This window comes from Hemibagrus wyckioides, linkage group LG15, assembly GCF_019097595.1.
Source record: "Hemibagrus wyckioides isolate EC202008001 linkage group LG15, SWU_Hwy_1.0, whole genome shotgun sequence".
Taxonomy (NCBI): domain Eukaryota; kingdom Metazoa; phylum Chordata; class Actinopteri; order Siluriformes; family Bagridae; genus Hemibagrus; species Hemibagrus wyckioides.
In genome coordinates, this window is record NC_080724.1 from 19,285,575 (window position 1) to 19,357,663 (window position 72,089).

General features: G+C 41.3%; 3 protein-coding genes across 5 annotated transcripts in view; all 3 read right to left on the reverse strand.

Moving 5' to 3' along the window:
* Positions 1–304: 304 nt before the first annotated feature.
* On the reverse strand, positions 305–7,348 carry nr4a1 (nuclear receptor subfamily 4, group A, member 1). 3 transcript variants are annotated; one of them, XM_058410385.1, is made up of 7 exons: positions 7,199–7,348; positions 4,745–5,535; positions 4,316–4,445; positions 3,932–4,095; positions 3,163–3,365; positions 2,552–2,730; positions 305–1,802 (listed from the first exon to the last, which is right to left on the reverse strand). In XM_058410385.1, the coding sequence occupies exons 2-7, from the start codon at positions 5,531–5,533 to the stop codon at positions 1,543–1,545; spliced, it is 1,725 nt and encodes a 574-aa protein (XP_058266368.1). In that variant the 5' UTR covers positions 5,534–5,535; positions 7,199–7,348; the 3' UTR covers positions 305–1,542. The 3 variants fall into 3 exon arrangements, with proteins under 3 accessions (XP_058266368.1, XP_058266371.1, XP_058266370.1); XM_058410388.1 differs by having other exon boundaries at positions 4,745–5,444; positions 7,199–7,316; XM_058410387.1 differs by having other exon boundaries at positions 4,745–5,657; positions 7,199–7,316.
* A 37,040-nt stretch (positions 7,349–44,388) lies between these two features.
* On the reverse strand, positions 44,389–62,497 carry tamalin (trafficking regulator and scaffold protein tamalin). Its single transcript, XM_058410281.1, has 8 exons — positions 62,216–62,497; positions 58,499–58,551; positions 57,050–57,104; positions 52,393–52,495; positions 49,583–49,676; positions 49,102–49,168; positions 47,275–47,341; positions 44,389–45,070 (listed from the first exon to the last, which is right to left on the reverse strand). The coding sequence occupies exons 1-8, from the start codon at positions 62,387–62,389 to the stop codon at positions 44,556–44,558; spliced, it is 1,128 nt and encodes a 375-aa protein (XP_058266264.1). The 5' UTR covers positions 62,390–62,497; the 3' UTR covers positions 44,389–44,555.
* A 1,014-nt stretch (positions 62,498–63,511) lies between these two features.
* The window catches only part of dgkaa (diacylglycerol kinase, alpha a), a 57,672-nt gene continuing 49,094 nt past the window's right edge, over positions 63,512–72,089 (reverse strand). The window contains exons 17-24 of the mRNA XM_058409521.1: positions 71,957–72,046; positions 71,582–71,742; positions 70,142–70,206; positions 69,867–69,957; positions 68,590–68,767; positions 67,740–67,857; positions 67,078–67,138; positions 63,512–64,576 (exon numbers count right to left, since the gene is read on the reverse strand). Of these exons, the coding sequence (XP_058265504.1) occupies positions 64,496–64,576; positions 67,078–67,138; positions 67,740–67,857; positions 68,590–68,767; positions 69,867–69,957; positions 70,142–70,206; positions 71,582–71,742; positions 71,957–72,046 (845 nt within the window). The 3' untranslated portion in view covers positions 63,512–64,495. The remainder of the gene's footprint in view (positions 64,577–67,077; positions 67,139–67,739; positions 67,858–68,589; positions 68,768–69,866; positions 69,958–70,141; positions 70,207–71,581; positions 71,743–71,956; positions 72,047–72,089) is intronic.

Genomic DNA, 72,089 nt, shown 5'->3' on the forward strand with positions numbered 1-72,089 from the left:
TTTTTTATATTCAAATGTTAATAATTCCATTAGAATAATAATGTATAATAAAACGTTTTAAAATGTTTTTATGATCTCATAAATAAAGAAATCTATCTATCTATCTATCTATCTATCTATCTATCTATCTATCTATCTATCTATCTATCTATCTATCAAATATATAAAAAATCATTTGTATTATTATACAATATTACTATAATAGAATTATTAACATACAAATATTAAAAAATAAATTGATAAATATTATTGATAAACATTGTCTGTATTTTGTTGGGAAGTAAAAACTAAAATACCTCAAACCGATTGTTCATCATTTTTAATGAATAGCTGTGAACATTAGTCATGAAAAACAGCAAATAGCTAAGGATATCAAAAATATGATATAAAAAAAAACACCATAATGCCCATACATTTTTCACTATGCCAGTATAAAGACAAAAATATATAGCATATCAAGCCATCTCTATACATACAGTACATACAAATATGTATAAGCTATAGCCTGGCTGGCACACTAAACAAATCCTTCAGTCCGTGATAATACTAAGAGTTAAATGGCTTGCAAAAAAATAAAAAAAATAAAACACCAGAAAAATCACTGGACAAATTTAGAAATGTTCAGATGGAAATGTATCGTTGTTATCGTCGTTACAGGCGCGAATCTGTCCGCCAAAAAAAAACCAGGTAAAGAGTAAACTTCAGTTGTACATCGATTAAAGAAATTTCTCGAAGGCGTGTCGTGTGTTTTTCAGAACAGCACGTGGCAGATAAATCCGACTCAGTTAACAGGATTTTCCGATTATATTCACATTCATTCTGCGCTCCTATTAAACTGAACATCTCAGATGTTGAAGGATATCTATAATAAGGATTTATTTAGTCATTTTGTGCAACCACGTAAACAATATTAGATTTGGTCCATGGCCTTTTTCTTTCTTTTTTTCCCCCACAGGTGTGTTATTCGAGCACCATTGAGTTCTCTGGATGTTGTTGACATCAGTATCATCATATCGTGTACGTCCTGAAGTTCTAACACTCTCTAATACTGTTTCAGTGAGAGGTTTTGGGAAAGATTCCTTTCTCACACACACACACACACACACACACACACACACACACACACACACATACACACACACACATACACACCATGTATCATTTATGATATTCAGTTGTCAAGCTGCACAAAATCACTGATTTTTTTTGCTGTTAAAGTTCACAAAAAAAAGCCACAATTCCAAAAGTCTGCTCAAAATAAAGGGTTTAGGAAACATACAAAGACTTGGTGAGGCTTTTTTTAAAAAGATTTTTTTTTTTTTGCTGCAAGATTTTCCAGAATGTTCGCTGAACGTCTCCCGTGGAGAAGATCATAGTCGTACGCCTAAAAGAATACAGAGCTGCCAGGCTTGGACAAGTGCTTCCGAATCTCTCCTCTGCTCTGCTGTGCTTTTGCTCAAGTCTAATCCGAGTCTTTCTTTAAAAATCGTGTCTTTAAATAGCGTCGCCGAGCCGGATTCAGAAAGGAACCCAGGTCCAGATTCAGAAAGGAATCCAGGGATCCAGGAAGATCTTGCTCACGATCTCAGGAGGTTGGACGGGATGTTCTAGTTTAAGGTAGAAGATGCGCTGAAAGCCATGAGTACACAGTGTCCTGAGCTCTGTCAGTTTCCCCAGCAGCCGGGACAGGTAGTTGGGACGTGCCTCTTCGGAGACACTTGTGGCAACGTGTTCTTTGAGGCACGATATCAGCTGGTTCTGGAAATCCTCTACACGTTTGGGCTCCTTCAGGCCATGTCGATCTGTAAGAGAGGAGGGACAGCGTAAGTTCCAGCTGTTCCACGCTGATAAGCAATCGATCTACGCTATATGAGCGACAATATTTATACAAATAGGTGCACAAAAGCAATCATAAGCAGGTGTGTGCACTTAGGTGGTTTGTTCCTCCTCCAAAGAAAACAGATGGTGCAGATACAAGTCTCAAAGCACTTCTAATGAAGGACTTTGGTCAGATCCGCCCTGTTTCTCTGGAAATTTTCTCTTTGGGCTCCATTTGTATCGTACTACCAAAGACATTAAGACTCCAGTGAAACACATGTTTCAGAGCTGATCAGCTGTGCAGGCAAAGTGTATATATTGTACATAGTACACACATCCATCCATTCATTTCATTTGATTTCAGTACCCATTGACTGACTTTATCTGAATTCAATTTAACATGTAATAAATGAAATATAAAACATTATTAATACGACCAGGCCGATTTTTAATACCTGCCATTATTTGTTCCCTAGAGCCATTTGTGTTTGTTAAACTGGATTATCATATTATTAAAGAAATGCCTAGGCTAGTTTAGAAAGTTAAAAAAAGTGTATGCTGGTATTTTGGTGCATGTGTGTATGTGTGTGTGTTCACCATGTTTCAGGGGGTTTCTCTCTGGGTTCTCTGGTTTCCTCTCTGGGTCCATGCTCTATATGCTTGTTGAGTGTGTGAAGTGCCACGAAACAAAAGTGCCATGGTGAAACTGCCATGGTGCCATGGTGAAACTCACCTGTTATAATGGCTAGCGTGGCGAGGCAGCAGAACGACGCCAGGTCCAGGTGCAGACGCTGCAAACTCTGCGAGAACTCCATGATGGAGTCGATCCACTCGCCGAATCCACGCACACACTGCATGCGGTGCAGAACCACACCGTTGCAGAAGATCAGTTTATCCGTGTCTGGTTGTGATCTAAAACGAACAGAGTTTGTTTCAATGAATTAAAAAACAACAATTTGTTCTTATATTGTTTATAGTGACTCTAAAGTCATTCTTGTAATCACATATAGTAGCTGTAAACAGTCATTCTCTCAGCTGTCTCTATTTATTCTCTCTCTTTTAAGAAACTCTTTTAAGAAAGTTAAACACACACACACACACAGCTTGATATCTTGCTAATAAGTCCTTCCTTCTTACACTGGAGACTCCTTCCAATTAAAATAAATTCTTTCATTTTTCACTGTGTTTATTACTAGCCAACGTCTCACAACAAGTAACAATAACGTAACACAAAGAGTGCATCAATGTTAAACTTCACAACATCAACATCAACAATCAACAGCTTCTGACCAATCAGAACCGAGTATTCAACAGCGCTGAATTCTTATCATTGCGGTTATTTACCTGTAAGCCAGTCGTAATATGAAGAGCTCGACAAAAGCTGATTCGAACAGCAAGTCCTGGTCTTCCTTAGAGAAGGTGGTGAATACTGGGATGCTCTCAGCCCACTTCCTGATTACGCTCATAGATCCGGTCAGCAGGTCGTAAAACTGCTGGATGTCACTGGCGTCCTCCTTTTCAGGCACGTTAGTCACTGTCTGCTGATACTGAGCAGAAAACAAAGGGGTTTAATCAGCACCTGGACTTCCTAACAGCATTAATGCACAATCATATGAACGTAAAGATAATAAGAGAACAGTGTAGACGATATCACTAAGGGAAAAGTCCATCCTGAACGACTTAGATCTTGATAAATAACATGATTTTCAATGGTATTGAAATTTCCTGAGCTTTTCGACATCCTGCTAATAGCAGAGCAGAAGGATTTAGCCTTCATGTTTTTATAACACTATCTACCTAAAGACAGAGATGCAGTGGCACTTTGATCCTTTAGTCTGTTCACATTATCTGCACAATCTACCCAAACCAATAAGCTTCAAATTTGTGCTAACACCACACCAAACTGTTAGCATGCTAACTAGTTTCACAGCATTCTGGAACTTTCTGTCCGATCATATCATCATGTCCACAACTTCTACACTGGATTTCTCATTAATGCGACATTAAAGCTTGTTGAAAAACCATTTTTAGCATGCCCATGAGCATTTCTGTTTCAGATATTTAACATTTCTTCTCTATTTCACATATTAGCAGTTCAAAATCCAAGGCTTACCTTTGAGTAGTCCAGTTTGGAGAGGACTGGGTTGGAGTCTATGTGAGCGTTCACGAGAGTTGTGATGATATTCCCGGCAGGCAAAGCGGACGCTGATTCTGTGACCGGTTTTGGTTTCGAAGGCAAACGACCCCTTCTGCCCTTTAGGCTGTCTGTTCTTACAACTGAACAGGAATGAGGATAAAATCATACGTTAATAATGCAATAATACGCGAATGCAAGATTCATACTAGATACAGAGACATGTTAACGGTGTTACTGAAGCTTGATAATTTATTATTTTATAACAAATATAAAAATATATGAGTACGAAAAAACAATAAGATAATTAAATTCATCCATCTGTTGTGTGTAGGAGGTGAAAACTGCTATGGCTTTTCTCACCTTCTTTCACCATTCCGACTGCCAGGCACTTCTGAAAGCGACAGAACTGGCACCTGTTCCGCCGCCGTTTGTCCACTGGACAGTCTTTATTCGCGAGGCATACGTACTTGGCATTTTTCTGCACTGTACGCTAAAAGAAAAACAAACAAAAGCCCTTTCAATTCAACATGGTCAAGAATGCGAAGGAATTAATGATATAAATCCAGTGTTAATGATGAAGACATTCTATAACAGATACAGTAAGCAGTGAGCAGCTTTTTCTAGATGTATAATAATAATAATCATAAATCATAAATAACAATAGTATTTGCCTAATAATATTGCTATGCAAATGATTTGTTTGATTGTTTTAGGGTTTTAAAATTTTCTGGCCCAGAAATTTACTGGCCCATTTGAAATTACAAACTGCTCCTTTAAAACTGAGCTCACCTTGAAGAAGCCCTTGCAGCCCTCACAGGTGCGCACTCCATAGTGCTGGCAGGAGGCGTTGTCCCCACACACTGCACAGCACCCTTCATTTCCTGTTGGACTCTTGATTTTGGGAGACATCTGATTTTCCAGCAGGATCGAACTGTCCCTGCTGCTGTGATCCAGCCTGAGAGGACTGAAGCTGTTCTGATGGCTTCGAGAGAAGGGATCCTGATCAGGAAGCTGATGTTGCTGCAGCTGCCCCAGAGGGGACATGTCCTCTCCTGACAGAGGTCCAAAAGTGAAAAAGGAAGGAGCCTGAGGAAGGGGTGTCTTCTCCGAACCCCAGCAGCCTGCGTCTGGGGAGCAGGACCCATACGCTCCCTCCCAGGAAGGCACTGACTGGAACCCCGGGGTGGAGGGTGAAGGAGCCGAGACGGGGCTGCCAAAACAGTTCGAGCCACCTGATGTAGACAGCGCATCGTCCATGTAGCTCAAGGTGAAGGTGCCGGGGTAGCAGCCGTAAACCGGAAGGTTGTCCAGCTTGAAGGAGTCCTGGTTTGACGTGGCACCGGCACAGGTTGAAGCAGAGGCAGTCGCAGTGGCAAGCTGACAGGAGTAGGCATCAAATTCTCCTCCGTAGCCTCCAACCAGAGAGGTGATACTCGGCAGAGAGGACGTGGAGAGCTGCTCCCGCTGTTCGCTCACGTCCATGGCCAACCTGGAGGTGAAGTCAGGGTTCATAAGCTCTGAGCTGAAGAACATGCTCTCATAAGGCTGGACTCCATGTTGGCTTTGAACACAGGTCATTTCTGTAGAGCAGAACCACAAGAGCTACTTTTCAATATCGCAAAAGGCTTCCTTAGTTTTGCTCCTGCTCCTCTTAAATGTGCCTCGTGACCCCTGGCGTTGAAATAAAAACCCTTTCTAAAGGCTAGACGGGTAAACAGAGAAAGTGCCTAATGAGTAATGTAGTCATCACAACAGGAACTAATTTCGAGTAGACATTTCTGAGAAAGCCTGGAAAGCACTCTTCCAGCGTAAGGGCTATTTATATATCAGCCATACGAGTATATATAACTTTAGATCTGGCGAAACTCTAGAACTGGCTTTCAAACCTACACCAGAGGCTGAAGAGGATATGAATGAGATAACGAGGTAACAATGAAACCTACTGACTGAAGGGCTTCGTCATTCGGCATTGTCCTTTAGGGACTGTTTTAATTCTCGATTCTTAACAGACAGAAAGCGCAGCTCTTTGATTATCAAAACCATAAACACAATACCCTCTGTGAGGTGCAACTGAGAAGTCTGGAGTGCAACGAGAAGCAAAGATCGATGCACAAGCATGCCAGAGAGGACTATTTAAAGCCCAGTACGCAAACCGGTGCTCTGGAAGGCCTTGTCCCTTACAGATTATCGCCTTCGCTCTTGTAACACACTGACCTTAAGTGATCTCTCTGAGCCGAATCAGGCGTGTCCACTAACTCCACAATTTAAAACCTTACACCTTCCCTAAAAAAAAACTACACGCAAAATGTTGTTTTTTTTTTTTATTTTATTAGCTACAATTTTCTCTGGCAAACAAATACGTCTATTTTGTTTTGCAAAGAACACTTATTTTCATTGTTTGCATGTTGTTGAGATTTCAAAGCCAAATATGAGCTTTGCATGCAGGTCTGTCTGGTTAGAGCCTGCAGAGATTTTAGTTGCCATGACACTTCAGCTTGAATTTGCCTGCTTTGTTCTTTGTCCTTTTAAAGGTTACATATATGTTCATTATTTCGGTAAAAAGAAGTGCCAGAGACATTACCAACTCCCATGCAAATAAGACCAAAAGAAGAGTCAAGTTCTGACCAGAAATAGCAGATCATGCCATAATGAACGGTCTTTAAAATGCCATTTCTGGGTGCTAAATACATTTCCCATTGCTGAGCTCTGTAATAGAGCCTCGAGGAACAACTGTTGCACTTACATCACCGTTTCCATTCAATATCCTCAGCTAAAGAGTAATCTAAACATTTACATAAGCAGCAGTGGAGTTGTTATAAGACAGAATGACTTGCAGGTTGGTTCTGGAGAAATATAGTCACACAGTTTGCTTAAGGGGTTTCTCATTAAATTACTAAGACGCATCTCACACACATTTGAAGTAAATTGATAATGAAATAAAATCGAAACAGTTTATAGGCTACACTATAATTAGACAATTAGATATAATTAGTCGTTCACAAAGTTCTGAGCCTGATAATGTCTATAAAAATAACAGACATTAGGTGCATCCAAACCCAGACCGGACCAGTGGTCAGGGCACTATAAGTCCAGCGACTTAATAAACTTTTTTGTTAAAGCTGCGGTTATTTATTCATGTTCTACACATCTTCTTCTAAGTTCCTTTTACAAGTAAGGACTGTTGCATCTTTAAGCGCATAAAAGAAGCGCAAGCACGAGCCGGAAAAAAAAACGATCACTTACCTGCTTGCGGATTATTATTCTGGCTGGACTTATTTGTAATGTCCGTATAGCGAGTGAAGCTCGTGCATCACCACCGCTCGCGCTCTCACCACCCTGACACAGACGCGTTTAGCTTTCAAGTTTCTCGCCTCCAATTTATACGAGCCACTGTTTGTGCCGTGACGTAGCAGGTGCGTCCTGCCCTCACCGTTCCACTCGCCAATACGCGCGCGCAGGGGCGGAGGAGCTCCCCGAAATCTTTCCGGCCGCCGGCCAATCAGCGCGCGGGAGCTCTGGCAGCGTGACGCACGCTCGGGATTCCATTGACGCAAAACGAGCCGGAGCGTCTGCTGTGCTAAATATAGCGGCACACGAAGGCAACGGAGCGCCTAAACTCTCTGAAATCGGTTAAAAATAGTGGCAGGGGAAGACACAAATAACCGAACACACTGAGACAGAGGAGACGGAGCGGCGTAAAATCCCTTTATGTGCCATGTAAAAAAGGTGCTGCTCGAGCTGGCGGATGTTTACAAGCGAATAAAAGACATGTCTGAAGTGTTGAAGGAAGAATCTGATGAGCTTCAGTCTCGAGTTTAACTGCACTTACTGTATATATATATATATATATATATATAATCTTTCTTTCTTTCTTTCGTCTTATTTACCTAAAAAGAAGACACTATGTAATATATGTAAGAAATCTCTCTCTCTCTCTCTCTCTCTCTCTCTCTCTCTCTCTATCTATCTATCTATCTATCTATCCTCTCTACCTTCATTCATTTTTCTTTCTTTCTTTCTTTCTTTCTTTCTTTCTTTCTTTCTTTCTTTCTTTCTTTCTTTCTTTCTAGGAAGGATCTGTTTGATTTTTTTTTATGTTGATTATACCTACACTAGTGTGTGTGTGTGTGTGTGTGTGTCTGTGTGTGTCTGTGTGTGTGTGTGTGTTTCATTCCATATAGTCTGTGACAGATCAGATCATTTCTAACTGATCTACTTTAAAAAGGTCAGATATTTTCAGATATCTAAGCCATAATTTTTCCGTCCTTTACCTGCAGAAGGGAAATGCAGCTCCAGACTTAACAAAAGCAAAAATAAAACTTAATCATTACTGTTTATTTTATGATGGATTCGTCTGTTTGCTGGTTACAGGCTCCCAGAAAAAAAAGTGTAACCTTATATTGTGTATACATCATGCCTTTAAAAGGGTTTTAAAGTAAATCATCGGACAATAATAAGCTTTAAAGGAAAAATATGCACTTTTCTCGGAAAAGCTACATACCGAAGGTATGGAATGCGTACGACTGAAAGCAAGGACAAAGCATAATACAGTTTGGAGAGCATTTGATGTATATTTCATTTCAACACACTGAAACACTTGAAGCAACCTTATGAAAAGAAATAAAAATCATGGCATTCAGACTCAAGGCTAATTGTACTGCACAATTACACCGAGTAGTAATGTTAAAGTTTATTAGCACTTTCGAGCATTGCAACCAGAAGCACACAGGAGTTCTTGCCACTCTCAGAAGTGTGTTTCCTCCTCAGTGATATGCCAAGTGAATGAGACAGCCTGTTAGATGTTGAAAGCACTGGATATTAACAGAGACACAGACGAATCCTACAGCTTTTAATAGTCTCCTATCACCTCCTTTGGATTTCACTTTCCACACACACACACACACACACACAAACACACACAAACACACACACATATTCCCATGACTCTCTCTTTCTCTGCCACATGATCCAGGGTCTCACTATATCCACAGCAAGGGCCTTCAAAAGGCTGCATGTAATGTCACTTAGTGCTATGTAGGAGAAAATATGTTTGTGTAAGAAGCCAGTTAATGAAGTGTTGAAGGAGGATTCGATTAAGGGTATGAAGAAAAAAAAAATCAAGTGTATCTTATGTGTGTCTCTTACTCCAGACCCTGATGAAGATAAGATTTAAGATAACTCATGCGGATTGATTTACATGGATTTATTTTCAGCCTTTCGGAACGGATTTTTTATTTTTATTTTTTTAAGTCTTATTACTTGCTAAAAGAAATATTTAAAAAAGATCTTCATGGGCCTTGCATTTATTTTTTTATTTTTTTATTTTTTTATTTTTTTTATTCTCCCTATCTGTGTCTCTCTCTATCCATGGCCTCCCTTCTGGCATCAGACATGGCACAGGTAGAGGAGCTGCTGTTAACGGTAGGCGATCAGCTCTAAAAATGAACAATGCAATCAGAGTGTTCCTGACACAGCAAAACCTTCTAAATTACTGATCCGAACCAGAATATGAGTGAAAGGACCCCTGGTACAAGTTTTCTTCCCTCTGCAACACAAGTTGTAATTTCTCTTGTCATATCGAGACTGATTCCTGGCAGCTCTGCCTCTGAGCACCATTCAAGCTCTGCAAATGATCCAGCATGCAGCTGCACGACTTTCCAACGTTCTCCCACACCACCCTGTTGCTACGCTCCCTCCACTGGCCTCATCTAGCTGCCCACATTAGATTTAAAATACTGAAGCTTGCTTACAAAGCCAAAAAAAATGACCAGCGCCCACTTAAAGCACTTTTTACACCCCACGATGCACCACGCTCCCTTCCATCCTCCAGCACTGCTCGACTGATCCCACCATCTCTAAGGGTATAAGGAAGACGTGCATGAAGACTCTTATATGTTCTGGCAGCTGGGCGGTGGTATGAACTTTCCCAAGATGTCTGAACGGCTGAGTCACTCTCTGTTTTCAAACAAAGTGCATCCTGAAGTACTTTAAACTAACACTTAAAAACTTTTTTAAAAAACCTCCCAACAGAGCTAATAAGACTGACTGCATTTTAATCCGTGACCGTGTGAACCATCCATCCATTTTGCTATACCCGCTGGGTCAGGGGATCTGCTGGAGCCTATCCCAGCACACGTCGGGCGAAAGGCAGACCTGGACAGGTCACCAGTCCATCGCAGGGCCAAACATATAGACAGAAAACCACACACACGGGCAATTTAGAATCACCAATCAACCTAATGTACATGTTTTTGGACTGTGGGAGGAAACCAGAGTACCCGGAGTAAACCCACGCAGGCACGTGGAGAACATGCAAGCGCCCCAGCCTGTTCGAACCCAGGACCTTCTTGTTGTGAGGCAACAGTGCTAAGCACTAAGCCACCGTCCTGCCCCTTGTGTTTGCTTACACAGATAATCTGAAAGCTTGAATCTGAATGAGTGTGGGAAAAAGTTTGCGAGCATAAGGTTCAGAGGCAGAGCCAGAGACAGAAAAAGGTCACTGATGAACGTGACAGTTTCTCCAACACTGATTCTCCTCAACCGACACAATCAGATGTTACTTCAATCACCATCGCAGACACCGGAGATGGTGTTATGGCGTTAGTAATGACATCGACCTCAGTGACTGCACTGACCCTGTAAAGCAGCAGCAGCAAGGACAATAAAGCAAAGCTGGGAACAGAAGGACAGGGTTTGAGGTAGAATTACAGTACAGTAAAGCAGTGGATGTTATGATGCAGGAGAATGAAGGCCCAGGATGGAGAACAGCTCACACACACACATGGAGGAGGAAGAGATCAGATCAGATCAGCCACAGTACTTATATAAAACAACTGTTTATTTAAACTGACTTTTTTAGAGAACATCTCACTGACAAACTTCTTCACAGACAATGCAATAAATGTAAAATCAGCAGACATTATTATTTATTTATAACTGTTCTCTCTCTCCTCTGTGTGTGTGTTCGTGTGTTCCTATTCTTTCTTTTCTTTTTCTTTACCTGCTCTCTAATCGTAAATCGCCTGGAATCAAGACCCCGCCCACTTCCTCTTGCTGCTGCGTGTTGTTTCTCAGCCCTTCCCGTGAGCGCCCCACCTGCACTTCATACTTCACTTCCGGATAGAACGGAGAAAAGGAAGCCAAGCAGGTCTGATGACGTGTCTAACTGACGTAGGAAGGAATCCTCGAAATGGGGAAGCCCAGTGGAGACACACACACACACATACACACCGGACTGCTGTCCTCCTCACCCACCAGTAAATGACGCGTCAATTTTCCTCCAGCAGAACACGTTACTACAGATGCCACAAACTTCTTCTCATGATCTTCAAGAGTAGTGTAACAGAAGAGCATGGCTGCTTCCTGGGTCATAAAACGTGACTGGTAAAATAGCAGCTCCAATCTTGCCATAACTTTGGGTTCACTGATTAGGAACTTTGTGTTTAAAGTTTCTTTGAAAGTAGTTATCTCTATTATAAATGTCTATACACAGAATAATGGCAGAAGTCTTCCTTTCCACATTTAAAAGAAATATGGCAATCAAATCAATACATATGTTAGAATAAAGTAAATAAATACATTTACATGTTTTTGTAATATAGTTCCTCATCCCAGACATGTCTGAAGTTGCATAAGATCAGAAGTTTAGAAAGCTTATAGCGACCAGTTTAGCATCCTTTAAAGTACAAGTCTAATCATCACACTTGCCACTAAAGACATCATTTGGTTCACTAATACAATCTGCATGTAAAAACAAAGCAAAAAAAAAATCACTACATGATCATCTGAATCATTTCGGATGTACAAATAATGTGATGTACAACACCGAAGTTCCAACCGGGCCTGACTGTCTTACCATACACCATGTGCTGACTGAGGCAGGAAGTATTCTGACTCTAAGATGGCTGCTAAAGTTATGTGTCATCATTTTGTTCATTTTTCTCCCCACAACCGTGTGTCACACAGTGTCAGAAAAAACATACATAGTTTTGAGACACTTTACAACTGTTTTCATTTAGTCATTTACCAACGCTCAGGAGGTAGCGATAAATGTCTCGTACTCTTTAAGCGACATTTAGCTTGCATATCCAGTAAAGAAGCAAAGTGTCTTTGACCACATGCTTTTAACCACATTTGGGGTAAAGGAAAGATCATGTAGATTGCAAACCATCCCTTTAAGGAGGCCTGACGAGAGGAATGAGCCGTGACAAACAGTTCACAGCAAATTTGTGACAACCTTACAGATGTTTATTATGTATATGTGATGATTGAGTGTTAGATTCAATAAAGGAGTGTGAATAACAGTGTTAATAAAGAAGGGTTAACAGATTGGAAGGGTTTAGTGTTAGTATATTATGTGCGACTTTGTAAAAAGCATTCAGTGAACACAGCAGCAGTTATAGATAGAGGAAAAGATTGCAGGGTCATATTACTGCTCTTCTGTGACGGCATGTGCGGGATAGGATGTTCACATTGCACCGTTCACACGAGTCGCACAGCTCACAAACACATTCCCACGTTGTGGTTAAGCAGTCTCAACTAGCTGCCGTTGAAACAGAGAGATTTATCACCTTGTGTGGTCTGCAACCGACGGTGCAACTCTCTTCCTCATCTGTCCAGCTTCATTAGCCTATAGCATGTCTTCAGGAAAACCATAACAACTTTTTGCACCAAACACACACAAAATATAAGAACTGCTGAGACTGTGGTCTATTGTCTAAGGAGAGTTGTGCTGAAATATGGCTCTAATTTAACACGTTGCTAACATCTTAGCGTCACATGATTAATCTTTGATAAAAAGAATTCCTTGCCATTGACAAAAGTATTGTGTTGTATCAGTATTATTTCGTATTTCTATCTAAAAGCTGTGTAATGTTGTGAAATGTTTCATTTAAACTATTGTGTCTAGCAGCCTGGTACATGGCATGCACTAGCTAGCTGCTAACTACAGCACTGGCTCAGCTGTAAGGATGTTTGAGCTAATAATTGAACTGGAAGTAACTTTAAAACCAGTTGACCTGGCTGAAATATTTTTCCTCCCCCTAATATGTCTTATTTCTAATTGGTCTGAGGCAATTTCTGTCTCATTTTGACAGATTAGGAACATTTTTTACCTCAGCACAAGCTACACTTGTGGAACAGTAACCTAGATAATGTTATGCTAGCTTACTGCTTACTCCTAGCTATCATTATACAAATCCAGATTGGAAAATTGATGTTTATTGAGTATTTATTCATGCTAAAAAAAATAAAATAAATAAAAACATGTTTTTAGCTTAAATATCTAAGAAGGAAAGAAAAATCTGAGTGACAGAAATGAAGTGAGATTGCAGCTAGTCTTGGACAGAGCCTCTGAGGTGATTACTTTCAAACAAGGTTCAGCCAAAAAATTGATATTTCGAAGCTATGAGTTTTTTAAATGAATGTTTCTTGGGTATATTTTGTGACTAAGAAATATTTTCCTGTGGTAAGTTATATTTAGAAATGAGTGAGAACCAGAAAATTGTATTAGGTCTCTGTGTGGAGACAGATACAGAAAAATAAACATGGAGGTGTGTGAGAATATTGTGTCAAATTTTCATATTGTGTATTTGCAGGTTTTAATTGTACTTTAGTCATTGTAATAGTAAATATTGACACAATTGGCGGCCATAATTTATTCGTTGTTTCAGAATAGTGATTGGGGCCTAGTTATTTTGTGATCATGCCTTAATAAAAAAAATCCCACCATGTCACCTCAGGATCTCTGTCGTATTGACTGTTGTTGGGTTTGTAAAAGACTGCAGTTTTGCTGTCAATTCAGCCAGGACGCTGAGAAAGAAATTGTTCAATGTTAAAGGACATGAGACAGATAAAGGACATGAGGACATGTCAAATGATAGCTTGTTTTATTTCTTCATAAAATTGTTCTTCAGGCTGGTTGTGCACTATGAAATAAAGAAAACTGTTGTACACACAACTGGAGGTGTAAAAGATGGGTCTCAGATAAGACCTTGATCTTTGACTGTGGTTTTCTTATTGAGTGGAACATGGGTGAAAGCAGCAGCCACTGAACTGCTCAGAGTGATTCATCCTGCTACCAGGCGAGTGATTAAAATGCCATATTAGGGAAGTACCTCTTGAACGAGGTAAAAGATCACATTTACACAAACAGCTAGCGTTATATATCCCTACGTTAATACACTTTTGGGGAACAATCCACTTCACATAATTTCCTGTTGTGTGTAATCGATACTTCAGATGTTTGGTGAAATGGAAATAATAACTTCATGATTCCATCCTGAAATGTAGAAGCAAGTCTGTTTTCACAACCAGTTCAACTTTTCAGAATGTAAACACTTTCTCTCTTTTTTTAATGTCACCTTATCGATTATGACACCCTGGCTGAATGCTGACGCAGAAAGGAGAGAGGGAGAGCACGTCAAATCAAATGTGATTGAAAATTGAGGAAACAAATCTGACTTGATCTGGTTAGCTAGCTGGTAGATATGATAAAGGGCGATGGAATTGCTCAGTTGTTATGGTAAATGTACGCACATTGTATGAGCTGCTGTCTTTTTAATCATCACACCAAGAATCTAGTGAAAAGAATATCGCCTTTAAAAACAACCGATGTCTCATAGAGTTTCATAATCGAGTTTTCCACTGTCTCACAGATGACACTGGTTACATCATCACAGGGGACAGTACTCGTCATATATCAGGTGACTGCAGATAGTAGAAAAGGATTTTTTTTTTTTGCAGTGCATTGTGGGGTTTTTAAGGTGGCAACGTTCCATTTTTATGATCGAGAGAGAGACAGCACTTGAAATGGCTGATCAGCGTTCTAGGCGGCTGAATGATATGCGCCCATTGAAAACATTGTATGGGGTTGTACAATGTAACTAAATAGTTATACATATAGTATAACTATGTTATACATATACACCGTTCATAAAATAGTTATACATATATACCGATCAGGCATAACATTATGACCACCTGCCTAATATTGTGTTGGTCCCCCTTTTGCTGCCAGAACGGCCCTGACCATCGAACCATGGACTCCACTAGATCCCTGAAGGTGTGCTGTGGTATCTGGCACCAAGATGTTAGCAGCAGATCCTTTAAGTCCTGTAATTTGCAATGTGGGGCCTCCATGGATCGGACATGTTTGTTCAGCACATCCCACGGATGCTCGATTGGGTTGAGATCTGGGGAATTTGAAGGCCAAATTAACACCTCAAACCTGAACCATTTTTGCATTGTGGCACGGTGCATTATCCTGCTGAAAGAGTCCACAGTTATCAGGGAATACCGTTTCCATGAAAGGGTGTAAATGGTATGCGACAATGCTTAGGTAGGTGGTACGTGTCAAAGTAATCTACATGGACGGCTGGACCCAAGGTTTCCCAGCAGAAAATTGCCCAAAGCATGACACTGCCTCCCGGCTTGCCTTTTCCCATAGTGCATCCTGGTGCCATGTGATCCCCAAGTAAGTGACACACATGCACCCGGCCATCCACATGATGTAAAAGAAAACGTGATTCATCATATCAGGCCACCTTCTTCCATTGCTTAGTGGTCCAGTTCTGATGCTCATCTGTTCATTGTTGGCTCTTTTGGTGGCACACAGGGGTCAGCATGGGCACCCTGACTGGTCTGCGGCTATGCAGCCCCATACACAACAAACTGCGATGCACTGTGTATTCTGACACCTTTCTATTCAGCCTTGACCGCATATGACCCTGTCGCCGGTTCACCACTGTTACTTTCTTGGACCACTTTTGATAGATACTGACCACTGCAGAACGGTAACACCCCACAAGAGCTGCAGTTTTGGAGATGCTCTGATACAGTTGTCTAGCCATCACAATTTGGCCCTTCGTCAAACTCACTCAAATCCTTACACTTGTCCATTTTTCCTGCTTTGGAAAAACAACTTTGTGGACAAAATGTTCACTTGCTGCCTAATATATCCCACCCACTAACAGGTGCCATGATGAGGAGATCATCAGTCTTATTCACTTCAATTGTCACTGCTCATAATGTTATGCCTGATCAGTCTATGCAATCTACCTTCTGCTTGATATATTTCCCTAATTCTCCAGGGCAACTAAGGATGGGTGAAAGAATGCACAAACCCCAACACGCTCTGGAATAACAGCAGACAGACTGACTCAGAAACAAACCTGCTGGAAACACCTTACCTATAAAATCAGTGCTTGTCAGATAGACCAACATTTCACTGGGTTTTTTCTTTCCATTTTTTTCCAAATTACATCAGATAACCAGGGGCACAACAGTGGAGGTTTCTGTAATTTCCAAAGTAATAGGATCCTTCTGCAGGCCAATAGAAAGACAAATGCAATAACCCGCCTGGCTGTTAGCTGTATGGCATCAGCGCTAATGCCAAAAATAATGACACACACACATGGCTGCAAGTCTATTCCTAAAATCTCATGTAGTGCTCTAAAGAAACTTTGGCATAATCTTGCAGTCTCTTGCATGGTCGCCGGTGTACACTGTGTCATGTTCACGATGAAAAAGCAAAGAGCATGCTTTCTAAAGCTTGTTTAAAAGCTACACGGCTCTGTGGATTAAGAGCCAGTCGAAATGCCACAAGCCAGACAACAGAGCTCAATGGGAGAAAACCGCCGTACCTAAAAACGCAGTAATGTTTATTAGGTGCTTTGACATAGCAGAGTGTTTAGAACAGGATGGTCTGGTGACAATGCAAGAAGGAAAGGACACACAGCTCATTCTGTGGTGGATGAATAAACACAGATGATTACCAAGGAGTCTTTCCAGACCTACACCTTCAGCTGAGTCGTGTGTAGTGTGATGGAGGAAGTGTAAAAGAGGGGGAATTCTTAAGAATTCGGCTCACCTTGTACTTTAAGCTTCACTATCTGGGGTATCTACTATCTTTTAATAACCGAGATATTTGGGCAGCTGAGTAGATGGTGGGTGCGAGGCTTGTATTTTATATATATATTGTTTAGTTAGTTAGTTGCTGTATAACTCCATTAAGTGACTTCAGAAGAATAAACACTTGGTTACAGCAAAATAAAAAAAAGAAGAAAACAATGTGACATAAATTTGTTTTTAATTCTGAAATATTCGAGATGAGAAAATCCATCAGATGGGGTCATCACGGTGACTGAATCTTGGAAAAGATCCAAAAACCTAAAATATATTTTTGTTGGCTTGCAGTGTAGGAGTAAAATGTAGCTTAATCATAAGTCTAATCAGACACTGGCTGTCTGATGCTCGTGCACAACTGTCAAAACAAAATATTTAAATGCATGGGTGGAGTATGTGTGTGTGTGTGTGTGTGTGTTTAAGAGATAGGTGTTTAGATGGTCTTTGACCTCCTCCAGTGTTCCAGCGAAAGTCTCACATGGTTTGTGTCCTTAACATTAAAAGAGTTTCAGAGATCTTGCTATACAGCTCACTGTATCCCATTTCCCTTATGGCTGCAATGGAAAAAAAGCTATCAGCAAATGAATAACATAACATGACATTAAATACAGGTTACACAAATGATATTGGAGTTCAAGGAGCACATAAAGCTCTGTGTCTTTAATCCCTGTGCCAGTCAGGAATGTGTGTGGAGGGCAGGACGGGCATCAATCCGTTCTTCACGTGGGTAGTAAAACTTAAAACTGAAAACATGTCATCATTTGTTTGGACTGCGTCCACGGGTTTTGTGGTGCTGAGCACGGAGGAAAATTAAGCTGTGGGAGGTCAGATCTAAGACGTGCTTCAGATCGCAACATAGAATGGGATGGAATTGCACATTTCCAGACACCATTACAGGCTGATGTCGTTCAAGAGACTTCAGCCCTTGTGTGTTGACCCTCCAGGCTGCTCCGGGTTAGTGAGCCTGTAATGACACTGTAATGAAATCAAGAGTTGTTTTCATACAGACATATTAAATTAAATTCAAAATAAAAACTGAGATGCACCGGGTTTAAAAGGGGGAACCCATCCTCACCTGAGTGACACCGGATACATACATCGTTACTCTTCCACAACAGTAAATCAACAGAAGCGTGTTGAAAGGATGTTCAGTACGAGCAGATTGTGAATAAGAGTACTGGGAAGAGAACAGGACAGTACTTTATAATCACAGCTGCACAATGTATGTCCAGCTCTACAGTATCCAGTTGAGATTAACGAGTGGAGCAAGGAAAAAGTGAAAAGCTGAAATGTATATTTAATGCTGAAGTGCTCACATTTGTTGTCCTGGATACTGAGAACATCTTTTATTCCCCCCCTCTCTTTCTCTCTCTCTCTCACACACACACACAATATTTTCTTTGTCAGGACTTTCTGTTGACCTAACAATCACCTAACACCTAACCCTAAACTCTCTAATGAAGAGAACTGGTATACTGAGAACACCTTGTCTCACCTACACCCCCTTCCCCACACACACACAGATGCAATATTTTCTTCCATTGACCTAACAGTAACCTAACCCTAAACTTACTAATGAAGAGAACTGGTACATTGAGAACACCTTGTCCTCTCTCTCTCTCTCGCTCTCTCTCTCTCTCTCTCTCTCCTACCCACACACCAGAGGACCCCCCTGCATTGACCTTACAATAAAACTTGGTAAAGAAAAGAGATAAAAAATTTTAGATACCAGTTGTTAGTTTCAATTGACACTATTCTATTATTGTAAGGCTTTGTGGTCAGTTTGGCTTTCATAAACGGCTCAGCGCACGCGCACACACACACACACACACACACACACCAAGTATATGACGTATAGTAATACGTCATAAGCACGTGACATTTGTCATAAATTGCCCGACATTTATTAATGTGTATTTCTTCAGTGTCTCCTTTGATCAGTCCCAACCCTGGGAGTATAATCACGCTACAGTTACTCTCTTCTTTCATACAAGTTTTTAACGTGTGCACGTGCGCCCTCTGCTGATGGACTCTGTGTGGGACAGTTGCTAAAACTTTAGCCGTTTAACCGTTCCACCTAGTTCCTTTAGCTATTTATATAATATAAATATATAGGTACTTTTCCTTTATACCTATATTTAATATTTAACACTTTTTGCATAGTCGTATGCTAATTCTGTAGAATGTCACAGTTAACCGGCGGTTTGTAGACATGATGGCGTTTCATCCAATCGGAGCCATTGAATTTGATCACGTGACTCAGAAGCTTAACGGTTCGTCCAATCAAATCGCTTTGCTTATTTAAAATTTAGAACGGTGCAGCAGCTAACAAGCTACATGGCAAAATATCGGTTATAAAATGAAAGCATGCAGTGTCCAAAAGCAAAAACAGATGAATAAACTCATATTTTGTCCTTTTAGTACTTGGTATTCCTTCTCCCGATAAACTTTCTGAAGTAAACACTAACACTTTTAACTGCTGTTGGTTTAATGTTAGATATTATATTAATGACGTGTTTCTGGTATGTTCTTGTTTCTATAGTAACAGCTTATTCACAGTGACTTGTATGGCAAAGCTTAATATAATCTTATAGACTAATTATACACAGATTAAAACGTGCCAAATTATTAATATGGTAAATTTGTGCTCATTCACACGCAATAGCTTTAAATGAGGAAGGCCTGAGTTCAGAGGACATAAGGTTCATCCCAAAGGTGTTCAATGGGCTTGAGGTCAAAGCTCTGTACTGACCAAATACAGATTCTTCCACTCCAACCTTTGCAAACTATGTCTTTATAGACCTTGCGTTATTTTTTTTCCAGTGAAGGGAAATTGTAATGCTACTGCATAGAAAGACATCATAGACCATGATGACCTTTTCTAACCTTTCTAATGAGAGCAGTTTGGGGAAGAACCACATATGGTACCATGATCAGGTCTCTACAAACAAACTGTAGGCCACTGTAGTGTGTATCTTGGTTTGTTTTTGTCTTATTAACGAGAAAAGAAGAGGCTGGTAAATGAAGCGGCAATAATGTAGGCAATAATTAACTTATTAACTTATTAACTTAATGATAATAAAGAAATATATACTTAGCACTGGAAAAATTAAAAAAACTGGGGTCGTGTATGAGCTTCATCCATGTCTTTGATTAAGTTCCCATAACAACACGCCCCCAAGTATTTTATTTCTTAATTACATTTATTTATTTAGTAGATGCTGTTATTTTACAAACGAGGAAATACAAGCATAGGAGAACAATAATAAGTATGTAGAATGTCCAGAAACATTCTGACAAATTATGATGTCTGGGTTGAAGTTGAAAGTTCGTTCCACTAATGAGAGGAAGTTCTGGAAAGGGACAACTTACCTCCTTACTTCTATGTTTAGTGCAGAGGGTAGCTAGATATTGAGGGTAATTGAAAATAGCCAGAGAGAGAGAGAGAGAGACAGGGAGAGAGAGAGAGAGAGAGAGAGAGAGATGATCGTGAGCTATGACCATGGTCGCTTATGTTAAATAGATGTAGACTGTAAACACTATTAAAAAGTTAATAAATAAATAACCACTGTGTCATTTAGCACCTCCTTACACTAGCAAGAACTTCATGCACAAGATGGCGCTCTAGGACTCTCAATCTCCTCAGCCTTCCCATGTCTAAAGGACTCGTTTGGCTCTTTGAGGGTCCATGTTCTAATACTGGCCTCCTGACACTTCTTGTTCCTGTGTTTCTGTATTGTTTATGTCAGTGCTAAAAATCAGAATGTCAAAGTGGGATCCAGAGGAAGCCTAGACAGTCATTATTTAATGTTCGGTACTGAAGGGGATTTGTGAAGTTTATTTTACACAGGGTGGCTACAGAAATGTCTGAGAGCCCCTGAGCTCTCAGGGGCTGTGGTGTAGTTCATATATAAAAACAGCAATCGTTATTTTACAAGTAATTTTGAGGTATCCTGTAGCTTTTCATGATTCCGACAGGGTCTGATGAATAAAAATCGTTTTAATTAAACAAGTCCAATGAGTAGAGTGAACTGTAAACTGATTGTTTCTACAGAGGACTTCCACAGAGACGCTTCACATTGTTGCTTGGGGTTTTTTTGCATAAAGCTTTTCTCAAGCGCCTTCACTCACATTCTCTGGCGTAGTAAACTACCCACTCTCTCTCTCTCTCTTAACATTACACACACACACACACACACACACACACACACAAACAATGTTTCATTCAGTAGTCCGCTTCTGAAGTTTCCCTTTGGCACAGACTTGCTCCAGCATAAAGATTTCCATCACATAAAAGCAAAGAACATGCACTTCATTACGTTAAACCTTATGTAAGCATGTGAGCCTCTTCCAGAACTTTTGCAGGCTTTTTTTTTTATTACAGTTACTTATGAGCTCTCTGTAGCTCAACATATGACTTCATCCCTGAGTTCTCCAAAGGAAATATTATGTCCGAGTCGTCCTCGTGTCATGTGACTGCATGTTTTTCTGGGCGTATTATGAAGTGCAGGATGGAGAGCTGTGCTTATGTACATTCCCCGAACTGTACAGGAAAGGCAGGAAGTTCCAGGCCCACTCAGGAAAAGACAGAGAGGAGCAGGGCTCAGTCCAACAGGCCTCAGATACCGGCCAACGCTGTGTGCGCTGTCTGATGGTTCTCCAAGCCCGGGACCTACGCCATCTTATACTGGTGCATGTTGGCCTGAATGAACCTTTTCCCCTCCTTCAGGCTTGTTCAATGACAGACATAAACATTCTCATAAAGAACACAGAGTTATTGTGTCAAACTTTCCTCGGATTATTTCAGCTAGTTACTGCTGGATGGGTTGACGACGTGAAGTGCTGCCCTGCTGCAAATTTAATTGACAGTCAAAAGAAAGTAAAGCTACACTTTTAGGATTTTACACAAGAGCAGGATACAAACATTAAATTCAGATATGCTTAGAGCTCAGAATGCATACAAAATGATTTTTGGTATTAATACATGGAATTAAATACAGTATATACCAGTTTTGTGTGCTTAATTTGAAGTATTTATAAAATTAAATAAGCAGTTTGCATTTTTTTGAGCCCTCTGCTGTAAACTGTAAAGTGAATTACAGCTCCTATTGTTAATAACTGCTCTGTTGAAACTGCTTGCATATTTTAATAGGAAAGGGACATGGCCTAGCATTATTTCTGCTCCAGCTGGGGGTGGAATTTGTTTCCGGACTAGAAAAATGAAGGCCTGGAATGAAGAAACTATCCAGATTTAGTTTTGTATTTATACTTTTTTTTTTATTTTAAATATTGGATTTTATAAACAGTTAAATAGTACCATCTTCATCATAGATATATATGAATGAAAAACAAATTAGGAGTTTCCCAGAATTTACTGATGTGCCAAACACAATCTATTTCTGAGCACACCTGATATCATCTTGAGGTCACATTACGATCCGGAAACAGTTCTCTAAACACAGCATCGCTGAGATAATGAGATAATAAACTCTTGGGTTTCTGTTACAGACAGCATCTTGTTATTAAAGCAAAAAATTGTGATGGGTTTGTAATTTCTGTCACTTTATGATCATAATCTGATCTCTGCCAGTCTATGCTCACAGAAACTAGCACAGGTGGCATGCTGTTGTAATACTACTACTACTACTACTACTACTACTACTACTAATAATAATAATAATAATTGTGTATCTTTTGTTGTTTGTCTTATATTGAACAAGACAATAAATAAAATAAATGGCTTCCCCAAACCTCCCTGTTTAGTGCCCACTGTTCAAGAACAGAAGGTCGGGGTTCAAGTCACAGCACCACTGTTGGGCAATTGAGCAAGGCCCCTAACCCTCTGTACCCCAGGGGTGCTGTATCATAGCTGCCCCTGTGCTCTGACCCCAACTTCCTCAGCTGGGATATGCGAAGAAAAGTGTTCCACTGTGCTGTAATGTATGTGTGGCAATAAAAGGGATTCTTCTTAAAAAGATGGTTCCATCTCAAACCCTTAATGATTCTTTGTTATATTTTCATAGTACAGTTTTAACTTTTTGTATAGAACCCTCCAGAAGAGTTAAAATCTTTCTTCACAGAGGGTTCCACGTAGCTGAGGATGACCACAAGACATTTATAGTAGTTTCTCTTATGAGACTCAGCTGCCACCTCACAGCTCCCCGGGTCGACCCTCAGACCAAGTTTCTGCCTGTAGAGTTTGACTATGTGTCTGCGTGAGTGTTCTCTGAGTTCTTTGGTGAATCAGATATTCATGATGTTCAGTGATGGACCCTTCCACTTCACACTACTGGGACAGGATTCTCCAGATTCGGTTCTACCATGACCAGCATCAGGAGCTTACTGAAGAATCTTTTAGAAGAAAAAGTGAGGGCACAAAGCCTTTATTATAGCTACACATATAATTCTTTGTACACGTACAAAGAATTCCAGCGGAATTCTTTTCTTCACATATCCCCAGCTGAGGGTCAAAGCACAGGGGCAGCTATGATACAGCACCCCTGGAGCAAAGGGAGCTAAGGTTAAGGGGCTGGTGAGAGCTTGATGGTGTAGGGGAACCCCAATCCTTCAAGCAACAACCCAAAGCCTTAACAACTCGAGCCACCATGATGGGTTTGTTGTCACGGCTCTCTTCATAGACATTTTTACAAAAATAGAAGTGCTAGCACTGACTGGTTAATTATATTAATAGGAATAATAATGCTAGTCTAGAGGGCATGGTGGTTTAGTGGTTAGCATGCTTGCCTCACAGCTCTGGGGTTGGGGTCAATTCCTTTCTAGTCCTTGAGTGTGAGAGATTGCATGTGAGATTGCATGTCCTTCAGGGGTTTCCTCTGGGTTCTCTGTTTTTTTTCCCCCAGTCCTAAGACATGCACTGTAGGCTGATTGGTGGCATTTCTAGTGACTGGCATGTCTGGTGTGTGTATATATGTGTGTATGCCTTGTGCAGGGTTTCCCCCACATACAGAGTATATATATGTGTGTGTAGGGTTTCCCCCACATACAGCGTATACCTGTGAGTGCGTGTGCCCTATCCAGGGTGTCCCCCACCTTGTGCCCCGAGACCTATGGTATAGAATCCAGGCCCACTGTGACCCTGTGTACCAAAAATAGATGAATGAATGGTGGACTACATATGAATTCACTCCCCAGTCTGAACCTGAACAGATTTTCATATAAAACTAATTGCTCCTGGCTGTGTGTTGTAATGCATATGTGGCAGAAATAAAGGCTACTTCTTCTCTTTTTGCATTGCAAGTATCACTGAGATGTTAAAATAGCCACTGAAGTGTAGTGTGTGTGTGTGTGTGTGTGTGTGTGTATGTGTGTGTGTATTTATGTTTCGGTAAAGTCTGATGATATAATCATAGGACTGTGCAGTTAATGGAAAAAAAGCGTGAGAGTATAGCTTGTTAACCACACGACTTCCTCTGTCTTCCAAACAGCATTCAACCCCCCCACCCCACCCCACCCCAACCCCTCCGACGCTCGTCCCGTTGCATCACCTCGCTCTGCTCTCATTCACTTCTCTCATTATCGTCATCAAGATCTCACTTCACATCACATTATTACACTCAGATGAATAACACACACACACACAAATAATACCATTTCTCTAAATAATATATCCATCACATCATCACATGGGCATGTTTCCTTTCACACTGAATTTATTATAGACAGAAAGGCAAGACTGGATATTTTTAGGTACAGATCTCATCTGTGGAATTGTTTTCTTATTCATAATTGTAATCTTTCATAGATGTTCTCGTTTCACTCTTCAAATCGTTTCGGAGTTGTAACAGTACAGTAATGTGAGCGTCAGTTGGAGCCCATGTGGATGACCTAAAGTGACAGGAATTTTTACAGCTGGACTTTTGTGGTATTTCGAAGCACACATGCAGGAAAGACGCTGGAGTTCTGTATACAGTGTTTCAGAGCTCTCTCTCTCTCTCTCTCTATGCTGTGACTCTTTCTTCCTTTGGAGGAGCAGAGAGATAGATCTACTGGAAAACCCTGATGAGTCAACATCCTGACCTCCATCAAGAAAGAAAAAACACCGTGCAGATCGGCGACGTAGAGTCAAAGAGCCAAGATACCAAGACGCACACGCACAGAAACCTGGCATGAGCGTGCTGTTCCACTTTCTCTGATGTTTTGGGAAAACACCGAAAAGCACCAATAATAAATTCTCTCTAAATTCATACAGCCTGAAACTGTACATGAGACTGACTATCAGTTTTTAAAGCTGAACATATGGCAAAAATAAAATGACAACATTATAGAGTTCGATATCTCTGATCTGGTTTCTTCAGAAGTATTCTATTCATATCAGGTTTCTATTCATTCACTGCTTCTAATAATTTATCGTTTCTATAGTAACAGTGATGTAATCCTGATGTAATTCATGTAGTAGCTTTATTTATGCTTTCAGCTTTTAGCGTAATAAAAAGATTAGTTAGAACTTTAATTAGTGGTTAGCACATTTCTCCCACACCTACGAGGTTCGATTCCCGCCTCCACCCTGTGTGTGGAGTTATAGGGAGTTTCCTCCGGGTTCTCCAGTTTCCTTTCCCAGTCAAAAGACATATGTTGTAGGCAGTTCGGCATCTCTGAATTGTCCATAATGTGTGTGTGTGTGTCCTGTGATGAGTTGGTACGCCGTCCCGGCGTACGCTGTCCATGCTTGGAAATTTGCTCAACACTCCTATCTCCATGCTTCAGACTCAACACTCCTACCTCCATGCTTCAGACTCAACACTCCTACCTCCATGCTTCAGACTCAACACTCCTATCTCCATGCTTCAGACTCAACACTCCTACCTCCATGCTTCAGACTCAACACTCCTACCTCCATGCTTCAGACTCAACACTCCTACCTCCATGCTTCAGACTCAACACTCCTACCTCCATGCTTCAGACTCATCACTCCTACCTCCATGCTCCAGACTCAAGACTCCTGCCTCCATGCACCAGGCTCCAGATTCAACACTCCTGCCTTCATGCTCCAGTCTCAAGACTCCTGCATCCACGCTCCAGATTTAAGACTCCTGCCTCTATGCTCCAGACTCAAGAGTCCTGCCTCCATGCTTCAGACTCAAGACTCCTGCCTCCATGCTCCAGGCTTCAGGCTCCAGGCTCCAGACTCCTGCTTCCATCCTCCAGGCTCCAGACTCCTGCTTCCATCCTCCAGGCTCCAGACTCCTGTCTCCACGCTCCAAATTTAAGATTCCTGCCTTTATGCTTCGGACTCATGCTCCAGGCTTTAGGCTCAAGACTCAAGACTCCTCCCTTCATGCTTCAGACTCAACACTCCTACCTCCATGCTCCAGTCTCAAGACTCCTGCCTCCACACTCCAGATTTAAGACTCCTACCTCCATGCTCCAGTCTCAAGACTCCTGCCTCCACACTCCAGATTTAAGACTCCTACCTCCATGCTCCAGTCTCAAGACTCCTGCCTCCACACTCCAGATTTAAGACTCCTGCCTCCACGCTCCAGACTCAAGAGTCCTGCCTCCATGCTTCAGACTCAAGGTTCCTGCCTCCATGCTTCAGACTCAAGAGTCCTGCCTCCATGCTTCAGACTCAAGAGTCCTGCCTCCATGCTTCAGACTCAAGGTTCCTGCCTCCATGCTTCAGACTCAAGGTTCCTGCCTCCATGCTTCAGACTCAAGGTTCCTGCCTCCATGCTTCAGACTCAAGACTCCTGCCTTCATGCTCCAGGCTTCAGGCTCCAGGCTCCAGACTCCTGCTTCCATCCTCCAGGCTCCAGACTCCTGCTTCCATCCTCCAGGCTCCAGACTCCTGTCTCCACGCTCCAAATTTAAGATTCCTGCCTTTATGCTTCAGACTCATGCTCCAGGCTTTAGGCTCAAGACTCAAGAGTCCTGCCTTCATGCTACAGTCTCCAGGCTCCAGACTCAAGATTCCTACCTCCATGCTCCAGACTTCAGCTCACATCTGAAAGTAAAGGTGTTACAGCATCTTAGAGCGACTGCACGGAATGACTTCCTGTTGTAAGCGTCTCCCGTGTCACTGCTCTGTAACAGTCAGTAGTCAGTATTTTCTCCACCACAGAAAAGTTTTCAGGAGAAAAGATGTGGAATTTGCTGCTCTCTCAGTACCAGGACAAGCTGTATCTTTTTGTCTTTTTACCAAGAGGGAAAAAAATAGAACTTGTCATGTTGTGGTTAATATGAAGTTCATATGGAAGTAGACAAAACGGTTGCAATGACAATAAAGCAAGTTGGTTGTAAAGTAATGGATAGCAGAAGCTATGGAACATAATACAAACTTAGATGTGTATTTGTGCTACATGTGCTTTCACAACATGGTGGAAAGTTGATCTATTAGGGAGCATTACTTTAATGCTTTGGCATCCATTAACCCATTTCAGCTGGACACTGGAATGGGATTCGGCAAAAGTTGCCTCAAATAAAAACTTTACACAGGAAAAAAAAACACTTAAACATTACAAACTGCATCTGTCAGTGTTGATTCTATAAATAGTGCAAAAGAAATAGTTTCTCTTTTCAAGCTTCCTGTATAAGAGAGAGAGGCAGTCTGTTCGACGTTGGCCTCTTCCCGTCCTTCTGAAAGGCCATAAAACATAGAGGAACTCTAATCCATCCTCTAGGTAACGTGAACAAATCTCACTGACACACGAGCGGTCACGTTTTCGATAGCAGGCCTCATGGTTATTATACAGCGTCAGGGACACCGTCGCTCTCACCAGTCTTTGTATCTAGGAAACAGATTTCAAGTGGTTTGTCGATCATTATCGCAATTTTAGAACGACGCGTGCGGACGTAAGCGTTAGTCACAGGATGGGAAGCGCAGCCCGAGATTAGAATGCCAAGGAGATGGTTTCCATTTAAAGCCTGAGGTCCGTGTTGATAAGCCTTTATCAGAGCTCCATTCAGACAGCAAACATCATAAACCGCTGAAAAAAGGAACCAGCTCTCCAACTGAAACCCTGAGCGGAAGCACGGTTAGATAGCCTGCTGTTCAAATGCACACAAGTGCACAGTCATCTCCTGTTACAGACATCTGTGTGTGTGTGTGTGTGTGTGTAGTCCATACTAAAGCCACACAGTGATGGATCTTGACGTATCTCTTTTGGCACACTTCCTCTAATGTGACCGTGGGTGCCCCTTTAGTTAATTCATAGAGAAAGCGCTAATAGTTTCTCCATGACGGCAGACTGGACTTTAGCAGCTGTGCGTTCTGCTCAAGCTCTTTAACCCTGACCATCAGTGGACACATTGCAGAGGACAGCAAAATCTATCAGCGGACAGCCTGACACCTGTTTCACTCGAAGACACACACGTGTGGGTGTGTGAACTAAAGTTCTGAGCAACTGCATCTCCTTTTTTTAGGCCTTACAACATTACAGACACCAGAAGTGATCACTTTCATGTAATCTTTCAGGCTTTAAGGCTTTTGATTGACCTGCACAAGCTGCACTATACAGCCTTTCAGCCCCAGCGTATATACGATAACCAGAGAGGGAAAAGGTTTTCTGCTGTAAACATGGAAAGGAGAACAGAAGTGTTCTTCCTCTTGTGTTTTTTCCAGTGTTTCCTCTTTAATCAGGTATTATAACGTCTGGTTTGTATTCAGATGTGGGAAGTAACGAAAAATGACTTTGTTACTCTTCTTAAGTCGGTTTTGAAATATCTGTACTTGTGTTTTATCTGATTTATAAATGTTCATACACTCACATTTCATTTGCTAAGCCATACATTTACAACTGAAGCCTGGTTATATTAAAAATTTCATTAAGAGTGTGAACCCAGATTTTTCCACCCAGGATGTTATTATAAGCTTCAGTTACACATTTTCGGTCATAAACATCCTCCCTACTCTCCACTCCCTACCACGTGCATTATGGGTTGCATCAAAATCTCCTAGGTTCTACTGTGTGAACACCAACCTATTGCAGAGCATTATGCCTAAATTTTCTATACTAAGCATTCGGACATAAAAAAAACCTCCTCACTATAAAGCTATAATCTGTATGTTTACAGAACAAATAATATGGCTTTAAATGAATTGTTCCATTTTAATTTGCAAGACTAAGACAGGTAGCTACACAAAAACATCAATGTCTGGATAGATAGATAGATAGATAGATAGATAGATAGATAGATAGATAGATAGATAGATAGATAGATAGATAGACTATATTGCCAAAAGTATTCGCTCACCTGCCTTGACTCGCATATGAACTTAAGTGACATCCCATTCCTAATCCATAGGGTTCAATATGACGTCGGTCCACCCTTTGCAGCTATAACAGCTTCAACTCTTCTGGGAAGGCTGTCCACAAGGTTTAGGAGTGTGTTTATGGGAATTTTTGACCATTCTTCCAGAAGCGCATTTGTGAGGTCACACACTGATGTTGGACGAGAAGGCCTGACTCACAGTCTCCGCTCTAATTCATCCCAAAGGTGTTCTATCGGGTTGAGGTCAGGACTCTGTGCAGGCCAGTCAAGTTCATCCACACCAGACTCCGTCATACATGTCTTTATGGACCTTGCTTTGTGCACTGGTGTACAGTCATGTTGGAAGAGGAAGGGGCCAGCTCCAAACTGTTCCCACAAAGTTGGGAGCATGGAATTGTCCAAAATGTCTTGGTATGCTGAAGCATTCAGAGTTCCTTTCACTGGAACTAAGGGGCCAAGCCCAGCTCCTGAAAAACAACCCCACACCATAATCCCCCCTCCACCAAACTTTACACTTGGCACAATGCAGTCAGACAAGTACCGTTCTCCTGGCAACCGCCAAACCCAGACTCGTCCATCAGATTGCCAGATGGAGAAGCGCGATTCGTCACTCCAGAGAACGCGTCTCCACTGCTCTAGAGTCCAGTGGCGGCATGCTTTACACCACTGCATCCGACGCTTTGCATTGCACTTGGTGATGTATGGCTTGGATGCAGCTGCTCGGCCATGGAAACCCGTTCCATGAAGCTCTCTGCGCACTGTTCTTGAGCTAATCTGAAGGCCACATGAAGTTTGGAGGTCTGTAGCGATTGCCTCTGCAGAAAGTTGGCGACCTCTTCACACTATGCGCCTCAGCATCCGCTGACCCCGCTCCGTCAGTTTACGTGGCCTACCACTTCGTGGCTGAGTTGCTGTCGTTCCCAAACACTTCCACGTTCTTATAATACAGCTGACAGTTGACTGTGGAATATTTAGGAGCGAGGAAATTTCACGACTGGATTTGTTGCACAGGTGGCATCCTATCACAGTTCCACGCTGGAATTCACTGAGCTCCTGAGAGCGACCCATTCTTTCACAAATGTTTGTAAAAACAGTCTGCATGCCTAGGTGCTTGATTTTATACACCTGTGGCCATGGAAGTGATTGGAACACCTGATTCTGATTATTTGGATGGATGAGCGAATACTTTTGGCAATATAGTGTAGATAGATAGATAGATAGATAGATAGATAGATAGATAGATAGATAGATAGATAGATAGATAGATAGATAGATAGATAGATAGATAGATAGATAGATAGATGGATGGATTTCTTTTAGCAATTTGGACAAAATGACAAAACTTTAACCACACAATCATTATCATGCTTGGCATTAAGAGCAATTCAGTCAGAGATGGATATATCCATCTGGATGGATGGATGGGCGGGATGGATCATAGACAGACAGACGGACGGATGTAGATAGATAGATAGATAGATAGATAGATAGATAGATAGATAGATAGATAGATAGATAGAGGAATGGGTGGATAGATAGAATGGTGGTTGGATCATGGATAGATAGATAGATAGATAGATAGATAGATAGATAGATAGATAGATAGATAGATAGATAGATAGATAGATAGATAGATAGATAGATAGATAGATAGATGGATGGATTTCTTTTAGCAATTTGGACAAAATGACAAAACTTTAACCACACAATCATTATCATGCTTGGCATTAAGAGCAATTCAGTCAGAGATGGATATATAGATAAATGGATGGATGGGCGGGATGGATCATAGACAGACAGACGGACGGATGTAGATAGATAGATAGATAGATAGATAGATAGATAGATAGATAGATAGATAGATAGATAGATAGAGGAATGGGTGGATAGATAGAATGGTGGTTGGATCATGGATAGATAGATAGATAGATAGATAGATAGATAGATAGATAGATAGATAGATAGATAGATAGATAGATAGATAGATAGATAGATAGATAGATAGATAGATAGAGGAATGGGTGGATAGATAGAATGGTGGTTGGATCATGGATAGATAGATAGATAGATAGATAGATAGATAGATAGATAGATAGATAGATAGATAGATAGATAGATAGATAGATAGATAGAGGAATGGGTGGATAGATAGAAGGATGGTTGGATCATAGATAGATAGATAGATAGATAGATAGATAGATAGATAGATAGATAGATAGATAGATAGATAGATAGAGGAATGGGTGGATAGATAGAATGATGGTTGGATCATAGATAGATAGATAGATAGATAGATAGATAGATAGATAGATAGATAGATAGATAGATAGATAGATAGATAGATAGAGGAATGGGTGGAGAGATAGATAGATAGATAGATAGATAGATAGATAGATAGATAGATAGAAGGGTGGATCATAGATAGATAGCTAGATAGATAGATAGATAGATAGATAGATAGATAGATAGATAGATAGATAGATAGATAGATAGATAGATAGATAGACTTTATTGATCCTGTGTGAAACAGCAGCATGACATTGAAATTAAAACCCAATACAGATCTACAGAAAACATACTGAATATTAAATAAAGTTGACATTCAGAAATATAATAATAATAAGAAGAAGAACAACAACAACAAATAAAATTGATAAACAAAATAAAACTTGTGTGCAAAGTGACAGTAACAATAACATGCAATATATAGAGAATCAGTGTTCTGAAGATAATGTCCTGTAGCGACGGTCATGCAGCAGCGTGTTGATGTACCACACAGAAACCAGCTGGTATACGGTGTCACAGTAAGTGAAAGGTAAGAAGGATTTCCCTAAACAGCAGCGCTGAAGGAGGGACACGTCACCCACACCACTGTCATCTGCATGCTAACAACCTGCTAATGAAGGCCTGTGTTTACTCACCTGCTGTGGAGAGGATTAAAACTGTAACTGTCTCTGAAGTGAGCAGCGCTGAATAGAATGGAGGGAATATAATGCATGAATTGAATGGATATTGTTCCTTTGAAGAGTGTAGACATAAAGGGAGAGAAAAGTCCACCTCTTTAGTCAACAGTTGCAGACAGTCTGGCTTGGTGTTGTGTTCATTATTACACACATGTCCATGTGAGAAACCTTGTTTTATTTACATGGATTGTTTAATCAGCCGTCACTCAAGCCACATGACTGTATAGAATTTAAAGATGTGCTGTGACAAGTCTTCACAAATATTCAGACGTCTTCAAGTGTCTCTGAGCTTTTTCACTGAAATGATCCAGTTCAAAATATCTTCCTTTGTCTTTTTTCCAGAGGTCCAAAAAATGGAATTTCTTTCTGTTTTTGCTGTATCCATGTTCATCAATGAATGTCTGTATGATGTCTCACTCCACAGTGGTGGTTAATATGAAGCTCATATGAAAGTAGACACTCAGGTCTCTCTCAAGAATCTGTCGTTTTTCTTAACTATTTCATTTTGTCCCTAGCCTACTAGGGGCAATATATTCATAGAAATGTTCACAAAAACGTTCTTCAAAGTAAATGTTGATATCAAACCCATTCCTGCTCGTCTGAGATGCCCCAGTGCTTGTTCATGGGCATCTAAAATGATGTGTAAGGTTTTCCAACAGAAAGAAAAACACGTCTAAAACATACTGAAAACCGACAGAGTCCTGACTCTTTTTATATCAGACTCACAGTCAGAAAATCATTCCTTCATTCATGTTGTTGTCCTTCTTCTTGCTCCCTATTAGGGGTCACCACAGTGGTCTGCATGTTTGGATTTGGCACGGGTTTCACACCAGATGCCCATCCTGACATAACCCTTGCATTTAATCCGGGCTTGGGACCGCCACTGAGAGTTCAGTCTTCATTGGCTGGGTTATCTCTCTGCCCAGGAATTGAACCCGGGCCGCGGCAATGAGAGCGCTGGATCCTGTCGTTGGACCATCAGGAGGCTCATTCATGTTTATACTGATTGAAAACCGAAAAAACGCAGTTGTTCTGGTTAAAATTGATTGTTTCAAGGATTTACAGACCAAAACAAGACAAAACAATCCACAAAAATCCCTCATTATATCTCTCACAATGTCAGCATTCAAAAAGCCGAGCACTTGCAGGTTTTCCACGAAGCCCTGACAGGTGCAGAGCTCATAATGTTTATCTGAGCAGAACAACGCTAATTTCTCAACCTAGTTGCAGTGTAGAATTGTAGAAGTGTGAAGTACTGGGTTTTGAACAACCTGTTGCAAGCTTTGGTGTAAATATCACACCACCCATAGGGTTATATGTTCAATGTCTTTTTCTGTATTTTGTGTGTGTGTGTGTGTTATTTTATAAGGGAAAATCTTGCTAAAGGGCTATGTAGTTATGTCAGTCTTGTTTCCTATGTCAACGGGTCCCCAGCCTTGTATGTACCATAGATTGGTTTGATACCATTTTACCGCAGCCTGGGGGCGGCGAGGGGTGGGGGGACATTTGTTTTGAGGTCATTTTAGCGTGGGTTAGCTGGCGGACTTAATAATCTATGGAAAAACCTGCGACTGAGTCAAATGTGGGAGTGTGGCGCTGTTGGAAGTGGCAAGTTATATATATAAAATTATAAGTTTATTGATTCTTTGCGGCCTGGTGCCAAATGATCCACGGTCTGGTACTGGTGATTTGGGACCCCTGCTCTATGTTAGATACAGCGATCATTTTTTTAATGTAATGAAGAGTCATGAAGTAACTGCCACGCAAACCAAAGATCCGGCTTAATTTACACTGTTAAATAATAATAGAAATCTCCACACTAATGCTAACCCTCATTTCAGTTTCAACACAGCCCTCGACTACCTTCGCTAACATAACGTTTCCCATCATTGCTTTCACGCTGGAGTTTTAAAGAAAATGTCTGGTGCCAAATAAATCCTCTAATTGCCCCCATAAAGTCTACCTCTGATACCAAAACAAGAAGTTTATTATGTCTGCGGGGGGACTTTTTTTCTGTTTCCACTTCACACACTTTGATCCTCATTTCGTTTCCCTAGAATAAGCCCAGGAGCTATTAGCCTGCAGCACATGCTCTTTGACTTACAGACGAACTAATCTAATCTAATCTCATCTCTCAGAGCCTGAGTCTGTACCTACAGGAGTGCCCATCAAACACTGCACTAATGTTCTCCGACTCTTGGTGAAAAAACTGCAAATGTTTTTAATGTAAACCAGCGTTATTTAGCTCTTTTTGCACTGATGAGGTCAAAGGTGTACATTGTGTCTGATGTATGTAATTGTCGACAAGGTGAAGATGGAGTTTATGTCATATTTATGGGAGGAGACTCCAGAGTCTGTTTGTTTTCTGCTACATTACATTCCTCAAAATGACTGTTTATAGAATTGACATAATGCCCACAAAACAAGCTAATGACATTACAGCAGCTCTAAAGACTTCAAAAACCGTTCAGAATCTGACATTCAGTAATAAATGATAAGTAAAACTCCACACCAACGACATCCACAGGAATTCCTCTCCGCCATCATGTCTAGCCCATTAACACTTGACCTTGCGCTGACCTTGACCCTATTTGAATCGATTCCCGAAGTTGAATCAGCAGATGGTTGGCTGTGAAAATAATATATAATTTCTGCAAAAATTCAACCACTCCTTCTTGGATATCTCACCATTCTCAGACGGATGCAAAGAAGAATAAATGTAAAGGAGATATAAAAAGTATAAAAAATATATAAACGTGAGATATAAAAAAGATATAAAATCTATCTATCTATCTATCTATCTATCTATCTATCTATCTATCCATCCATCCATCCATCCATCCATCCATCCATCTATCTATCTATCTATCTATCTGTCTTTTTATCTATCTATCTATCTATCTATCTATCTATCTATCTATCTATCTATCTATCTATCTATCTATCCATTCATCCATCCATCCATCCATCCATCCATCCATCTATCTATCTATCTATCTATCTATCTATCTATCTATCTATCTATCTATCTATCTATCTGTCTATCTATCTATCTATCTATCTATCTATCTATCTATCTATCCATGATCTGTCCATCCATCCACCCATCCATCCATCCATCTATCTATCTATCTATCTATCTATCTATCTATCTATCTATCTATCTATCTATCTATCTATCTATCTATCTATCCATCCATGATCTGTCCATCTATCCATCCATCCATCCATCCATCTATCTATCTATCTATCTATCTATCTATCTATCTATCTATCTATCTATCTATCTATCTATGTATTGAACTTTATAATTCCAAGATGTCAATGTACAAAACATTTCTACTTTTCTACCACCAACCCTTACTGTGGTTATTGTTTACTCTGCCACACCCCTGTCAACAAGGGGGTGTGGTAGCTTAGTGGTTAAGGCGTTGGCATACTGATCAGTGGGTTGGAATCCCAGGTCCACTGAGCTGCGGGGCCCTTGAGCGAGGCCCTTAACCCTCATTTGCTGAGTTGTATAAAATGAGATACAGTAAAGTTCTCTGTATCAGGGTGTCTGCTCAATGCCAGTAATGTATGTTGTTGTTTTCTTTCCTCAGTTCTTGTCACTGTGTCTGAATGTCAGTCAGTTACAGTATGTTGACACCACTGCTCTTAATTCTCCCTCTTTTCATCATCATCATCATCATCATCATCATCATCATCATTATAATAACCAAGTGTGTCTGTTTCTGGAAAGAACAGTAGGCAAGTCTGGCACGTCTGTTTTCTTTTCTTCAAACTTGTAATAATTGACACTGTGATGCATTTCCTGTCTCTTCACCACGTCCTGTCTGTGCACGTGGCCCACAAACCTGCCTCTCTCTCTCTGTTTGTCTCAGTGTCTGTCTGTCTGTCTCTCAATGTCTGTCTGACTCTTTCTTATTCTCTCACTTACTGTCTGTCTATCTATTTGTCTGTCTGTCTGACTCTTTCTTATTTACTCACTTACTGTCTGTCTGTCTGTCTGTCTGTCAGTCTATCACTGTCTGTCTGACTCTTTCGTATTCTCTCACTTACTGTCTGTCTATCTGTCTGTCGGTCTGTCTGTCTGTCAGACTTTCACTGTCTGTCTGATTCTTTCTTATTCTCTCACCTCCTGTCTATCTATATGTCTGTCTGTCTGTCTCTCACTGTCTGTCTGCCTCTCTCCTATTCACTCACTTACTGTCTGTCTGTGTGTCTGTTAGTCTCTCACTGTCTGTCTCTCACTGTCTGTCTGACTCTTTCTTATTCTCTCACTTACTGTCTGTCTATCTGTCTATTTGTCTGTCTGTCTGTCTGTCTGTCTGTCTGTGTGTCTCTTACTGTCTGCCTGACTCTTTCTTTCTGTCTCACTTACTGTCTGTCTATCTGTCTGTCAGTCTCTCACTGTCTGTCTGACTCTTTCTTATTCTCTCACTTACTGTCTGTCTCTCTGTCCATCAGTCTGTCTGTCTGTCTGTCTGTCTGTCTCTCACTGTCTGTCTGCCTCTTTCTTATTCACTCACTTACTATCTGTCTGTCTGTCTGGCTCTTTCTTATTTTCTCCCTTACTGTCTGTCTATCTGTCTCTCTATCTGTCTGTCTGTCTATCTATCTGTCAGTCTCTCACTGTATGTCTGTCTGTCTGTCTGTCTCTCACTGTCTGTCTGCCTCTTTCTTATTCACTCACTTACTATCTGTCTGTCTGTCTGGCTCTTTCTTATTTTCTCCCTTACTGTCTGTCTATCTGTTTCTCTATCTGTCTGTCTGTCTGTCTATCTATCTGTCAGTCTCTCACTGTATGTATGTCTGTCTGTCTGTCTCTCACTGTCTGTCTGCCTCTTTCTTATTCACTCACTTACTATCTGTCTGTTTGTCTGTCTGTCTCTCTGTCTATCAGTCTCTCACTCTGTCTGGCTCTTTCTTATTCTCTCAATTACTGTCTGTCTATCTGTCTGTTTGTCTCCCACTGTCTATCTGTCTCTCTCTCTCTTTCTCTCTCTGCCTGTCTTTGTCTCTCTGTCACTGTCTATCTGTCTCTAACTGTTTCTCTCTCTCACTGTCAATCTCTCTCTCTCTCTCTCTCTCTCTCTCTCTCAATCTCAATTTCTCTGTCCCTCTCTTCACATGGCTTCTAAGGAAACAGATTATTACGTCCAATTGGTTATAAAATCCCCGAGAAAATCCCAGTGGTTTGAATCTCTGTATTATCTTTCATTAGTAAATACCTGTGAATCATTATTCACTGACAACACGGAAGGAAAATTAAAGAGGTGTTGGCAAAAAAGACAGGCAGGTTGCCATTTTGACTCCGAGACGTTGTGGTGGTGAAAGGACCCATGACAAGCATCCGAGTGAAGAAAGTCAAATCACCCACGCTTCCTGTGAGGGTCGGGTGCCACTTGTTCTGATCTCGAACGTCTGTTTTGTAACCCACAAGCTCAGTTTAAGAGGAAGAGAGTGCGTGTGTGTGTGTGTGTGTGAAGCATGTGGTGGAGGTGTGTAGCAATTGTTGGTCCAATGGTGCAATACACAATGTTCAGGACGTATGCCTTTGTGGTTTGTTTGTGGTGAGCACAACATTTCCGACTTCTATTTTCTCTCTCTGTTTTTTCTTCTCTAATTGAAAGATTCGGAACAGATTGCCTCATGTGGTCGTCTGTGGGTCGCTAACTGAAGGGCACAGACATTTTCCTCAGGAAAAGGAAACGTAGGATGTATTGATTTGAACCTGTTAAGAAATCAGAAGTCTGGTTGGGGTTTGTATAAAGTTTGGTGTATAAAGTCGTACGGTGGTTTTGGGATGTCGGTGTAACGCCGCAGTGAAGCCTTCGGTTCAAACTACACGTCTGTTTGGAGAAGCGAGGACGGCGTTTCTAAAACAACACCCAAACAATGACGAGGAATCGAAACCGCATCAAGCTTTGACCTTGTATACGCTTACACGCACACGTAACCAGTGATGATCACAATTTGAATAAATGTGAATCTACCTTCATGTGCTTTCGTTCTTATTAGTAATACATGGCCTGTTTAGTGATCCATGAAGACTCTGTGGCAGCTTTATGGGCTTCATTTCCAAAGAAGTTCAGGTAGAAGAGTAGGTCATGATTAACATGGAAACAGATGAGCTTTAGTCTCTAACTAAACACCTACATGATGGAATAACAAGCAAGTCAATAAATCCCCAACCTCTCTCTCTCTCTCTCTCTCTCTCTCTCTCTCTGACTGTCATTCTCTTGCTCTCTGTCTCTCTCTCTCTCTCTCTGTCTTTCTCTCTCACTTTCTCTGTTTGTCAGTGTCTCTCTTTCTATCTCTCACTCTCTCTCTCTTTCTGTCTCTTCTATGTCTCTCTCTACCTCTTTCTTACTTTCTGTCTCTCTCTGTTGATCTCTCTCTCTCTCTCTCTCTCTCTCTCTCTGTCTCTATATCTGTCTTTCTCACTCTCTCTCTCTCTCTCTGTCTCTGTCGGTTTCTCTCTCTCTGTGTCGATCTCTCGCTTTCTCTCTCAATTCAGTTCAATTCAATTCAAATTAGCTTTATTGGCATGACAAATTGTACATGTACTCTGTGTGTGTGTGTGTGCAGGTGTATGTGTATGTGTGCATCTGTCAGTCTCTCGCTCTCTGTCTGTCCTCTCAATATGTCAGTCTCTCTGTCTGTCTCTCACAGTCTGTCCTCTCAATTTGTCAGTCTCTCTGTCTGTCTCTCCCTGTCTGTCTCTCTCTGGGTCTCCAGCTCTGCCTGTTTCGTCTCATCTCCACACTCAGACAGTGCTCACTCAGACGCTACTTAGACATGAGCTTTCTCAGTTGTCAGTCTTCAAAGTTCTAAGGTGTAGTGCCAGTTTGTAATCAGTTTCAATTTTGCAGAAGTAGATTAACTTGTTTACTTCCTTGAATTTGTTTTTTTGCACCAATCATGACTGTATTATTCCTGGGTTTATATTCGGCCTGTCTGAACAGGATGGATGAGTTTAACTGGTGTTTCTCTGCTAAATATCCTAAAAGATGTCTCTCAGGGTGTCCTTCTCTGTGTATAAAGGCAGAGGAGTGGTAGTTTTCTGGGGATAAGTCTGACAGGTGGAACCACAACTTAGTCTAGATATCAGCTAGAAGCTTAAACCTGTCAGAGTTCTGCCCCACGGTCCCGATTTGGATATTATACACTATATTGCCAAACGTTTTGGGACACCTCTTCAGATCACTGAAGGGGTTGGGCTTGACCCCTTAGTTCCAGTGAAAGGAACTCTTAATGCTTCAGCTTCATACCAAGACATTTTGGACAATTTCATGCTCCCAACTTTGTGGGAATAGTTTGGGGATGACCCCTTCCTGTTCCAACATGACTGCACACCAGTGCACAAAGCAAGGTCCATAAAGACATGGATGAGTGAGTTTGGTGTGGAGGCACTTGACTGACCTGCACCTGAGTCCTGACCTCAACCTGATAGAACACCTTTGAGATGAATTAGAGCGGAGACTGCAAGCCATTCCTGCCTTTACATGCACATGAATGTAATATGGAGTTGTCCTGCACTTTGCAGCTATAACAGCTTCAACTATTCTGGGAAGGCTTTCCCCAAGGTTTAGGAGTATGTTTATGGGAATTTTTAACCATTCCACTGGAAGCACATTCGTGAGGTCAGGCACTGATGTGGGATGTGCAGGCCTGGCTCAGTCTCCTCTCTCCTTCCTCTCTCTCTCTCTCTCTCTCTCTCTCTCTCTCTCTCTCTCTCTCTCTCTCTCTCTCTATGTCCTGACATGCTAGAGCACTTTTTCTCCTAACCCTCTACCTCATTAGTTCCTCAACAATAATCAGTAACACAGACTGGAATGGAACAACAGAGCTTAACACCATATTTTATTGTTATATGCAGAAATATTTATTGAATTTGAATTTACAAGTGTTATATTATAAATCAGAGGAAATGTGTTAGCATGGTTAAAGCCTGGGATTTGAGGAAATCCAGCCAAAAGACCCAATACATCACATCACTTTAAAGAAATCCATTGCTGGTGCTTTAATTAGCAAAACAGAGGCAACAGTGGCAAGAAAGAAATTTCTTTAAGAAGACATAAGGAAGAAATCACAAGAGGAAGCTGACTCTTCGGCCTCTTCTGAGTGACACCGGATACAAATCATTACAAGCAGATTGGATTGATTCCGTCCCAATAACTTGTACATCCTGTGTGACAAACACACTGTGAATTCCTTCCATGTTGTTAAGTGGTTATATAATCGGTATTCATTCATTACCAGAGCGCTTCCAGTTGAATTCAACCTCCTTTTTTTACGTAACCTGTCCTTTTCAGCTGCTGCTGCCAGAAAAGCCAGGTAAAAAACTCCTGAACACAAACGTTAGGAAGTCCACCACAATGGAACCCTTATGTTGGAAACTTCATGCTCATTGAAGTAATCGCACAAGTGCGTAATTAGGAACACACTCTCACACAGACCGAGTGTTTGTGCACAAATGGGAGGAGGCTCAGGGATCAACCAGGCTTTTTTTACCAGCTCCAGGGAGTAGTTGTTGGATTTCCTTCTTAGATTCGCCTGCCAGTGATTGTGATCCAAGGACAAAAGTCTTTGTGTCAAATAGACAGAATAAAGCTTTTTGTTTTTAGGGGTCGGTTTCCTATTATTGCTTTCCGAAAAAAGGGTTTAAAACCAAGTGCTTTGGAAATGTCTTTTGTAAATCTATCTATCAAAATCAAGCATTATTAGCATTAAATTAAATTATTTAAATTAAACCGTGTCATGTTCGCACATTTATTGGCTTCAGAAACAATAAATCCAAAAGAAATAAAACGATATTCAGTTTAATTCAATACAATTTTATTTGTTATGCGATTTAAGCAGTGGACGTTGTCGTAAAGCAGCTTTACAGGAATCAGGATACTAATAAAAAAGACTAATAAATGTGTTCAATCATCTCTAATGAGCAAGCCTGAAGGGGAAAAAAAAACTCCCGGAGATGATATAAGGAAGAAACCTTGAGAGGAACCAGACTCAAAAGGAAGCTCATGCTCATCTGGGTGACATCATTTCCTTTCTATAACTGAGCGCTGTAACCAGTTCTACTGAATATTATTATCATTACATAATAATATTAATAATAGGTGGATCAGATGGTTAAGGCTCTGGGTTACTGAGCAGAAGGTCTTCAAGGACTTCTGCTAAAGCTCCCCTGCTGGGCCCTTGAGCAAGGATCTTAACCCTTTCTGCTCCAGGGACGCTGTATCATAGCTGACCCTGTGCTCTGACCCCTGAGAAGGAAAGACTTTCACTGTGTTGTAATGTATATGTGATAAAATAAAGTCTTCTTCTCCTTTTAAAAGAATATTCATGTCCTTCTCCTGCAATAAACCTCCAGATCGCTCAGCTATCATCTTACTGTATCCGACAAGAAGCTTTCCAAAGAAATGCACAATTCTGATTGGCTAATCCTGTTTTTCACCATAGCAGCCAGCAGCCAATAAAATTCTATTATTAAAACGATTAAACAAACTAAAGGACGCATGCCTTTAGTGTTTAAATACAAAAGACTCCTAATGTTGGCTGTGTTGCCGTCATTAATGGGCTCAGTTTCTGTGTGAATAATAATTCTGTGGTATTTGATGTGTTACGCTGTAAAGTGTGATGTTTGGTAATAAAATATTTCAGTCCTGAAAATCCCCATTTTAGCTACGTCTGTGGTTTATTTATCACGTCACATGATTTGTTGTTTTCCAGATGTCATAGTCCTGTCAGGAACCACACACACACGCGCACACACACGCACACACACCCCCACACACACACACACACTATAAATAAGTATAATACACTGCCACACCTATACCACATTCCTAATAACACCACCTCCTTCACTGCTACAATCAGAGCTAATTATTCTCTCTCTCTCTCTCTCTCTCTCTCTCTCTCGTCATCATTCATCTGCTTCAGCCTTTTACAAACGCTCGTTACGTATTCAGGCCTTTTAACAACCCTAATCACTCCGAACGCTCTTAAAAGCCCATAGTCGTAATCGCTGACGTCAACCACCAATTTACCCCCCACACCTTTTATCAGTCACTAGCTGTAAACAATAGCACAACAAACCCAAACCCGGGCTGCCCCGCATGACAACTGACGGCCATCCAAACAGCGAGATGATCCAATCAGGGAGGACACAAAGCCCGGGTTAGAGAAAAGAGCGAAAAGAGTGGAGTGGGAGGAGGATTACACGACCTCTCAGGTCAGAGCAGACACTGAGGTGAAAGCCTTTCTCCCACAAACCCTTGAATGCTCCTAAAGCTCCATGGCAATGTGTGATTCGGTGAGCTCACAGAGGCCAAGGTTCAGCTGTGGCCTAGAGATAGAGAATGGAGCAGGAATTTTGGGGTCACTCTTTATTTTTCTCTCATTCCTGCACATTTTATCCTGAGATTCCAACAACAGCAGCTATAAACAGACCGAGGTTCTTACACAAGGACGCTATGCTATAAGGTCGGGTTTGAACCCTGAACCAGAAGAATGCAGTCAAACTTTTCTCATTACACACACTCTACGAATTTCAACTATGTCAAATCTCATCAATGATATAAATCTATTTATGCTACGTCTCTGAGACGGTAAGTGAATCTACTACGCATCTTTATAAACTTCTGATCGTAGGCATTAAACTATAACATACACCAATCAGGCATAACATTATGACCACCTGCCTAATATTGCACTGGTCCCCCTTTTGCTGCCTAAACAGTCCTGACCCGTCCTGCACTGTGTATTCTGACACCTTTCTATCAGAACCAGCATTAACTTCTTCAGCAGTTTGAGCAACAGTAGCTCGTCTGTTGGATCGGATCACATGGACCAGCCTTCACTCCCCCACGTGCATCAATGAGCCTTGGCCGCCCATGACCCTGTCGCCGGTTCACTACTGTTCCTTCCTTAGACCACTTTTGATAGATACTGACCACTGCAGACCGGGAACACCCCACAAGAGCTGCAGTTTTGGAGATGCTCTGATGCAGTGGTCTAGCCATCACAATTTGGCCCTTCGTCAAACTCGCTCAAATCCTTACGCTTGTCCATTTTTCCTGCTTCTAACATCAACTTTGAGGACAAAATGTTCACTTACTGCCTAATATATCCCACCCACTAACAGGGGCCATGATGAGATCATCAGTCTTATTTACGGCACCTCTCAGTGGTCATAATGTTATGCCTCATGGGTGTATATACAAACACTCGTTAAACTTACTCTCATTGGACAACTTATTTGTTTTATGTAGCACCAGGGTCCTGGAGAAACGTTGTCTCATTTCTCTGTGTACTGCGTCAGCTACATATGGTTGAAATGACAATAAAAGCTTCTTGACTTGACTAAAAGACATATCTGCCCTGATTTTTATTTTTAAACTCTGTAATTGTGTCCCATTGTGTTTTTATTTCAAATGAAACACCAGGACACATTTACATTCATGATATTTACCTTAGAACTGAGCAGCTAAGGGTTAAGGGCCCAGAAGTGGAAGCTTAGCTTTGGTGCGATTTGAACTTGCGAGTAGTCCGTCTCAGACACTGAGATAATACTGTACAATTCCTGTTGTATATGTACACACACACACACACACACAGGTGACGGTTAAAAAAAAAAGGTGTTGTTTTGGGTGTTTGGGTGTATAAATCTTTATTTATACAGTAAACTTCGTGATGCAGCAGCAGAAGTTATTTCAGGAAAATGTGAATGAACACCAAATGAAATACGCAAAAGGTTGGGTGTAGGAGGTGTGAAGTGAAGACACACAACACAGAACTCATATTACACATTTATTCTGGTTTTTTTCCTAGAAAATGATGATGGATGAATACACAATATACCAAAAAACAACACTTAAAAAATGCCCTTCAATAAAACAGAATAACAAAAAACCCTTCATTTTGTAAATATTACAAAAATAAAAAATAAAAAAAATAACAAAAACAAAAAAATAAATAAATAAATTAGGAAAAATAATTATGTACAAGTCGATTGATTGCTAACGAAACGTGATTGGCAGTTTTTTTGTTTGTTTTATTTAACCAGCACAGAGTAACGGAGTGCTGAAAACACGCAGACACTAACACGCTCTGGTTGCTTCGGTGTTGCATGCTGGGAGTTTTTGGTCCCAATCTTTAAAAGTTTTTGGTCTTTGCGTGTCTTAGATGACTCTCGCTCCTCGTTCTTTGAGAATAAGAGGTCGGAAATGTTGGATCTCTGACAGTACGATACCTTCAGGAACTGTCCGGTACAACGAAAGGCAACTTCAGTTCAACTTTTTTCAACGTTCAACAAAGTGGATACTATTTACAATGGGGTGGGGTTTGGGGGCGGAGTCTCAGTAAAGTTATGGCTATTCGTTAAGCAGTGACTCGATTTCTAATGAGTCGGTGTCGGGTTTTAATCAAAGGCACGTTCCTGGTGTCTGGATTGCAGTCTTTGGCTGTGTGTCTTTTTTTTCCTCCTGAGTGGATCACAGTTTGCTCTCCTCCTCCTCCAGAGCTCGGTTCAGACCCGGGATATATTTGAGCAGCCTGCGTCTGATGCTTGTGCGTTTAGGTTTCCTCTGCAGCGAGCTGAACGCACCACACTGTTGCTTTTCTCCGGCGGGCGCCGAGGAGGAGGACGATTCCGATGACGAAGGGCCTTTCAGGTAGCTGCGTGTGCTGGCGCTGCGGGTCAGCGACGTCTTGGCCGAGGCGAAGAACTCGCTGGTGGGTCGGAGAAGCCGGTTACGTGTCCGCTGAGGTTTGTCGTCCAGGCTGACGGAGCCGTCGCTGGCGTCCTCGCCGTCTGCTTTGCTGTTGCCGGGCTGGTAGATGCAGGTCTGGTAGAGCGGGTCGTCCTCGCTCAGGTGGCTCGCGCTGCTGTTGGTGCTGCCTGTGCAGTGGAGGGAGCGGGTGGTCAGGGGGCTCGGAGCGCCCAGGCTGCCGTACAAACCGGCCGACTCTAGAGACTCGTACACGGCCACGTCGCTCATCACGATACCTGGGAGAAAGGAGAGAAAATACATTAGAGAGGATAAAAAACCTACAAGCTCTTAGACATCACTATTAAATCCTCCTATTAAAATGACTTAAACATGGTAAAGCTTTGCTTGTGCAAAAGTTTGTATCCTCCATGGTTAAAAAATCACATCAGATGTTGTTGTAGAGGGAAAAAGGATAAAAAATTGGCTCTGGACCACTGACTGTCCTGCTGAGTGAGAACGAAACCGCTTATTTCAGGAAGTCTGTGAAACTCCGTCTCCAGGTTTTGGAGAAATCTGTGGTATGTCTCGTCTCGTCCTTGTACGTAACTACTGCTTATTTTAAAGTGTGCTGAGGGTGTACAAACTTTTGCACTCGACAGCATGTCATGGTTTGAAAAGTCGGTTTCCTTGGGCCTTAATCTCACCTCCAAAACCTTAGAAATGTGTCAATGCAAGATGTGAAAACACATTTATCTCTACACAAACCTACACATTTACACACACACAATCCTATATATTTACATACACACACACACCCCTACATCCATTTACACACACATCCACCTATATCTACACATACACAAACTTATACATTTACACACACACCCCTACATCTACACATACACACCCCTACATCTACACATACACACACACTTTCATCTACACATACACACCCACACCTTCACATACACACACTAACATCTACACATAAACCCCCCCCAAAGGACATTATGACTATATACTAGGGATGCCACAATACTCAATATAATATTGAACCGTTCGGTACGACCTCCACGGTTCAATACGCGTATGTGAACTGCATTTTTTTCTTTAAAACCATAACCATGCGTTTGAAAAAAAAAATGGGGGGGGGGTATTTTCTTTTTTTCCTTCATGCGCTCTATTACTCTCTGCACCTCCTGTGTGTGTTTGCCTGCACGGTATGTCTATGTGCTGAGGCAGACACGCCTGCCCACGAGTAAATATCCAATCAGTGAGCGCTAAAGTTAGTGGCGGTGACCATGCTTGTGATGCTGGTGTCAGATTTCACTCTAACCCTGGAGAGCGGTGAAGTGAGACAGAAACACGAGGAAGCAGCGCCGTGATTCAGATCTGTGGAGTGGGGACATTTGTTGTTGACCATGATGCCGATGAAACAAAAACGGTAAACAAAACATGACTGTGTTTAAGCAGTGTTCCACACAAGTTAGATACGGACATGGAAATACTTCCAACATGACCACACATCTGCAGCTCCATCACCCAGAGAGATCACTGTGTGGAAGCGGGAGCCTTTTTTCCCCGACCTCTACGAAAAACGTGCAAAAAATTGAAAGTGCTTCGGTTAAAGCGCAAAGTCTTGCTCTAATAACAGATAGCTGGAGCTCGGGGGCAACAGAGAGTGATCTCACAGTGACTGGTCATTACAGAGAGTTACTGGTCATTACAGAGCGGACTGGGAAATAAAGAGCGCCGTCCTCCAAACCCGTCTCCTGTAATAAAGTCATACAAGCGCTAATTTTTATACCTCACTATTTTCAGTACACTTTCATTGTGTAAGTTGATTTTTGCATTTAAGTAAAATAAAGAGAATTGCAACTAAAACCAGTTTTTTTCTTCTTAACATATTTACTGTTCCTGTCACCTAAACAAAGAATAATGGAAAAAAAAACATTAATTTGCCAAGCCATCTGAACCGAACTGAAAACTGTGGGTAAAAACCACGGTATGTATTGAACCGTGGGTTAACTATATTGTTGCATCCCTACTATATATATATATACACACACACACACACAGGTGTGAAACCACACACACATAGCTAATAGGCAGCACTAACACCACTGGGTGACACACACACACACCCCGACACATTTACACACACACAGGCAGCACCAACACCACTGGGTGATATACACACCACACACACATCTACACATACACAAACCTACACATTTACACACACACAGCTGACAGGCAGACATGTGCGCGCACACACTCACACACACAGACATACACTTACACAGCTAACAGGCAGCACCAACACCAATGGGTGATATATACACACACACACTCTTACACCGCTAACAGGCAGCACCGACACCACTGGGTGACACACACACACACACACACACACTAGTCTATTCAGGCCAGGCGTTAATACAAGGTGCTGCTTGATCACGTCTGCTACTGGCCGAGGTCTACAGTACTGAATCCTCACCATGTACGAGTCTCTGCTCCTGCACCATTAGAGATCTGTACTCATCCCACTTCTCATGCAGGGTTTGCTGAGGAGACAGAATGACAGAGCAGTTAGTGTCCAGAACATGTGATTGCAACCACGAGGCTTGTCTAACTCCACAAAAAAAACAAAAAAAAAAAACAGAAGTGGTGAGTGTTAGCTGAATACAATGTGCGTTTCCTTTGTCACGCTGTGTTAGTGTTCCTGTTGCTTGGTCAAATGTTAGAACCTACATCAGGTCACACACACACACACGAATCCTGCTCCTGATAATCGTATTATTTTTAAATAAATGATTTTGCAAAAATAGCAGGGACAGGAGGCGGGGCTTAGTGTCTTGTATCATGATCATGACCAACATGGAGATATGGAATTCAGCATGTCTTGATTGTGGAGGATTTTCATGACATTTCTGTTAGTTAAATCAGCCCTGTAGCTCTAACGCACAGCTAATATGGGTTAAACCATCACTTTAAGGAAGGAAACGTAGAGAGATGGAGTGCTAGTTCAGGAAAATAACACACTTTGTTACTGATACCATCCTAAAGCTAACCGTTTCCTGATCACCTTCACTCTGGTGTTGTATTCCTCTTACACCACTGAGATGTCATTACAATTTCTATTCATTAATATATATTTTATATTCAGCACTAAGGAACAACTCGTTTCCTAAAGAGCATTTTAGAGCTGAATTTAGCGACTCGGCTCCTGCTAGCACTTGCGTCCTGACAGCTGTACACTGATTCTGTCTCACAGTCGTCTCTATTTCTGTTAAAGCTGTGCTTTAGAGCTACAAGGCTGATTCTATATCTCCATCTTGGTCATGGTGATGATACAAGACACTAAGCCCCGCCTCCTGTCCCGCGCTAATTTTTCATTTACTCCTCCTTTCTGATAATTCTACATAACCCTGTCATGACATGAAGCTTCCTCATCTCGAACGATCTTAAATCCGTTCCACTCCTGTGGACGAGCGGTTACTATAGAAACGAGGACCTCGGTAACCACCGTTCTCCACGTTATCACCCACATTATAAGCCTCTTCCACCCCCAACCCTACACTCCTTCTGATAGACCCATGGACTCTTGGGTCTACTCACAATCCTTGACAAAGATTCCTAATAATAATAATAATAATAATAATAATAATAATAATAATAATAATAATAATAATAAATGCATCCATGTATTTCACCTTCTTCTTCTGCCTATTAAGCAGTACCTACTTTCACAGTTTAAACAGTTTCTATTTATTTACAGATATTTTATACAGATGTTTATTCAAAGTTTTTTGCACTAACAGACTTTTTTTGCCTTATACTGCGCCCTGGGGATAAATAAATTTTTTTGAACTGAACTGAATTGTATAAGCTGCGGTTAATGAAGAAAACCGACCGATCGTATCTGAGAATTCTATGACGTAGCAGAAGTAGTGGAAGTAAACAGAAAGAAGCTTGTTTGTGGGGTCTGAGCAGACGTAGGCCAGTGTCGTGACAGCGTTAAACCCACTTCTGCTTTGGTTGCTACACCCGAGCGACGCGGGCTGAGACGGACGCGTGTCTGAGCCGCACTTCTGTTCCGTAACGTTCGTTCAGCTGTTGGTATGTCGAGGAGGAGGAGGAGGATTATGAGGGCACAGAAACATGGGAACAGGTGGAGTGCGAGGTGGACGGGTGGGGCTGGCGAGTGTGTGTGTGTTTCAAGTGCATTGCAACAGACGCGCACAAAGAAAGCCACAAGGCGGGCCATTTCATGTTCCTCACGCATTATGTGCAAGGGTTTAATCAGAAACCTGCTTGTTTTTACCTTCAAATACTGCAGACGGGCTTCGAGTTCTGCTTTCCTTATAGAGTCGCTGTACACCGTCTCCAACCTGGAAATAAAAACGTAACACCAGTCAGCGTCACGCTTCCTCCTTTTCAATGACAGCAGTGTTTAAACCCTTCTCTACACACCCGGCATCTGAGCTCGGACGTTTACGAGCATCCGACACGTGTATCTGATTTCAAGACCAGGATATGAGCTTTTTATTTCTTTATTACTTTTTTATTTACAGCTTCGCTCTGTGCCTTAATCAGCAAAGCAAATTGCTCGTTTCTCATTCATGTGGTTCAGGAACACGCCTCGCCTTTCGCTCCAGAGAAACGAGCGTTCGTTTATTTTCACAGCTCGTTTTATCTTTTACTACCCGGCGAGAGCGTGTGTGTGGTTTTAATCAAGACTTAATAAACCCGAACTCTGCGAGTAATTTGGAATAAAATGACGGAGGAAGAACGAGTGTTCTCACCGCACGCTGTTGCCGGATGCTCTGATGAGGTGGACGATGTCTTTGTGGCGGTGTCCTTCCACGGAGGTTTCGTTGACGCTGGCGATGGTGTCGCCTGTGGACAGAGACGAAGACAGAAGAGCGGTGTTAAAAATAAACATTCTCACTCTCCCCTAAGTAGTCACATATACATTACTGAACAGTGAAATTCTTTCTTCACATATCCGTCCTTGGGGGTTGGGGTCAGAGCGCAGGGTCAGCCATGATGCAGTGCCCCTGGAGCAGGTGGGGTTAAGGGCCTTGCTCAAGGGCCCAACAGTGGCAACTTGGCTTGAACCCTGATCTTCCAGTCAGTGACCCAGAGCCTTGGAAGTATGCCTGGAAGCTTGCACAAGAGCTTCTGAATTTACAGGCAACATGACTGATCAGGAAGTGACGCTCTGTCGTCCTGATTGGTTCGTTTCTTTTTGTCAGCGCGACACAATCTTCTCTCCAGTTTTCAAAACAGAGCCTGAGGTGACGAGACCGGAGTGTCTTCTCTGAGCAGACGAGGAGAATTTCCCTAAATATGACGCGACTGACTTCTTGACTTTAATAAGACTTGTAGGAGGTGTTTTAGGGGAATATGATCTCATCTGGTTTGTTCAGTTGAATATGTTGCAGAGTTTTAAAACGTTTTCATGAATCTGAGTGTCAGGTCTCCTTTCTTATGACTACTTTCTATGGATAGTATACTTTTGTGCCAACGTCTGTAAAGGTGCTATTTTTAGACAGACAGACAGACAGACAGACAGACAGACAGACAGACGGACAGACACAAGGGAACGGACAGACACACACACACAGGGACACAGACAGTAATTCGGGCACACACACACAGACAGGGACACACAGACAGACAGACAGACAGACATATACACACACACACACACACACACTCACAGGGACAGACATGTACAAACAAAAACCCACCCAAGCCCAGACACACACACACACACACACACACACAGGGATAGACAGAAATTCAGACACACACAGGGACAGACAGACACACACTCTCTCTCACACATGCACACACACACACACACACACACACAGGGACAGACAGACATACACTCTCTCACACACACAGGGACAGACAGACACACACACTCTCACACACACACACAGGCAGACAAATGAACACACACACTGATTGTGTGTCTCACACAGTTAATTTCAGTCATGGATTGAGATATAACATCAGATTTTTTCTTTGAAGCCTGCTCTCTCGGCCGAACGTGACGAGGTCAGGACGGTCTGAGAGGCGAGCTGAGGAGGACAATAGAGCAAAGCATGCAGAGAATGTAGGAAATGAAACCGCCGGCCATGTGGGGTGAAGCTGCCGCACAGCTGATCTCAGATCGGTCTGTTTCAGTTGGAAAAGCGCCATCATGCATTTCACCAGCTGATCAGTGACCGGACCAGAAAAACCTCATAGCAACCTCACAAAGGTTTGTATTATTTCCTAATCCTTTCTATGAAATGACAAAAGGCACGGAGCAGAAGCAGCAGAGCAGGTCAACAGATCAACTCTCGACTCGGGAGTTCGGGTTCACTGACCGGAGTGTGTTTACAGAAAACAAGAGTGAGTCGCACTCCGGTCACGCCCAAATTTTTTCCTTTACGTCTGAAATTATGACTATATGAAACATGTGATGATTATTAATAGGTAGATTTCATAATCACATGTTTCTAGAGTAATATTTAGTCAGTTAAATATTTTTTTTTAAATAATCTTTTTTTTTTTTTTGATGGCCCTCAGGACCTTCCCTCCTCATCCTTCTGCTCTTGTGACTCACATTCGGCTGAAGTGGACAGACCTCAACAAACACGCTAGACGGTCATTTCAATTTCATTTAATTTCACCTGGATTTTGTTGATTCGTTCCCCAAAAACTAGTAGTATTAGTTAGTAGCTACTAGTATTAGTTAGTAGCTACTAGTATTAGTTAGTAGCTACTAGTATAAGTTTGAACATTTCTACAGGTTAAAAAGTGAAGAGAAATTTATTGCACACTGTTGATAAACATCCATGCACACGTGTGTGTGTGTGACTGTGCGTGTATGTGCAATTATACTACAGTCACGCCATTCCTTTAGCAGTGATCTATTATGTAAAGAAACTATAATTACACCATAACTACCTCGTCTAATCGCAGTTATGTGTTGGACTGACCTTATTCTCACTTAAAATAAAACGGTCTAAAAAGCAACTATAGAAGTCATTTAATATCATCGTAAAAAGAGAACCTGTATTTTAGAAATGGTTCACGGAGTTAATTAGGTAATTATGATGAGGTTCGTGTCTTGAGTAACCGAGACCGGCCCTCGCAGCAGCATCCGGCCTCGTTGCGTCTCAGAGGAAGTCCTGAACTTGTGGCTTTTCTACCAGCGAACCGCTGCAGGGCTTGTTGACTGAAAAACTGGTAACACACGTTAGTGCTATTTGCGTTTCCCGGCACACGCATCTGCTCCGGTGTTGACACAGTGACAAGAGGCCACGGGGTAACAAAACAAGGCGGGGTAGAACTCTAAAGCAAAAACCTGGTAAAGTTCCCTCACACTGCTTGCCTGCAGATATGCCAAAGGAAATTTTGGCCCATGTGACACTACCGGTATAAATGTGTGCGCGCCTTTAAAAAAAAAAAAAATTTGCATCAGTCTTTCATCTTCCCATCCGTCCCTTTTCCCCCTAATTACTGTTATTTTACATCCGGGTGTCAAATACCAGTTTGGAAGCCTGAGCAAACCCAGCGGGTGAGGTGTTTATGTACTTTTGCACACACTTACCCACTTTAAGACCGGCGAGCTTAGCTGGACTGTCCTCTTGGACTTTGCAAACAAACGTGCACATCTCCACGGAGTTCTCGTCCTGGTGATGCAGCCCGTACGTCTGGAACAAATAAATGGGAAATACAGGGAAAACGGATTACTCGCGGTCTGAGGACGTCTGCTAGCCAGACACGAGTGAACGTATGCAGAGCTCAGACATGTAAACACAGAGGAGAAGGTATGAGGAGCCTGCACACGGTGTGGTTTCACCAACAAAACAGTGACTCATCCGGACTTTCTATAGCAGATATAGCTGCAGGCGTTCTTTACACCCTGGAGCTGTTTGCCAGACGGTTACGAATGAAACCCTCTCAATTTTCATGTTTTCGTATAAGTTTACTCTCAGCCGAGACATCTTTTGCGCTGCAGCTATGTGGCTTGTGAGTAGAAGAAAAGAAAACAACAGCAAGAAGACACAAACTGAAACAGTCACTTCAATGTGCAGAATGTTGTTTAGCGCCATTTCTAAAATAAAGAAAAGGAAATCGCAGGGTCGTTTGTAGAAGTGAACTCGGCATGGTGTGCTAACACGGAGTAAACTGACTAGAACCTTAAGCCTTATTTACAATGGATTAGTTTTATATAACGAGGTATGGGAATTATTAACTGAGTATTTCTACGTTTTTAATCCAGATTATGAATGTGTCTGAAGGCCATATTTTATCATTTTTTAAAAGAAAGGAATTACAGATCCTGCTAAACATTTCATTATATCCTGTGGAGGAAAAGAGGTTTCACACTTTTTCTTCAGCATGGGGTTTTCCACCAAAATACTACTAAAGTATTAGCGGCGTTTAAAGCAGAATAATAAACAACTGATGTTGATTAGATTAGACTTGTAAGAGAATCAATGCTTCTGAGAGGTTTTAGTCAAGTTATTAAATATCTAGCACAGGGAAAACCCACATATGTGGTATGGTCATGCGACCTACTGATGACACGTCTGGAAAAGACGTGAAGACGTGTCTGGAAATCGGAAGTCCGCTGAGGTTAAAAATGGACAGAAATAATTTGAACATGGCTTTGCGCAGTGCTAAAATGATGAACTCTGTCGGTTTTGTATAGAATTAATAAAGAAAACGTCTGATTGAATACATTTTCTCATACAGGTGTTTGTTTATCAGCACCATGGGCTGAAAAGACCTCATCACTGAACACTCGGCTATAATTTCCCACAGTTGAGCTGGTCAAATTTCTGAGCGACAGTTTAACCAGTCTGTCGTAAGTAACCTCAGACTCATGGTCACACAGGAAACATCCTCATTTAACACGTGAACCTGAAACTGCTTTAGCATTCTGAAACAGAAGGCTGTTCTTCTCTTCTTTTTCTGTTGAGGGCAACGTGAAACAGAACATGTCTTGCAGTAATCTGATACACTAAGACAAGTTTGTTGCTCAACTGGTGGCAGAGGCTTTTTACCAGGAACTGAAACTCTTCAGGATTTTGTCAGAACAGCAGATCCTGAGGTCAGAGTTGAAGCCCTGCTGAGCGATGTTCGGGTCAGTAACACCGTTCAAAGGAGGAACAAGAAGTCCAGAAATGTTCACCGTGTCCACCATGAGCCGCTGGGTGTTATAAAGTGTTCAGGATCCAACTCATTCTCACTCCAAACGTTAACCGTGCAGGAAGTGTGATGCAGTCGGCCGTGTGGAGATAAAACTATCACTTCAGGAAGAGGAGCTCGGGCAGATTACTGGTAGCGCTTCCACATGCAAAACAGTGAAGCTGCTTCCTCTTGTGGTGCTAACAAACTGCTCTGGTAGGATGGAGCAGACGCTAAAGTCTCACAGTGGACAGAGCAGTTTTATTATCGAGACGGTTGTTAGACTCATTTGCTTATTGTCCTGCATGGTATCTGCTTGAATAAAAGCATATTCAAATGAACACCACATATTTCAATGATGATTTGCTTAAATATTCTGACCTTTGACCTGGCTGCTTTGTTCAGCAACTACGATTACTGAAACTACTGAGACAAAATAAATTGGTTGTAAACCATTTGGAAAATGTTTATTATTAATGAAAGAGATGCACAATGGATGCGGAATTTCTATCATATAATAAAGTTGCATATGCAACATTCAGTTAATGTTTGCTATTCATTTTTAACCCCACTTACCCCAAAAAAATAAAAAACAGATAGTGCTGTAGATATCAAGCAAGACATATCCAAAATCCAGACCAACCAAAACAAGCTCAGGACTTGCGCTAAAAGAGACCAAGACAAGCCCAAGACTTGTTCCAACAGAGACCAAGACAAACCCAAGACTCGCTCCTATAGACACCAAGATAAGCCCAGGACTCACTCCAGCAAAGACCAAGACAAGCTCAAGACCTTCACCAAAATGAAGACAGAATAGAATAGACAGAGACACTGAACCAGAATAGACAGAGACACTCCCAAGACCCACATCAACAAAAACCAAGAAAAGACACGCTCAAAATCCACACCAACAGAGACCAAAGGGCCTGAGACCAAGACAGAAGCCGAGACCAGATGGGGATACAGTGGACATGAGTGATTTATAACCGTAATAAACAAACACTAAGACAATTGTTGTCTTGACCAGTATTATGCCTAGAGGACCTAACCTAAACCCTGGTTCAATCTTCCATGTAAAATATCAACACAATATCAACACCACATGAGTTAACTCACAATAAAACCATGTCACGGATAGAACCGTAACTAGTTACCATAGTAACTGTGGAGATCTCCAACATGGCTACAGATTACCATACAAATAACTTACAGAACTTTCACACGGGAAGTTTCAGATACCATACACAGATGGTACAGTACCCAGTTAAGTAGGAAATAAAACCTGCCAACTGTTTGTCAGGAAAAAACATCTACTACTTGAGTGAGTTGTGAGCAAAAGTCTCATGTATTGCTTCCTACACATAAACCCCGGCAATGCACTTGAGGTTAACAGTGTAGCAGTTGAGGGTGTCTTGAAAGTAAGCCCAGTCATAGAAAGAGGTAAAGCTGACTAACATCTGTGCTATTTCATCGCTTCGATTGCGCTGAGAGAAAAAGGGTAAAAATTTCACTGAACTAAGAAAGGGGAAATTTATCTCACCCACAAACTTCATTGAACCGATGTGGTGAAATTCTAAGGCTAGTAAGAGTGCGTCGGCTGATGCAAGATCCCCAAAGTCGTATTGACTAAGGATGCTCGGAAATGTGGAGATCATTATGAATTACGGTATGAAATTTGACGCTGATTTTAAAGCATTACCAAATGTTTCTCTACTCTTCCTATTTCTCTGTGCCGGGATCTCACAACCACCCATGCTTCATGAGACGTAAAAAAAAAAAAAAAAAATAATAATAATAATAATAATAATAATAATAATTATTATTATTATTATTATTATAATAAAATAACCACAGTGTTTTTTGATAACAGACTGTGAAAGCCAGCCTAAAACTTTATATCACACAGTGCTCTGATGTCACATCCTGAACCAGGCCGAACAGGAAAGGCGGGGTCCAATGTCCTACAATAGCCCGAGCCATCCACCACTAAATATAAACCAAATATCTGGCATACACTCATCGAGACAGCGGTGTCATGACCGTGACCGATAGATTCAGGTCTTCATAATCGCTCAGAGGACAAGCCCTCAAAGAGGGACTATTGTACAGGGAGAGGAAGATAAAATAAGGGAAGCTACGATGCCAAGGAGGTGAACAGAGTGCGCTAGAAATGAAGAGAAATTATTCACAGCACATTTTAGTGTTGCTTCTTCGAAGAAAAAAGAATGTTAAATCTGTAAAAGTATTATCTTAATGAAATGACTGTAGCTTTGGCACAGCTTTGCACTAAAACTGGCCAGCTACTTCATTTAGCTAATTTACTAACTCAGAGCTAGCATATTTTGTTATATATTATTAGCCTAGCCAAGTCTTTTAGCAAGCTAGTAGGCAAACGGTGTCATTATGCTAGCTTACGATTATCCAGTTTTGGCTAGCTATACTGTTAAGCTAACCTGTGTCATAAAACCATTATCCTACTTTGCTAACAAGCTAGCTATTATGCTCTGTGACTAAATCCAGTCTAAACTGGTTACAAAATAGTTTAGTCTTTTAATTTGATTCACACTAAACTACTAAACTTTTACACAGATCAGGCATAACATTATGACCACTTTGTGTCTCACTTTTCCTGCTAAAACAGCCCTGACCCATTGAGACATGGACTCCACTAGATTCCTGATGGTGTGCTGTGGTATCTGGCACCAAGATGTTAGCAGAAGATCCTTTAAGTCCTCTAAGTTGTGAGGTGGGGCCTCCATGGGCCACTGCAGACCGGGAACACCCCACAAGAGCTGCAGTTTTGGAGATGCTCTAATCCAGTTGTCTAGCCATCACAATTTGGCCCTTATCAAACTCGCTCAAATCCTTACGCTTGTCCAATTTTTCCTGCTTCTAACATCAATTTTGAGGACAAAATGTTCACTTGCTGCCTAATATATCCCACCCACTAACAGGGGCCATGATGAGGAGATACTCAGTCTTATTCACTTCACTTGTAAGTGGTCATAATGTTATGCCTGATCTGTGTGGAAAAAATCCAGTTAAAGACACCACAAAGAAACCCATCTTACCTGAAGCTCAAAGCCGAACGATTCATCCTCTTTCTTCTCCAGGAGGACCGTTTTCCTGTGGACACAGGTTTTGGATTAGTTTTGAATCGTTAGAGCTGATATATAGCACGGTTTATCTGAGATTCCGATCCTCTCTTTGTTGTCAAACATGAGATCTGATAATGTCATTATTTTGGTATTCTGTGAATGTCCTGTTACATACTCGATTCTGTGAGTCATGGCTTCAAAAGATGATGATAAAATTATATTTTTGTTTCTCTAGACTGGTTTGAAAGCTGACTTTACAACAAATTCCTGCTTCACAAAATGTACAACCCATTGGTCAAGCACTGGCTTTAGTTATACGGAGCTCTCTACAGAGCTCTCTCAAAGAGAGAGAGAGAGAGAGAGAGAGAGAGAGAGAGAGAGAGAGAGAGAGAGATCACTTCAGAACTGTAGAATGACGTTGAAGTGTTTGTGTAGCATGAAAAAAGCTCAATGAAGCACACACAAACAGAGCTGAGAGTTTTGATTAGGTCTGAACAATCATGGGTGTGCCTTTATGAAAGGTCAGCTCTCCTCATCAAACCACATTTCCTCTTTCTCATAGCTTCGAAAGGCGTCAGTGTCCATCCGCAGTGACCACGGGGAACCGTGGAGTAACATCGAAGGAAATTTTCGAATTCGTGTTTCGATTTGACTGGACACTGAAGGACAGGACAACCTGTACCTGATTTATGGTCCACTGAAGGAGATACGACTTTGGATGATATACATAAACGAAAGGACCTCAAGACACTAATTTATCCTATCCAACGATCGACATCCTCATTCTAACGCGTTATTGTTGCTATAGTAACGGCGGATATTGCACAGAATTTACTAAACTAGGTGTGTTGTTTACCAAAGGTGTTTAGTCTCACACACCTGTACAGAGGCATTTATTTAGTGTTTAAGGAAGGAGTCTCCAGTGTCAGTGCTGTGTAAAGTCCGAAAGGATTTTCTGGGGCTTTTTTTTTATTTTCCATGACAAGCTGCGTTTATCTTCCAAAGGAAAAAAAAATGACGATTGTGGATGACTACTTACAGCTATTTATTAAAACAGGAATCATGGATTTCCCAAAAATAAACGGATAAAAAAAACTTCACTCGCTGCATTATATGTGGAAAAAAACTTAATAATTAAACTACTTCTGGGGTAATGTTCGTCATCAGATCACTAGTTCACAATAATACACCTGACTGCATGTCGCTCTTTCCCCCCCCCTAAATTTTGTTGTAAGAAATTCCTTTGTGCTTCTGAAGCTGTGCCAAATGAGTCCCATGATGGATGTATGGTGAAATGTTGCGCGAGTCTGACGCTATTAGTTTGGGGAAATGACTCTGACGCATCCAGACACTCGAACAATGTGAATTTCACTTAAAGTGAAACCGAGAAAGGAGAAAAGATGGTAAAAGATGCAGAAGTACCTTTCTGGCTCTGGAGGTAGCGTGAGGGGCTTCCACTTCTGCAGTCCTGCATTCTGAGAATGAAAGGCAGACACATAGAGGGGGATTATAGTGGGGAAAAATCCAACCAAATTCTAATGTAAAGCCTGTTTTTGATATCAAAGGTTGTACTGGTTTAAACACAACTATAGTGGGGGAAAAAAACCCAAACCTCCTTTGTTATGGAGATACTCTGACGTGAAGGACAAACATTTGAAAATCCCTGAAAGTCCAGTGCACACGTGCGTCTTGTTAGGTACACTGTGGTCAGATCAGACAAGAGATAAAACCTGAAATGCATGTCTGCAAACAGGCTCTCACCGTTTCGACAACTTCCTCAACTTTACACTAGTTTTTGCTAACTCAGACACAAGTGCTATGTGGTGTTTGAAGGAAACTGCCGAACTGTCTTGATCCGTCGCTTGTGTGAGTGTGTAGGCAATGAACTGCTTGCATATCAGCACAATAACAGCATTGAGGTAAGAGCCAAATCCACACGAGACCCACCCAAGCCTCCACTGTGTGAAGGGACTGGTGCTAGTGTACACCTCTGTGTTCTGTGTTCTGCTTTCACCTTCAATGCCCTAAAGTGCTGCTGCAGTGAAAGTGTACTTTGTACCCCGAGCCCTTCTGCTCTAGTAAAACGCTGCCTTTCTTTATTTTCATACACTTACAGAATGGCCTTCAATGACTTCATTTATTTCCAAGCGGCCCAGAGGCTCCCTTGGGGGTGGTTGTAATGGGGGGGGGATTCTGTCGGACACACAATATGCTGTTGTGGCCTGGGGGCTGGTTTGGGTGTAGGAGGTGGACTACAGTGGACTCTTCATAAACTAGCAATTGGTGGCTCTGTTCCTTCACATCAATGCTCACGACACACACATATATATACACTCACCATCAGGGTTTGACATTCCCCTCGAGACCCATTTAAGTCTTTTAAAAAGGACGCCTCATGTAATTTTTAATAGTTTAAATATCTATACATGTACTCTACACCATATAAACAAAACCCAGTGACTTATCTAACAGTTTTATTTGTGATATGAATTAATTTACCTCACACAACTTATTTAGTTTTCTTATGCAGTTCTGACTGAATACATAATGCTAGTTATGTGCTAACTTTAGCTGTTATTGATATAACCTAGCAACAGGGTTATCATATAGCTAAGCTAGTTTTAGTTCTGCTTTGTGGTTTGAAATCCCAGGGCACAAGCACCATCCTGAATAAACTATCACTTCGTTCTTTCTTTCATATTTATTAGGGGAGTCAGAATCATTTAGCAAAAAACCTAGCTAACTTGCACAGTGTCGTTTGAACAATTGTCAACATTAGCCATCTAACTGAGCCACTTAGCAGGTAGTTTATGCAGGTAGGTAGTTTATTTTGGGTTCATTTGTTGTCTATTTCTCACACAGCACCAACACTTTCAGCAGAGAAAACGTTTTCTGCTATATTCACCGAGTGCCTGTTTGTTAGAACAGCTCAGCTAGAACCTAGTAAACTCAACATCACAGTCGAAATTCACTTTCTGATTATAAACACTAATGTGTTGATGGCTCTACACACACACACAGCAACCTTTGGTTTGTGCAATCCAATACATCTCGAACCAGCGGAAGCAACAAAACTCCAGTTTGATTTAAGAAGAAATCCTTCACTGATTCACATCAAACTGTCTTTTGTAATCCGAGAGCCTCGGACATCAGCATTGGTCACGCTTACCCAAGATCACTCGGAATAATTAGGTGGACGGATTTAAATCACAATTCACAGTCAATTATCTGACACTGGTGAGATCGAGCGTAAGATCCGGTTCCTGTCACCCAGCCGGTGACTTGGGCAGCCGTGATGACCCGTGGTCACCGAAATGACGACCTAAACAGTGCCGAATGACGCAAAAACGCAATTTCAAACAATACAGAATGTGTCCACTGTTGCTTGAACAGCCTCGTAAAGAGCCTGGGCAGCCACACAGTGGGGGTCCATTGTACTACAGGCTACTTACTGCTTACAGTGCGTCAAATGAGTTTGGGGGTCAAGGCTTTGGTCAGGATTTAAGAGTGAGTGTGTGGGTGGTCTAAACAGGAGGATGTAAGGACACTAACACCATGGCTGAGCATGAACACTCTTCCATATGTGTGGAGGTAAAATGAGCAACCAGATAGCTTTTCAAGCTTGGAAATGACACCAGTTTCTCTCGTTTAATACAACAGAGACTCATTCTAGAGATGAACGGCTCTCGTGAGTAAAAACTCCGATGGGGTCACGGTGTGAAACTTCAAGTCTGACATGCTTGGAGAATTTCAGACATAGAGCAAACTTGGGAGATTTATAAGTCAAGACTATTTGAAGGCGTAAACTGGTCCATACATTGTAGAGGAGTCACTTTCTCCTTAAATTTCCATACACCTCTGACCTTCTCTTCGCCCTTTTCTACCTCTAGAGCTTTAAGATCATCTTACCACTTCATAGTGAGCACTCCATGCTCTCAGTGAAACTTCCCCCTCAGGCTTTTGAGTCTTTCTGGTCTATACCATCAGCAGAAGGACAACACACTACCTGCTTTGTCACTGGAGTGGTACTCTCAAGTATACACCTTTCGCACTTTTCCTACATGTTTTTGACACAATAGAGTGCACATTACGTTGACATTAGCAGACGCCCGTATCCAGAGCAACGTACAAAAGTGCTTTGAAGTCTCTATCAATGAATACATCAATACTGGTTCACAGACTTGTAGGACAGCATCAGCCTGAAACTAAGTCAGGAGGAATTATAGCACTAATATATATATATATATATATATATATAGTTTAAATCAACATATTATTGTCTGTCACACTTCCCTATTTCACTAACAATAGTGTCCTAGTGATGTCACGGGTTTCAAATTGAACCAAATGCAAATCTATACACATCATATGCTCTGAAAGTGCCCAATAAAACAAGCAACCAAACTTCACCTCGATTCACCAGCACAGAGCCGATGCACCATTGTGCGTGCAAAATGACCTTCAAAACAATTTTTCCAGGTCGGGCATTAAAACTTAGACTTGTGTAGGCTTGAGTTAGTATCTTCGTGCTGGGGGTTGTACAGGGTGACTCAGATGCTGCCATGTGCTGCTAACACATGCAAATAGTAAAGCAGGTGTGAATGCCTCGCGCACCCGGATGCAGGTGCGAAATAGTTTAAGAAAGGCGCTTACAAGTGCACAACTGCACGTCAGCCAGAGAAAAGACCATTAATAACGAAAAGAAGCCACTTCATGATTTGATTGTTAACACGGAGGCTTCGCTAGAGTCGTTTGAGCGCGCGCGCGTGCGTTGGCGTTTCTGCTGTAAATTAAGCAGAACAGTTGCACGCGCCCTAATTAAGCCGGAGGCTGTGCAGTAAAGACTGCTCGGGGTTTCATCAGATAAAACAGATAAACAGATAAAAGCAACGAATGATTACAACACTTAATACTAAATATGCAATAGACAGTTTTATTAATTAACTGAATTTCTTATCAAGTGGCTCGTGCTGGTGGCATTGCAAAGAATACTTTATTACTTTCACAAACAGGTTTTTTGTGCAATTTATACACTGAATGTTACTCTGTTTTAACGTCTCAGGTTAGACTGAATACAGAATTACCCCACCCCCCCCAAAAAAAAAGTTATAAAGAGTTATAGACAATATGCTCTGTTACCTTCTTAAAGTTTCTCGGCAGCGTGCCTCCGGAGTATGCCAGGGCTTTATAAACGTCCGAGGAGACCGAGGGTAAATCCACGCTTCTACAACTATCCGATTTGGAGGATGAAAAGTAAATATCCCCGCTGCCCGTCCCGCTGTCCTTAACACGTCGGAAAGTCATATTCTTCATGATCCGACGCGTCCGAACCAACAACAACAACACGAGTTTGTGAATTTATTTATAGCCTATTAATACTACTACCGCGCGCGCGCCTCGGTATCTATGAACACACATTCACTAAACTAGAGCTTAAGCACCGGAGGAGGAGGAGGTGGGGGGTATGCAAATGAGGCGTGTGTGTGTGTGAGAGTGGGATGGGGGCGTGGTGGGCGGGGTCTGCGCAACTGTGAAAGATCTGATTGGACGGCGAGAACAGTGATGTTTTTGTTGTCTTTCATTTGTGTGAAGTGTACCGTGACTTGACTTGACGCACGAGATGAGTTAGAGATTAAAATTCTAATAACACAAAAAAGTAAATAAATAAAAAAAAATCGGGAACAACAAGGAAGGAAGCTAGACTTTATTGTGCTTTTCTATGGATGAGTGTGGAAAATTAAAATATAATTATTTTAAAGAAATCTTGTAAAAAAAAAAAAATGTAGACACGCCTAATAACACGCTCTATTCTTTAATCTATACAGCGTCATAGTAATAATAATAATGATAAGTAGTAATAATTATCCTTAAATTAGCAATAATTCATCAGTAATAATCCGTAAAAAACAAAATTTTTTATTTTTTAAAATAACATTTTAAAAATATTTACTTATTTATTTATTCAAAGTTTAGATATTTGATGTAATTATACACGTTTCTTACTTATTATCTTTTTCTAAGTTTTAATGTTTGAGATTTTGGATTCATAACTAAAAACTGCTTAATAAATAAAGTTTAAAGAACAAATACAATACATTTATAAGCCTACAACTTTTAGATACAACTCCTATATTCAATTCCAGATACTAATATGAGTGAACTTTCATTCTATTCCTTATGTTAAGTATTAAAAAAGGTTATTTGGAAGTATTTGTATAGGATACAGGCTCTAGCATTTATCTTATAGTACTAGATACAGGATACAAACCCATAAGCTTTCCTTTACCTGAGTAAATAAAAACAGTGCCATCTAGTGTTCAAGAACGCGTACTACACCCCTTTTCTTTAATTAATGAGTAGCTGATGAATCTATTTCTCTCGGCTCAAATCCCTAAGTGCATGTGATAAAGAAGAAAAAAAAAGAACGAGTGAGGCTTTAATTAAACATTTTGTGACATTTATTCAGTCAATTTTACAAGCAATAAGATCTACATTCTCAAGAGATAAGCTAGAGAAAGAGAAAGCTCTTAAAAGGCATGTGACTTATCGCAATCTACTCTTAAAAGCATGTGCGTGTGTATCTCGTGTGTGTTTGTGTGTGTGATATCTATCTGTTTAAGAGAGAAGTTTGAAACACAGTTAAGTTATAAACTTAAAATAAACTTCGAGCTGTTAAAATGTACTATATAGTCTAGCAGGATGGTCAGTTTAAAGAGCCAGAATCGAGCATCTCTTAGGAGCTAACTTGAGCGTAAACCAGGTGAAGTGTCAAATCATTCCTTTAAAATGATTAATATGTTATCTAAATATTACACCGCACTATTCAGGTGTAAACACAGTTACAGGCTGCGTTGGCAATCTTCATAATCAACGCTGGGATTTTTCCCTCTAAACCCTAACACCTCAACTAATACAGCCGGTTTATAACTTGATGTTAATGGTGATTAGTATTTTCTAAAGCCGTAGAAGATGTAGGTCACTGAAAACGAAAGCGGTGGATCTTGCCGTAAGGGTAACTGCTGCTGTGATCTGGACCTTCTGGCTATGGTGAAGGACGCTAAATGGCACGCCGGGGATCAGGTAAAACTAACACTGCATTCTTGATGCACTGAGGTAAGTGACAGTTTCGAAAGCTCCTCAGACCACAGGAAGGTTTATAAATACGAAACGAAGCATCATATTCTATGTATATGTGTGTGTGTATATATATATATATATATATTATATATAATCCGTTTCAATATGCACACACACACATGCACACACACAGTTTGGCCACATTGATTTCAGCATCCATATATATATATATATATATATATATATATATATATATATATATATATATATATATATATAATTGCTATATATGGACCACAGGTTGCTGAGGCAGAGGCAGACGCAGGTGCAGGTGCAGGTGCACTACTTTAGGTTGAAGAAGCCGGAGGATTTGGCTTGTGGAGCCATCAGCATGCAGGCTTGGTTCTTGTGTGTGATATTTATCTATAGAGAAGGAAAAAGAGAAAAAAATGGATCAAGATGATGTATGATATATATATATATATATATATATATGTATATAGATGCAACATGATCTTTATTCTGTTGTGAATGTGTGAATAGTCATATGGAAGCAATTGTACATAAGACAGTAGGGTGCACAATGTTATAGTGAACTTCTCCTGCGTTCACACACACACACACACTGATTTTATCGCTGCAGGTCTCAAGTTGCTTTACTACGAAGCCTCTGTACTACGAAACCTCTTGCCGTGGTAACATCATCGTTTATCATCAAGTAGAGCAACTAGCATGTTAAATTTTGTGCTCAAACAAAACACTCTGGTGTTTGTGAATAAATTCAGCAGTGTATATCTGCATATCCGATGCCAGGATCCCGAGTCCTCTAGAGATTTCACCAGCTCCAGTTGGACTCCACTTCATGAAGATTTTGGATATTCGCAGAGAAGATGCCAACCATTTGTGGACTTTGAGGATGATGACCTCCTAATCAATACACAACCTAACACTCTACATATGCTGTATCTCCATCATTGAGCATCTGAGGGCTTCAACATGGAGGAGTTGGTGTTATCTATAATGAACTCAGATGTTGAGCTAAACTATGAGTTGGTCAGGAGCTCCCGGTTACATAGCTTCATATGACTATATATAAGCGTTGAAAGGACATCACACTCTCCAGTTCCATTTCTTTACATTAATACGACACAAAATTTCCTTAAAGTTGTTTCTTAAAGTTACATACAGCTTCATCTCTGAAGTTCTGACACTGGAGACTCCTTAACGCCTGCTAAACACACCATAAATATCCTTCACCATATCGATGATTACACCTTTTATAATTTATAGCTCATAAATACGTCATGGATCGAATCAGCAGAAGAGCTGAAGGAGATTTGTGTACAGTGTGTGAGTGTGGAAATGCCGTTAAGAGCATTCTATTAATATTTAAATTCCCTCAGGTACGAGTAGATTCCCCTGTAAAAGGATACTTACAGTGAGGGAAAAAGTATTTGATCCCCTGCTGATTTTGTACGTTTGCCCACTGACAAAGAAATGATCAGTCTGTAATTTTAATGGTAGGTTTATCTGAACAGTGAGAGACAGAATAACAACAAAAACATCCAGAAAAACACATTTCAAAAAAGTTATACATTGATTTGCATTTTATTGAGTGAAATAAGTATTTGACCCCTTTGCAAAACATGACTTAGTACTTGGTGGCAAACCCTTGCTGGCAATCACAGACATCAGACATTTCCTGTAGCTGGCCACCAGGTTTGCACACATCTCAAGGAATTTGGGCCCACTCCTCTTTGCATCCACGACCCATTTTCAATGCCCTGGCTAAGGGAAGGAGGTTCTCACTCAAGATTTGAAGGTACATGGCTCCGTCCATCGTCCCTTTGATGCGGTGCGGTTGTCCTGTCCCCTTAACAGAAAAACACCCCCAAAGCATAATGTTTCTACCTCCATGTTTGACGGTGGGGATGGTCATAGGCAGCATTCCTTCTCCTCCAAACACGGCGAGTTGAGTTGATGCCAAAGAGCTGGATTTTGGTTTCATTTGACCACAACACTTTCACCCAGTTCTCCTCTGAATCATTCAGATGTTCACTGGCAAACGTCAGATGAGCCTGTACATGTGCTTTCTTCAGCAGGGGGACCTTGCGGGCGCTACTGGATTTCAGTCTTCCATGGCATAGTGTGTTACGAATTGTTTTCTTGATGATTATGGTCCCAGCTGCCTTAAGATCATTGACAAAATCCTCCAGTGTAATTCTGGGCTGATTCCTCGCCGTTCTCATGATCACTGAAACTCCATGAGGTGAGATCTTGCATGGAGCCCCAGACCGAGGAAGATTGACAGTCCTTTTGTGTTTCTTCCATTTGGGAATAATCGCACCAACTGTTGTCACCTTCTCACCAAGCTGCTTGGCGATGGTCTTGTAGCTCATTCCAGCCTTGTGTAGGTCTACAATCTTGTCCCTGACATCCATGGACAGCTCTTTGGTCTTGGCCATGATGGAGAGTTTGGAATCTGATTGATTGCTTCCTTTTGTGGACAGGTGACTCTCCCCGAGAGTGCTCCTACTGTAATCTCAGCTCCTTACCTGTATAAAAGACACCTGGGAGCCGGAAATCTTTCTGATTGTTAGGGGGTCAAATACTTATTTCACTCATTAAAATGCAAATCAATGTAGAACTTTTCTGAAATGTGTTTTTCTGGATTTTTTTGATGTTATTCTGTCTCTCACTATTCAAATAAACCTACCATTAAAATTACAGACTGATCATTTCTTTGTCAGTGGGCAAACGTACAAAATCAGCAGGGGATCAAATAATTTTTTCCCTCACTGTAAGTGTAGAAAAGAAGCACAATCCATCACATTCACTGTGCTTGGGTTTATAGTCCCTCAAGACAGACATGTAAACAAAGACATTAGAAAGTAATTGGCAGTTAAAAGCTAATGGACACTCACAGTACACGGCGGCTGCATCCACGGCTCTCCATCGATCTGCATGGGCAGGGCTTTCTTCGTCCTGATAACCAGAGAAACACGATTAAAATATATATGTGTGTTTTGAAATCTCCAGTATTGTTCTAGAATGTAGAAAATAAATCCCTAACCAAAAAACATTGAATTAAAAGGTGTGTCCAAACTTTTGACTGGTAGTGTATATGTGTATGTATGTGTGTATGTGATGGCTGACCTGATGGTGATCTGTGAGGTCTTGGCAAGTCAGACAGCATGTGTGTGTGTGTATAAGTGTGTATGTGATGGCTGACCTGATGGTGATCTGTGAGGTCTTGGCGAGTCGGACAGCATGTGTGTGTTTGTGTGTGTGTATGTATGTGTATGTATATGTGTGTGATAACTGACCTGATGGTGATTTGTGAGATCTTGGCGAGTTGGACAGTGTGTGTGTGTGTGTGTAAGTATGTGTGTGTGTGTGATGGCTGACCTGATGGTGATCTGTGAGGTCTTAGTGAGTCAGACAGCATGTGTGTGTTTGTGTGTGTGTATGTATGTATGTGTATGTATATGTGTGTGTGATAGCTGACCTGATGGTGATTTGTGAGGTCTTGGCGAGTCGGACAGTGTGTGTGTGTGTAAGTATATGTGTGTGTGTGATGGCTGACCTGATGGTGATCTGCGAGGTCTTGGCGAGTCGGACAGCACTCTTGAGCCCAGTGTAGATTTGTCCCATTTCTATGGCTCCCTCCAGTCCCACCACCTCCAGACGCTTATCACTCATGTCTAAAGACACAGGAAGAAAACATGCACCATGACTTTAACTGGAGAAAAGTCACTCTTTAGCAGGTAAACATGTCGGATTCTGAAGTTGCTGTGATATATGAGGAACATGGGATGTTCGATTCGATTCTCATGGCTCAAGGTTCGATTCGATTCTCATGGCCCAGGGTTTGATTCAATTCTCATGACCCAAGGTTCAATTCAATTCTCATAGCCCAAGATTTGATTTGATTCTCATGGCCCAAGGTTCGATTCTATTCTCATGGCCCAAGGTTTGATTCTATTCTCATGGCCCAAGGTTTGATTCAATTCTCATGGCCCAGGGTTCAATTAAATTCTCATGGCCCAGGATTCAATTCGATTTTCATAGCTCTGGGATCAATTCGATTCTCATGACCCAGGGTTCGATTCGATTCTCATGGCCTAGGGTTCGATTCGATTCTCATGGCCTAGGGTTCGATTCTCATGGCCCAGGCTTCGATTCGATTCTCATGACCCAGGGTTCGGTTCGATTCTCATAGCCTAGGGTTCGATTCCATTCTCATGACTCAAGGTTCAGTTCGATTCTCATAGCCTAGGGTTCGATTCCATTCTCATGGCTCAAGGTTCAGTTCGATTCTCATGGCCTAGGGTTCGATTCAGTTCGATTCTCATGGCCTAGGGTTCGATTTGATTCTCATGGCCCAGGCTTCGATTCGATTCTCAAGGTCGACACAGTCCTTAAACTAATCTCACCTTGAGGGCTGACTTTTAAGTCTTCCGGATCTACGATCACTTCGGGCAGCTCCTGGTTCACTCGGTCACTCTTTTTGGCTTCACCCCACAGGTTAGATCCGCCGTGCATGCTGGGGATGTTGAGCACAGCGATGCCTTCCAGGGAGAGGTTACTGAGGTCCAGCTGAATGCCACAACACTACACAGGACAGGAATAAATTACACAGGACGAGTTCATTAATGCTGTGTTTTATTAATGATACTTTATTTGGCCAAGAATCAGTTTACTACCCCATCAAACAGAGCTCACATATTCCTACTCTGTACTTTCTAGGGCACTTTAAATGGTAGAATAATTGTGAATAATTTTAATAAAAAAAAAAAAAAAATTTAATAATAAAAATAGCTACAAAAAGATTACTTGGTGATACGATAACCTTTGTGTCTGTATGTATGCATACAAAATATAGTATAAATAATAATAATAAAAATAATAATAATAATAATAATAATAATAATAATAATTATTATAATACCAACAGTAGTAATAATAATAATAATAATAATAATAATTATTATTATAATACCAACAGTAGTAATAATAATAATAATAATAATAACAATAATAATAATCATCATCATCATATCATCATCATCATCATCATCATAAAGGACTTCTTAGAAAAAGATCTATTTACATGACAAGTTGAAAAAATAATTAAATAATAAAAAATTTAACCTTTCTAGATCAAAGAGGGTTAAGGGCCTTGCTCAAGGGCCCAACAGTGGCAGCTTAGCAGCGCTAGGGCTTGAACCCCAACCTTTCAATCAACAACCCAGAGCATTAACCACTAGCACCACCACTTCCCTTATAATAATATAATATCACATGACTTCATTTCCTTTGTCTTCTCTGTCTATGTTCTCTGTCTTCCTCTGTCCTTGAAGTCTGTCTGGACAACATGTCCACTGTGGGACGAATAAAGGTTTATCTAATCTTATCTTATCTTATCTTATAGAAGAGGCTTTGAAGAACATGTATCACAGATGATGTCAGATCTACTAGCACTGCTCGACTGATCCCTCCATCTCTCAGGGTTCGAGGCAGATATACATATAGACTCTTCTCTGTTCTGAGACGATGGAACGAACTTCCTCTAGATGTCCGAACAGCTCTGGAGTCACTGACCGTCTTCAAACGACGCATGAAGACCTACGTCTATCTGAAACACTTCAACTAGCGCTTATTTCCCGCGGTTTGTTTTCTGTATAAATAGTTGTATATATCTGTATCGTACCTCTATGGTGAGGCACTCCTTCAGCTTCTTACAGGACGCTGAGATGGTCTCCGAGGTGGCAAACTCAAAGTACCAGAGCTTGTTCTTCATTCTGAATTCAAACACAACAACAACACACAGTTAACACCCACTGAGAAGCACCATGTCACACACTCTCACAACGTCCAGTGTGCTACATTACATGCGTCATGCTGCCCCCTGCTGGGGATGATTCTACACCAAACCCTGGTGTACGTTATTAGAACAATATGAGAGGCATTCTACTGAGCTCCCACCTGCTGTTGAACTTCTGTGGATGTTTCTCACGCATGGTGTGAAAGCGGTGGGCAATCGACGCGTCCTGCAGAAACAACATCAGCGATCAAAACGTGACACTTTTCAATTCAGTGGAGTTTAATATTATCTGTAAGTTAAGTGTTGTGTCTGTTGTCCAACTTCAGAAAATCCCAGTGACATATTAGTAAAACACACACACAGACACACACATACACATATACAAACACACACACATACAAACACACACAGACAGAGACACACACACAGACACACACATACACATATACAAACACACACACAGACACACACACACACACACAGACAGACAGACAGAGACACACACACAAACACACACATACACATATACAAACACACACACAGACATACACACACACTCACAGATAGACAGAGACACACACACACAGACACACACCCAGACGCACCCAGATAGACAGAGACACACACACATAGAGACACGCACCCAGACAGACAGACACACACACACATATACGCACACACAGAGACACGCACCCAGACAGACAAAGACACGCATATACAAACACACACACAGACAGACAGAGACACACACACAGACACACACATACACATATACAAACACACACACAGACACACACACACACAGACAGACAGACAGACAGACAGAGACACACACACAAACACACACATACACATATACAAACACACACACAGACATACACACACACTCACAGATAGACAGAGACACACACAGACACACACCCAGACGCACCCAGATAGACAGAGACACACACACAGAGACACGCACCCAGACAGACAGACACACACACACATATACGCACACACAGAGACACGCACCCAGACAGACAAAGACACGCATATACAAACACACACACAGACAGACAGAGACACACACACAGACACACACATACACATATACAAACACACACACACAGACAGACAGACAGACAGAGACACACACACAAACCACACACATACACATATACAAACACACACACAGACATACACACACACTCACAGATAGACAGAGACACACACAGACACACACCCAGACGCACCCAGATAGACAGAGACACACACACAGAGACACGCACCCAGACAGACAGACACACACACACATATACGCACACACAGAGACACGCACCCAGACAGACAAAGACACACATATACAAACACACACACAAACACACACCCAGATAGACAGAGACACACACACACACACACACTATAAATAGGACACTAAGTGATGGTGTAAATTTTTACCATTTTGAGAGATGTGTATAAACTTTTTTAGATCATTCCAACACCATGAATCAACACTAGTGTAAATGTACAAAACCACATAGTAACGATGCTCCCTCTATCTCTCCCCCCACCCCACCCCCACTATCTCTCTCTCGCTCTCTCCCTCCCTCTCTCACCACTCCGATGGAGAAGTAGTTGTTGATGATCTCGTAAGGCACGGGGTCTCCTTTCTCCTGACTGTCCTCCATCACTACCTCCACACTCCAGCGGTCCATCATTACCGGAGTGCTGAACTCCAGCTCCTTCAGGATCCGGCTCAGGTCCACGCCGTCGTAACCTGCACAGACACGTCAGTTACAGACACGTCATTCATTTGATAATAATAATAATAATAATAATAATAATAATAATAATAATAATAATAATATTTTAATAATAATAATAAATAAATAAAATAATGATAAAAATAATTTTAGAAATAAATACATAAATAAATAATAATAATAATTAAATGAAACAATTTTCTCTGATGTGACAGCTGATGTTCTTACCTCCTCCCCATCGCAGACACCGCGCCAGGTCATTTCCTGTGCCAAGAGGAAGCACGGCCACTGGGGGGCGCACCGGCAGGTTGGCCTTATCTATGGAAGGGTAAGAGAAATGATGAGGGTCGCATCAGAATAA

Bases quoted from the DNA above. Each gene is read 5' to 3' on its own strand.
- nr4a1 (XM_058410385.1), bottom strand. From the start codon at position 5,533: ATGACCTGTGTTCAAAGCCAACATGGAGTCCAGCCTTATGAGAGCATG. The intron at 4,096-4,315 runs GTGAGAAAAGCC...ATTCCTGTTCAG, and splicing joins AGTCGGAATGGTGAAAGAAG to TTGTAAGAACAGACAGCCTA. The intron at 2,731-3,162 runs GTAAATAACCGC...TGTTCGTTTTAG, and splicing joins ATATTACGACTGGCTTACAG to ATCACAACCAGACACGGATA.
- tamalin (XM_058410281.1), bottom strand. From the start codon at position 62,389: ATGAAGAATATGACTTTCCGACGTGTTAAGGACAGCGGGACGGGCAGC. The intron at 52,496-57,049 runs GTAAGATGGGTT...TATTTGTTCCAG, and splicing joins CGTTCGGCTTTGAGCTTCAG to ACGTACGGGCTGCATCACCA. The intron at 49,677-52,392 runs GTAAGTGTGTGC...CTCTGTCCACAG, and splicing joins GCTCGCCGGTCTTAAAGTGG to GCGACACCATCGCCAGCGTC.